This window comes from Glandiceps talaboti, chromosome 2 (assembly GCF_964340395.1).
Source record: "Glandiceps talaboti chromosome 2, keGlaTala1.1, whole genome shotgun sequence".
In the NCBI taxonomy this organism is placed as follows: Eukaryota; Metazoa; Hemichordata; class Enteropneusta; family Spengelidae; genus Glandiceps; species Glandiceps talaboti.
In genome coordinates this window covers 32,590,875-32,662,963 of record NC_135550.1, presented here as the reverse complement: position 1 = coordinate 32,662,963, position 72,089 = coordinate 32,590,875, and the positions used below count along the sequence as shown (strand labels likewise).

The 72,089-nt window shown below is 36.2% G+C and overlaps 4 protein-coding genes across 5 annotated transcripts; 3 read left to right on the top strand and 1 right to left on the bottom strand.

Annotated features, from left to right (window-relative positions):
- Positions 1–39,779: 39,779 nt before the first annotated feature.
- LOC144453609 (dnaJ homolog subfamily C member 17-like) lies at positions 39,780–47,646 on the top strand. The gene is made up of 10 exons (XM_078144932.1): positions 39,780–39,851; positions 40,995–41,064; positions 42,163–42,221; positions 42,506–42,593; positions 42,990–43,066; positions 44,263–44,365; positions 45,437–45,546; positions 45,982–46,062; positions 46,613–46,714; positions 47,111–47,646. The coding sequence occupies exons 1-10, from the start codon at positions 39,780–39,782 to the stop codon at positions 47,366–47,368; spliced, it is 1,020 nt and encodes a 339-aa protein (XP_078001058.1). The 3' UTR covers positions 47,369–47,646.
- Positions 47,647–48,045: 399 nt separating this feature from the next.
- LOC144452495 (GTP cyclohydrolase 1 feedback regulatory protein-like) lies at positions 48,046–52,134 on the bottom strand. 2 transcript variants are annotated; one of them, XM_078143598.1, is made up of 3 exons: positions 51,920–52,134; positions 50,728–50,822; positions 48,046–49,321 (listed from the first exon to the last, which is right to left on the bottom strand). In XM_078143598.1, the coding sequence occupies exons 1-3, from the start codon at positions 51,953–51,955 to the stop codon at positions 49,144–49,146; spliced, it is 309 nt and encodes a 102-aa protein (XP_077999724.1). In that variant the 5' UTR covers positions 51,956–52,134; the 3' UTR covers positions 48,046–49,143. The 2 variants fall into 2 exon arrangements, with proteins under 2 accessions (XP_077999724.1, XP_077999731.1); XM_078143605.1 differs by having other exon boundaries at positions 49,192–49,923.
- A 281-nt stretch (positions 52,135–52,415) lies between these two features.
- LOC144453467 (regulator of microtubule dynamics protein 1-like) lies at positions 52,416–59,906 on the top strand. The gene is made up of 8 exons (XM_078144773.1): positions 52,416–52,776; positions 53,597–53,765; positions 54,338–54,449; positions 55,478–55,614; positions 55,958–56,035; positions 56,455–56,607; positions 57,719–57,799; positions 58,095–59,906. The coding sequence occupies exons 1-8, from the start codon at positions 52,481–52,483 to the stop codon at positions 58,152–58,154; spliced, it is 1,086 nt and encodes a 361-aa protein (XP_078000899.1). The 5' UTR covers positions 52,416–52,480; the 3' UTR covers positions 58,155–59,906.
- Positions 59,907–63,488: 3,582 nt separating this feature from the next.
- On the top strand, positions 63,489–69,639 carry LOC144446786 (uncharacterized). The gene is made up of 2 exons (XM_078136624.1): positions 63,489–63,613; positions 68,498–69,639. Exon 2 carries the CDS (start codon positions 68,620–68,622, stop codon positions 69,637–69,639), a length of 1,020 nt encoding a protein of 339 aa, XP_077992750.1. The 5' UTR covers positions 63,489–63,613; positions 68,498–68,619.
- Positions 69,640–72,089: the final 2,450 nt, after the last annotated feature.

Genomic DNA, 72,089 nt, shown 5'->3' with positions numbered 1-72,089 from the left:
GTTGACATTGGTGATGAATTTCGACGGTAGTTCCGCACTATGCCGATAGCGATCAACAGGTGGCTAAGAACGGGTTCTCCAAATACGGGAAGATTACGTAAAATTTTGCCCTCTCATAACAGCACTAACAAATGGCTTGTCACAATAAGACAATGGGCTTATCTCCGTCCTAGAGCTAGTCAGATATCTGTGGTAAACACTTGTGTACTGGTACTTCTCTAAGTTATACTATTCCTTGGGGATATCCAAACTGAAGTATCGGTGAATATTGATTCTAGGTCTTACCAACCTTGAAGAACCACGTGGAGATCTGCTCGAATAACTAGTACAGTTCCCGCTGTAGAACAGATTCAAATATACCTGGCCCCTCCCATGCTACTTTATAGGACATTTTATTGATGCAACAGGTGTTACATAGTATCAGGTGAAGCAAAGTTATACTCAACATGGGGGAGCAGTACGCCGCCTGGCAAGCAAGGAACAAGAGACGGAAAAGGGAAATTGAACTTTTCATGTTAAGTAACAGTCGTGCTAGAGAAACCAAGCTTAAGAGGAGATTTGATGAATTGGCTAAATCGTTCACCGAGGCAATGAAAAAACATCAACGAGAAGTGTTGGAGATAACAGCCTTTCAGCGTAGCTTACGAGACATCGATCCTGTGTATCTCCCACAGCAAAGGCAGTTAACTCTGATTGGTTTGGAGAGGACCAATACCGATGTAAGAATATCAAAGCAAGGACACAGACGTCGAAGTAGAATACATACGTTGTCTACTGAAGACCTTATACGGAAGGTTGACGCTATATTCGAGGGATATTGGAGATTCGGTATTGATAGTGAATTCGAAAACCAGTCTTTGGTCATTGTAGGAGACAGGAAAGAACGACACGATCCAAACGCCAGCAACGTTAAAACAGGATTTCGATTGCCGCGTTTACCAACTCTATTCCACGCCGGCATTACAGTCAAACGAACTGACTCGCAGAGTAAGGAAAAGAGTAGAATGATCTCCGGTGAAGACTCACTGACTTTACCTGCAGTCAATAGAGGACAAGTGTCTTTGACGAAAGAAAACACTGTGAAAGAAAACGAAAATTTGTTGCCGGAAGAAAACGAAGAAAAACAGACCAAGATAAAGAGAGAAGCTGCATCAGATAACCAGAATTCAAACTCGACTTGCCAACAGTCTCGGCGTGAAAAAACACAAGACAAAATTAGCAGAACTACTTCCATTCCTAAACTGACAAAGGAACGATCGTTCTTAGTTGGGAAAGTGAATGATATGAATGCCACAAGGAGGATTAGACGTAATGAATCTCAGCATTCTGAAATGAACTCTATGAATGGTGACATTTCACGTGAATATAAAATGCCGGCTATAACCCAGGGCCACCGCCGTCGATCGGGATCAAAGTCATCCGACTCCTTGAAAGAAAGAAATAAAGAAAATATGAAAAGGGCATCTAAAATGAAGCACCCTACCGTCGATAACATTATTCATACTGCTGGCAACGAAGTAAACAGTCTAACTCCGTTACCAGCCTTGGAAACTGCTACGGTAGCGGAATGATGACTGACTGTCAACTTTACGAGAACCATATTGACTTGTGCACACAACTATGGAATTGTAACAGTTGCAAAAACTTTAATACGTATTATATCATAATATAAACACAACACACGTTTTTTTTAAGCAAAGGTAAATGCAGTGTACATTTTGAAATTCACATTTGCAATAACTGAAAAAGTAGCATCGTGTAAAATCTATGCGATTCACCGCCATTTTGTTCTATTGTTCTGTTAAGCGACCATCGCAACACGAATTAATGATCGTAGCAACCTCTTCGATAACAATTTTATATCCAGTAATTTCCTTTGTTGATTTTACAACGCCGTCGTTATCTTCAACTTAGTCATTGCTTTTAAAAAGTTTGATGGCGTAGTAGTAGTTGAATCGTTTCACGTCTCCGTCACTGTATTTTATGTTCCTACGTCACGGTAACCGTCTGCACTGGTAGGAAACTAATGGCTACTATAATGATGAGTTTCGATTTTAAGATCGATATTTCATATTCGATTAAATTTGTCGGAAATTTCCTGTTAATCGAATCACTTCATTCAGTCGATTTGGATTGTCTATCTCCTACTAGAGTTTATAAGTTTTATCCCCACAATATCTCATTGCGATACTACTAATAATTATCGTCTTTGGCAAACTTTTGATAGGACAGGGCCTGAAAATATGGATGATTTCAATGGATGACATGCATGGGTTACCGATAGTAAAAACCACTTATGAAGTAAAAGCATGGTGAATAACATCAATACTGTCATCCGTACATTTGGGTATTGTTTTACCGAATTCATGACTTGTAAGTTAGCAAAAGAGTTCTTGGAAGGTGTTCGATGAGAGACAACATAGAAACATAATGTGTCCGAACGACTCGAAATAAGATGGGTTCAGAATATTGTTTTCTTGTTTTGCCAAAATAATTCGTACTTTTCTCTTTCTTGTCATACGCAATATCCTGGTTAATACCAGACGTTTATAATAAAAGAAAACTTATAGAAATTTACTAGATTCCTTTATGTCTTTATTTGCCTTTATCCATGTTCGTAAATAACCTTTAAAATGATGTAACTGTTATAAACATACAATGTACTTCAAATCCAAACCCAATGTCATATATCCCAATACTAATATGATAACTGACCCACACTATTTAGTACAATATACCAGTAGTTTCAACAAGAATAGGGCCACCGCCCACCATTCTACAAAGGAAAAAGAAAAAAGATCATTTGAGAGCACATGACAAAATATAAACTTGTAAACGAATAAATTTACAAAGACTCTCTCTATGTGCGAAAGCCTTATATACATAAATAGCCAATTGTGATATTACATAATTATGGGTTTCTTGAGGAAAGTAAGATTATTGACTTTTCTTAACTATGATACTCCGTAAAAATATTTGGTAATAAAGATTTTCGAAGAGTTTGGGAGGCTGGACAAAATAACAAAAATGAGTTTCCTCCTCAAGAACTATTTTACATCTTCGCTCACATAAAATACAGATTCTGGTACATGATTGAGATAGGTTTCTTAGAATGTCTTCCATACTTGTACAATGTATGTACTATGTGACCTTTCAAAGACATAACATTTACAAACTACATGTAACACTTTATGTTATGGACTGTCATTTAATGACAAAGTCACTGCTTCAGGATAACGAAAAACCAAGTTTACTTTCTAGTAATACGCTCAATTTACATCTTGTGTTGACATATTGTCGAAAATTAAAATTTTGTATATTCAAAACTAACAAATTCAGAACGAGGTCACTCCAAGTTTAAATGTTAGTTTGTATTACAGTGATGATTGAGGTGTTAGCAACGCCCATTGAAAGGTGCACATCCCCGAGGCGAAGATTTGCTTGTTTTGCTATTCATACAAAACCCCTTCATTTGAAATATTTTCCTCAACCAAGTTACGGTGGTGTTAGTTTTCCATTTCAACATAACATTTCACTAATTGCAGAACAATGCAATATAATTGAAAAACAAACCAACAACATTGTCAAACATTTTAAGTAAAAACCCACTTTGCAATCTCCTTAGGAGTAACTAATTGTTATGTGATCACTTTTTAAAGTGTATTGCTAATACTTCATGCCCTTTAAATAGATATACCCTATTGTATAGTCTCTTTACACCCCACCGGCTTTTCTCAAAAGATTGTAGAATTTGTGACACCATTGTTGTGACATTCCTGTTACATCTTGGGATTTAAAAAAGAACATTACTCAAAGTTATAAGATAAGCACTGGGTATATTTGTAATGGTTCATTGGTAGCCAACGGGGAAAAGGAAAATCGATAATGAAGGGCGCCCTCTTGTGGGTACATTGGCCCAACTGTTTGTTGTACGTCTGTCCATTTTCTCTTTTAATAATAATATATCATCTCGTATTCAACACTAATTACTTAGTGATAGTTGAAAAGAAAAGATGAAAGTTCAGAGAATCATAACAGAGCAAAGAAGCCGTTACTAGCAAGATGTGATACATTTCCGAAGATCGCAGACAGTTGAACACTTGAGTTGTACAACGACTTGAACAATAACAATGATGAGAGAGAATGACAATTGTTTGAGATTTGTTTTCGATCATGTTGACGTTACTCAATTACCAGGTCTTTGAAAAACGAGACAGATGGATTCATTGAAATCTCAACTGAGTACGTCTAATGACGCCCTTTCAAATCCAGCCTTAAGCTCCTTTACACACACATTTACATATAACGAACAAAGCAAACAAGACATAGAAAGTTGAGGTTTTTGTTTGAAAATCTAAAATGTTTTTTAAGAGGAGCGATTATAACATCTGATTTCATTCCCAATGACGTGAAAGTTTTTACTATGTTTCAGTTCAATACGACAGACATCATGTTGAAGCATCGGGTGATAGGAAGGAGGACATAAAATTCGAGGCTACATTCAACAACATTGCACTTAGCTTCGGGGTATGAATCTCGTAATTGGGTAACAGAGTCCTTTATATTGACGGTGTCCAGTGTAGAAGGCATTACTGACGAACGGGCTCTTGCAGCCGGATGGTGAAGCATTTGGAATCAAGACAAGGACATTTTCACTCGTTCATCGAAACATATAGACCATTTTGAACTTGTCTAGGTATCGGTGAAGGGGGTCGAAATGGGGACGAAGCAGAAAAGGGGACAGTTCTATCAGCGCATCGTATTGGGCGAAGTAGAAGTAATGAATTCACGGCAGTATCGACACCAACAATTAGAATTAGAAAGAACGACAGCCAACCTGGAACGGAGACATTCTATAACTATGTTACTACACAAACGCAGTGTAGATGAAACTAAAGAATTCCTGAAGTCCGTGAAAACCGTCGACGACAAAAACAAGTGTGTTTCCATGTCCAAGGTCAAGACACTAATGGAGAAAATGTCAGAGAAACATGACCCCGATGAAGAAGTCAACAAGCCCGTTCCTACTGTTACCATTTCAGCTGTGGGTTTACCACGAAGCACAACTTTCTTGCAGAACACCAAGAAACCAGACCCTAAAAGATCCCCTCTTTACGTGGACCCATTTGACGACAGCGACTCAGATAGTTCAGAAGAAGACCGAGCAACATCTCAACCAAGTGATAACAGAATGCGAATCCCAAGTATCAGTTATTTCAACGAGGCTGAAAAACAGATTCGAAAATCTACCAGTCTGAATAAAAATTCCTTCTGGAGATTTAAGGACAAACAGAGAGCAATCATGCGGCGGGCTAGTGTATGTAATACACTATTTAGCATGTTACAGAAGAAACGAGAAGAGGAAAACCAGAGAGAGTCAGACATTTCTGGCGATGAATTCACAAGTGGTAGACGGGCATCACTTTCCACTAGAGCGCGGAGAAAATCATTTTCTAACATTAAATGTGTGGAGCCACCAGACGATATGTATAGTGCAACGAATAAAGAGATCGACGCTAAATATGCTCAACAAGCTGGAAAACTTCGACAACTTAAAAGAGAGTTCTCTAAAAACTCCTTAGCTTCGATTCCACCAAGTCCAAGAAGATCGACCTTTCTAAGCCTTGGTGACCCTAAAGAATCAAATATTAATGTTAACAGCAACATTGGACTAAAATCACCAAGACCAAGTTCACCCTCTCCAATCCCAGGGATAGACCAGAAAGGGAAATTATCCATGTCATTTGAACCAAGGCCTGGCACGGTTTCCTTCTAGAGACGTGTGTTTTGTTCGTTCAGAGGTATATGTATACATATGATTTCCGAATCTCTACACCCTTCGGAAGATCCCAAATCTATATAATACTTATACTATAATACCATTTTAATCCCAAATTGTTATTGTTGAACTCTTATTAGAAATAACTATTTGAATTCAGAAAACATTGTTATAAGTTCAAGGGCTCTTTACAGAGGAGATATATTCATCACGTAGTGAAGCTAATCAAATTGAAATTTGATGTAGAGTCCGTTCTGACAAGCTGTTGAGTCGTTTACATAATCGTCCTTATTTTGTTGCATGTTTACGATTTGGTTATAATCTCGCTCTCCCATGGAGCAGTTCAAGAAAAATGATAAACTTGATACTATCGAGTAATTATAATCAGAATTTCATCTGTTTGGTGGAAAAGCAACCACCGTTCCACTGCCAGCAATGGAGTAAAATGTTCACCACACATACCTGTGTGATGTGCAGAGGTTTATGTCAATTATGAGAGTGGTGATACCAGAAAATCTAAAGTGGTTCATTTGGACAACTTCAAGAAACAACAAGTTGACGTTTTGGTTGACCTTATCACAGTAGGTTCAAGAGTTGGCATTGAAATGGTCACTGCTTAATTATATCGATTCACATACGATTAAGTCTATGTTAATACTTTGTTACATTTGAACACGTTCAGTACCATCTGAGTTCAAGTACGTAAATTATGTGATACAGTGTTAGATAGGTAATTATCATACTAAATGTACACCTTGTCAACTCACAACAACACTTTATTGTAGATTTCCCTGGTATGGTCCAGGTTGGAGCCTGGAGATACAACGCCGTCATGACCACAGACAAATATTTGAGGCCTGGGCATAGCTACCAAATCAACAATCTAATGTGTAATACTTGCTTTTACTATCTATAACCCCGGGGCAGGTAGTTACCATACAGTGTACGTTTCCACCAATAACATGCACATATTAGTAATCGCTTGAATGTACGCACAACTGGCGCTATTTCTTTCCTCGATCTCAAATTAGTTCCTCATTTAACATTTCGATTTTACACCATCACCATAGTTACTAGACGCCCGAGTATGCTTGTTTCTCTGTCTGCCTGTCTGTATGTCTGTCTGTCTGTCTGTCTGTCTGTCTGTCTGTCTGTCTGTCTGTCTGTCTGTCTGTCTGTCTGTTTGTTTGTTTGTTTGTTTGTTTGTTTGTTTGTTAGTTTATCCCATCGTGTCAATTAACTTACATGTTCGGATATGGTTGACCTGTATAAACTTTTACATATCAAAAAAGGAGGAAGTCGTTGTAATTTAAGGTGCTTGTCATAAAAGTTGGCACTGTGCCGTTATTAGTTATGTGTGACGGTTTCTTTTGGAATGAAAATATGTACATTACGAAAATGAACGATGACCTTTCCTGATGAGCTAAGAATTGCCAGACTGTGAAGGTCATTTTGCTGCTGACATGTTCCACGGAAGAGCGATGCACAATTCGTGCATTGTAGTGTGTGTTCTAAGACGCCATCCTTGTCTTACAAAAAATGTAAACGAGTATGTTGACAACTTTTACTTATAATATTTTGACGTCACAACTGACTTTTTAAAGTATTTTTGTCTATTAATACCATTTATCAAGCAAATGGATTGACAAGAATGATCAGTATTTTATACAAAGACTAGTTATATGAGTTTAGAAGTTTGACGACATGTCTGCTAAATTATCTTGCAATTTTAGACAAGGGAACGTTAAGGAGCTGGAGGCATGAAATGTAATAATGACAGACTTGACGATTTGTTTACATTTATACAATATCATCGAAAGTAAACACATCTTAATGAGTCATCTAATTTTGACAATAAGTCGATGTATTTGATTTATTTCAGTTCTACATAATCCTAGTCTTCTGAACGATTTTGAGAGAGAAAAAAGAGTTGACAAAGTTCCTCAGATGAAACTATCCGTCCAACTTTTCACAATGTTACCTCGTAACTCTTATTTATATTTAATGTAATAAGTTGAAGAAATTAAAACAAAATATTTAACCGCACTTTTTAGATATTGTTTAACAAGACGCAATAAAATAACTGTTATAACTTTACGTTTGTTGACGATTTGAAGTGTAAAGAGTTCTCTTGGTGTGGTTCTTTGCTTGCAAAATTTTATAAATGATGAATATTTATAGATTCATGATATTGAATTATAGTAGATACTTTCTTACTTTCACTGAACTCATCAACTGACATAATTTTACTTGTCGTTCATATACATATAACACACACACACACACACACACACACACATACACAAACCCATACACACACACACACCCATAAACACAAATAAGCAGACACAAACACACTCCGTACGTGACCATTTGTAAAAATTGCGTAACGTATTTATGTACTTGAAGCAACATAGCCAATGTCTTCATTCCTCTGATGTATTTGACCAGTTGATTAACAAAAGAGGAAGTGTTTTACCCCAAAATACTCCAGTCGCGTTGCTTGTAATTTTCTATGTTTTGTTGTTGGGTTTTTGCACTTCTCCTCAATGTTTGTGTCACTGTGCCGCATTTACCATTGAATGCATAAATTAAAATATACAATAAAATAATCATATGCGCATAACTTGTGTTAGGTTCACACTTCTTCAGCTACTTCTATATTTTCATCTAGAAACTGTTCACAATATTTTAATTCAGAGAAATACCGAAAATTGAATTTAAAAAACATTAAACAAACGTATTGAGAAATACTCGATGAGCATTGAAAGTCGATGACCAAAGAAGAGGGCGCCATCACGAAATGTATTAGCACCCCTCGTATATCATTGTACTGTGTAATACATGCAGTGCACTTGAACTCCGTACCTTACTTGCTTGCTATGGCAGGATACTCCTTGTTTTTTTATTTGAAAAAATCTACCAAATGATGATTTGCCAAATCCCTTTTCTTGACATGTGCTTCTCCAAGATAAATCAAGTGGTTGCTCACCATCAAATGCAAATTAGTATCCTGGCGATGTGTTGAAATGTATAATATGTGCATGTATGCATTGCCCTCGTTTACATGGGGGGGGGGGGGTTAATTTCAGCGCAGATGGTGTCATCGTTTTAATATTAGTAATAATATTATCATAATAATGTTAGTTTTTATGTAGCGCTCTCCCACTTTGTGCTCAAAGCACTTTACAATTATTACCCCTGGCACGGATCTATAGCGGTACAACGGCCCTTTATACTTCCTCAACTCCCTGGGGAGTATACAATCCATTGCAGCCTTTATAAACGCATAGCATTCACATTGCAACCGGGTTTTCTCTACATACTTTCGGTTACGTCATACCTTGTCATATTCTGCAGTAATGCATTGCATATTGTTGCTTTACGACGTGTTATGTCACAGTGAGCATTTGGTTTTAATGTGTTGTGTTGTGTGTGTGTATGTGTGTGTGTGTGTGTGTGTGTGTGCGTGTGCGTGTGCGTGTGCGTGTGTGTGGTTTCATTTGAGTTACGATGTATAAGCAAGTGTTATGTTCCCTTGCGTTGTGTTGTACTATTTGTGTTATGTTATAACACCTCTATTTTGAGTTTTTATTTTCTTAGCAAATGTGATAAATTTTTTATCATAATCTTCAAGTGTTGGTTGTCTCTTTCAAAACTTACAGGCTTTACAAGTGAAAATACTACACAACAATAATTGTTATCCAAGGTTTTTGAAATGTGAAAAGTTATGTTGTGTCTTAAGTTAGTGTTGCACTTTTTTGTCTCACAGTCACTGTGACTGTGACAGCATTATGCCACGGTGTTGAGTTATGTCCCATCCTGTATTTACTGGTATGGTTACCATGGTTACTAGCACTAGAAAATATATGGCAATTAAAGAAAAAAAGACACTGGTCTACGGAATGAGGTGGGAGGGTCGATATCTGTCATCAAATTGACATCATTATGTGTACATCCTTCTTTCGATTTCTCTTCAATGAAATATGGTTGATATTGAAGTAAATAAAATCTGATGAAAAGTGACGATTGTAGCGACACCCATATAAAAAATATACTTCTATGACAAGATATGATAATTCGAGGATTCAATCCTTTTGTCAAATGATACAAATTAAGAAAGCCAATTTTGCCTTTAAGTGAAGATCGAAAGTTGGAGGAAAAATTACAAGCAGGCAATCAATCAAAAGGAAACCATTAAAATGTTATATCGGGGACTGGTGCACTGAACGTCTACCAAAATATCACTTTAAATAACATTGTGATGTTATATCGTAGACTGGTGCACCGAACGTCGACCAAAATATCACTTTTAATAACATTGTGATGTTTTATATCGCCGACGGGTGCACCGAACGTCGACCAAAATATCACTTTAATAACATTGTGATGTTGTATCGTAGACTGGTGCACCGAACGTCGACCAAAATATCACTTTAATAACATACAAAATAGAACGTGAAAGCACAAGTGAAAATGAACACTATTAGTATTACATCTTCATAAAAGTATTATTCTGAACACCATTCAGTGATGTCATACGTTTATTTCCTTCATCTCCATAGTTACAGCTGGTTGGGAAAGGTGATCACATGATGGCTATGGAACTTACAGGTGGTTGTCCTGATGACCTAGACTTAACGACGGCAGGTGTTGGAACAAATTGACCTGTTATCTAAGAGTATAGCGAATAAATAATACAACAGCACTAATGTAGAACATATGTAACACGTGATTGATGACACAGGTTAAACACTAAATAACTTATAAGTAAGTCAAGTACACGTACACTTTAAGTTCTTCACCTCTACTTGTAAAAATGTCCAGGAATTCCAATTCACTTTCGATAGGCTGGTTGAGGTGAATTATTCTCCTAACGACTGCATCACAAAATAAACAGATTGAGGTTTTTAAGACGTTTAGCGATTGTCAACATTTGATTTGTCCAAAGAGTACACAGAGATTAAAAAATCAACACTTTCGATCACAGCAACGGAGACCGACAAGTCACGAAGCAAAGACTCCAGAGTCGGTATAGCGGAGTCGGTAGTCGACGTTAGCAACACAGACAACAGAACGGTCGATGATAAACGTAACGACAGATTCGAGAAGCAACCACTGAAGATACACAGACTGCATAGATGTTTTATAACTTCTTTGGATATCACTTACTAAAAAGATGGCCGTTGAACAGATTTACGGCGCTGACAGCGACACCCAGCTTGTTTATTGGAAAATGGAAGGCAATCTACAGGTTGGACAACGGAATAAAGCGTACTCGTTACAACTGGAGCGGAAACAGGAGACGATTAGGAGGGATTATCTACGAACGATGGAATCGTATGAATCAGAAGAGAGACACCTTAAACGAGAATTACAACAATTTACGTACTGGCAAGCCAACAAAAATAGACGGCAATTTATCATACTTCCCATTATAGACAATGGTGTTGATATAAGCGAAAGCCTAGAAAACAAACTAGACAGGCCAATACAAGACTTTTATCGTCAAACATTAGCTGAAATTCGACGCATTGGAGCAATAGAAAGGTGGGACGTACAGAAAGCTGCAAACATGGACATCAGAGTACACGAGGTTGTCAACGTCAAGATTTCACCAGTTATCAAAGAAGCAAGACACAAAGTGCAAAGATATTCTCTTCAGAAAAGGGCACTCAGTGCTTTTGAAGAGAAAATCAGAAAGTCGACTCCGAATGTAAACATGATGGGAGAAAACATGATGGGAGACAGAAGTCACACCTTTCCCATCATCGAAAGAAGAAAAACAGAAAGCAGAGAAACACGGTCTTCATTGCCCGTTAATTTGATAAGTGATGTAACAATGCAACATCCCGTACAAAAGAGGAGGAATGGAGTTGTTTATCCATATGGATATGGAAAACAGAAGACGACAGATCCACTGTCAATCATCAGGAAACGATGTGAAAAGAATAGGAAGAACCGTAAAGTTGAGAATTCAAACAAGTTTGAAACTATTCTAGATCTCAAACGAGTTCATGAATCGTGTACATGGAAGGACGTACTCAACAAGGGCGTGAAAGAAGAAGCTAACACGAGCACCTTACCACCGATAGATAAATCTGAAACACCGAGACTAAAATACACGGATGGAGTTTACTACGCTACCTCGCCCACAGACAATCTACACACCCGTGGAGATTCGGAGGCGAGTGGAAGAGATACTGTTGAAACTACAACACTTAATAGTACAGATCAACGAGTTAAATCGCCAATCAAGAAAAAGTGGTCTTCCATCATTCCTTCTATAAAATCAAACCCACAGATACATGGAAAAGTGTCAATTCCACGATTAACGATTTCGAGGGAAGGCGCAATAGACAGTGCGATCAGTGGTAGGAAGACGAGCACTCCTTTGTCAGCTTCAAACGAAAGAACATCACAGTCTTCAAGGATGAAATTTGTCCGTTTTTCACCAGAGCCAAGTTCAGATCAACACTATGCCACAGGAACATCTGCAAAACTATCTGCACAGGAGGAAAAAGCGTCAATATGGGAAAGACTGCGAGAAATGAAATCAGTTTCTACTCAAGGAAAGGTGGAAGAAAGACTGAAGATGCGTAGACCAACCGTGCAACTAAAAGGGCTGGTTAAGGAACTTTTAAAGAACAGAACAACGGCCGAGAATATTGAATATGAAAAGATTACAGGAAAAACACAACAAATGACAAGTTACGACGATGTAAGATACTTAAGACGTTCAATTTATTCTCCCAAGGATGACCCTGATGATGATATACTTAATGTATTTGCATGAAGAAAATATTTTGAGAATAATATATCAGCCAAGTGACCTCGCTCGCGAAAGGAAATGAGTACTAGTAATATTAATCAAAGAAAGGCAAGTTCCAAATGTCTCTAAATACAAAAAAATGTAATAATGTGCCTCGATTTCCATTGACGTCAATATCCGTCAACTCAGCAAACAACGTCCAACTTTTAAAGTGATTTAAGCTTATTTGACAACTAGACATAATATGTATAGTCCAACGTTGGATCGATACACTCTCACAAGCACGACCATTTTAAGGGTAATGAAAAATCATGCTCCTGGCGGCACGTGTTATACCGTTACCACAAACTGGTCTGTGCTTTTCTGGCGATATGGATCGATGTAACGACCATCCATAAGAAACACGACAGCGCTTGTTTTAAAATCTGTGTCGTGTACACGTTTTAAAATCTGTGTCGTGTACACGTTTAAAAATCTGTGTCGTGTACACGTTTTAAAATCTGTGTCGTGTACACGTTTTAAAATCTGTGTCGTATACACGTTTACGAGGAAAACGATGACAGACAAGGCGGGTGATTTCCTTAATTCACAGACCCCTTTTTCTTGTACCAGTGGATTATTTTCACCACACGGATTGTAGTGAAGACAACAATCAAAGTGTAATCTTATTAACTTTAAATTCGAGTCCAAAAGCTTATAAACAAGTAAGGAATTTTACAGAATTATCAAGTTCAAACTTAACTAGTGTAATTTTATTATGTATTTATCTGTAAACTTCTACCCAGTCTTTTCAATCGATCTAAACCACAGATAACTAACACATACTTGTCTGTGTCTAAACATACAGAGTTATCGACCTTGCATGCTGTATGTAGCACTTGAATAAAACACACGTTACCAAAAGAAAAGAACATGTACTTTGCTACTCCGAATTCATACAGCTTCTTGAGACAATGTTAGTATTTATAGAGCTATTAATCAGTGAATTGTATAACTTAAAGTCTGTATAGAAAGGAATATGGTAAACGCATTGGTTGTGAATGTTATATTTGTCAACCGGTTGCTTTCATGTTATAATAGTAATCCTACTTGACACATAGTTAACATCGATAACTTTAAACATTCTCAATATTTGATTGGTACCCAAAGGTCAGTTTTCCTTTCGTAAATTAAAAATCTAGTATATATACTGACTTCCGCTGGCAAAGACAGAATTTGCTATCAGAATTTGCTTTTTTTTATTCTATACATTTTCAGATAGAACTAGAGTTAAATAAGTTACTCAACCGTCGGAAACAGAACCTTTTTCAGTTTATGTGATGCTGAAATGTTAACACTGGATTTCATACAGCCTCTCTTTGGCCATGCCTGCCATGTTATTCCACACATTATATATCTTCCTGGAACTTCCGTGAAGACGTGATGGACTAATATACTTTCTCATGAAACCTGCGATATACACATGTACGTTGTCCCAATATAGCAGCCATGGCTGTGAATTGAAGTAAGCATTGTCCTATTCTAAATAAAATGGTAGCTAATATACTTATTATTTTCACGATTCACTCTTACGCGATGTAAATATCAAATACATGTATTTATTTTTTTAAAAACTTAATATTTTCATACCTACTAACTAAATTGAGATCATCGTTGTCCTTGTGGTCAACGGTAAGTATACAGTGTCAAGAGAGATGTCTACTCTTTACATCTCTGACATTTGTATTTCCGAGTGTCCATGGAAACCATGACTCTAACAGACACAATGAGGTCTAAATTCCTAATCTATATATTGAGAGAAACCAAGGTCGATGGTTAATTCACTAAATAATGTAAGAACCACCTGTAGAAATCACGTTATGTTTGGGTTATAGTATGCTCTAAGGTCACCGTAAGTTCATCCGATCTGAAGCCACTTTGCATGCCATCTAGATTCGACTGAGTTGATTTGAATAGGATTGAGAGTTTCCCAAGAGTTCACACATACCACTGATGTTTGATGACGCAGTTAGTTGAATGATGGAGGTAATGTATCACTATTATCAGGGCACACAGGTGTTATTTATCCCAAACAAACCGACAAGTTCAAGTTCATATAAAGTTATCTGTCAAAAAAACTTCGGTTAAAGAAGAATGCCGTCTGTCAAGAATTTAGACGAAAGAAACGTGTGTAATTATATATCCGTTCTGTTTATTGAAATGTAACTTCTTATATATGGTGTCGTCCGTTACCTATGCTTCCTCCCCTCCCCTCCCTGTAGACAACATAGTACCCTATAGAGGACATAGTGCCCCCTGTAGAGGACATCGTACCCCTGTAGACGACTAGAAACAATACGTCTGCATCCCCATCTCTTATTTTAACATATTCATATATATTTCTAGTATCTTCATCTTGAGATAAAAAAAGAAAAGAATGTATGGATGTTATACCAAATGCAATGATGAGTTTGTTGTGAACAAATCTGCCCTTATCAATAAATTTCATGACGTATGCGTTCAACTCATTTCACTTTAAAGAGCAAAAAATCATTAGATTTTAAAATATTAATATAATCGTTTGTGTTACATACACTCGGCGAGTAAATTGTTTTCCAGCATACCATATGGTGTTTGTGGCATCGTGATATCACGTATTCCATGTACATCTAAGTGTTCGTGTATTGTTCACCAGACGAGAGAAAAAGCTGACGTCATGACACGAAAACAAAGAGAAACAATTCTACAACTGTAACGTTTCCCACAAAGTTGTCTAAAGGGCGTTACTCATTGACAAACTGGAACTTGAAGGTCAAGGCTAACTAGGCATCCTTGAATGGACGAAAAATTATAGTGTGACTGTGTTTTCGCGTTTAGGAAAAAAATATTGACAAGCACAAGATACATGAAGCATTACTGGAAATCAATTCAAAACACGTGAAGTGTAAGTAGTGGGGAACAATGGTGACTCCGTCATAATATGCGTAGGCCTATATCTTGACTCGATTCTTTCTGTTATCGTCAAAACAAGCCGCAAGCCATGATGGGAACTTTCGGAAACTTCACAACTTTAAGGATGTGTGAACAAACGAGATGGATTTAGGATTTAATAAAATGAACTGTGAGTTAAAATTGACGTAGTGGACACAATTTATACGTCACATGGATTCACAAATTGAGAGATGTAGAAGTGAGTTTCTATACCCCTTTGTATGAATATACCCATGCACTGTTTCGAAGATCATGCAAAGGAAAGAGAATATGCCTTGAGGTATTTTAATATTTAGGGAAGGTACATAATATTGATACAGTGACAATGGCATATATCAAAATCCTACATTATCATGCATACCAAAAGACAACTCTACGCTGACAGTGTACATATGTATCAGCTCAACTATTTGTTCAGCGCAAATGATGAAATCTTTCCAATTTAGCCTTCGTTATCAACATAACAACACTATGTGTACTGTGTATGGTATGATAGTTATTCCAATAATGTGTTCAGTAATTAGAACAATATGACCTTTACCCTACTCAGTGGTATACACTCACAACCTAGACTAACAAATACACGGTCTTCTATCACACTTGGAATAGTTCTCAATGAATTGTATACGTGGTAAGAAGTACATTGTTGCATGATAAGCAATTATTTAAACTAATTTTTAATATCTCTTATGGAGACTGAGTGGCATAGGCAAGAGACTTGTACGTATGGAAGGATATCGGAGAGAGGGAATATGTTTTCATTAACTATATTGTATCATGTCATGTCATATCCCAAAACCTATGAGATGCTCATGATGTACTATCCTCCCCTGACGGTAGCAAATACACTGTCATCCCATGAACAAACTGGACAAACGATTAGAGTAAAACACATTGCCATCCCTAGCAACAAACAGTAAGTAAAACACATCGCCATCCCTAGCAACAAACTAAGTAAAACACGTTGTTGTCCCTAGCAACAAACAATAATCCCAACTCCATTTCATTCTCACTCCTATTCTATGGCATGGTGATATGATATCGTCTAAAATTGTTAGAAATACAGCTACACAACTGTATACCGCCCTGTCGTGCTCGTAGGTTTCATTCAAGTTCACGTTACTATTGTTCACACAATTAATAATTGCAGTTCACTTGATGATGGTGTTAATGCATGTGAAGTAGCTAGTAGATAAACGGTGAATTGAGGCTCGTTCAAACTATATGAATAGTGATGCATCATAGATTTATCTTAGCAAGTGTTAACCAATCTTGAATTGTCACAGCACCAATATATAGATAAAGGTGTATTGAACCTAACGAATTAATGGGCATCGATCATTCCCAAACAAGGATTAACAACTAATCCACCCAATTCACGATAATGAAAAGACCAAATACCACTATATCTTCGTTCTACCCCTTCAGAGGACTGAGTAAAGGTACTTCTGGCATCGATCTGTCCTAAGCAAGGAATAAACTGTACTGTTCCACATGAAAAAAGAAATGAAGGAACACTACAACTATAATATATTATCTATATTTTCGCCCTTCTGATCAGTAAAGCTGAATGATTTTGTCAAAGTTCGAGATACTTTAATCTTTAGATATGAGGCTGTGTGTTAGTTTCACTAACTAATTTGTTTAATACTATTTGGTTATACCAAGACAAGAACGTTTAGAAATTCATCAAAAAAGCACACGGCCAATTACACATTCGATTTTACCAAAGTATTTTCCTTGAAGGTATTATGTTCGCTAGAGGGGCGTGTCTTTTCTAAACTTAAGGCTTGGAGGTACTAAATTATAACACAAAACTGCTGTCTGAACAGTAAATAGCGAACAGAGTTCGCGTATCCTTAAAATCCTAATGTATCAAATATTGCTAAATGTAGATGTCGGGAATAGGAACGCAGCTTACGAGTATATCCATTTGTTTTGTACTGTACCAAACCACAAGTCACGTGCCTCGTGTGACGGTATGTGAAATCCCGGGAAAACAGCAGGTAAGGAACATTACATTTGTAAACCAAGTGTTGATCATTTGACCCCTGAGATAATTTTAGTATTCTAACAAAACAACGCTTCAAGTCCAACTACGTGTAATGTTAAAGGGGAGTGAAACGATTTCCGCGGTTAGTATTTATAGTTTACTTTGGTATAGAGTCCCAAAAGACAAACGCTATTCACGTATAACGGCTAAACTGTTCAAAATTCTCACATGCAATAGTCTATACATAAAACATGACATATTACCGAATTATACCTGGAGTGTATTTGACTGTAACAGTTGTTCTATGAAAAGTAGGGCTTACTATCGAAACATCGAATGACGGAGTTTATCCGGCCCGACCCTCGATGAAATTAAGTTGGCAGAATTTGGACAAGAAAGTTCAAGCACCTCATTTTGTCTAATTCACGTCACTTTCGACATTTGCTGAGATGAAGACTTATTTTTCTTTAGGTTGTATAGCGTATTATGATTTTTTGTGTAAAGGAGTACTAAGGTGAATGACTTACACTGTTTAGTACGAGCGTCCGCGAGTTTGAACCTCTCCAAGTCATCAATTCTACTGGATCAAGGACGTCCTTGGCACGATCTAATGGGGTGAACGCCGAAAGGATATGGGAAATCTACTTATGATCGATCAAACCCTCGATTTAGGTCTATCGATAGACTAGTTTCATTGTTACAAGTATTTTTCATTTAACGCTGTTGTTTTGTTAAAATAAAAACAGGAAACTGCTAAATTTTTGTCAGTCAATACTATTATTGTCAATGGTTCCTTTGTGGATAGAATATCGAGTGTTCCTAGTTCCCGACTGAAATATGTACGAATGTAACTGACGCATTAAGTGATAAATCATTTTGTAATACGGCTTTAAGTACAACGTGCTTCCTTGGTCACGAAACTAGGAAACTGGTATCCTGTTAATTTTGAGTAGTGGTATTCTTGTCTGTGAAATTACTTTGAATTTAATCGTGCAGAAAAGTAAGCTTCCATATTTTTTCTTAATTTAAAATTGTCCCAATTTTTTATTTGAAATAATTTGCAAATAACCTTCCTCAACATTTCAAACTGAGGTATTTTGAAGTCACGTGTGTTAGGGTAACTCTTGCTTTGATTGGTAAAAGACATTCCTAAAATCAATATTGATATAGCAGGTACATGTACTTTAAGTAGTCTGGACACAGACAAGCTAACCGCCAGTTTATTCACACACACCGGTGCTGTAAACATACACAGTTTAAGTCCAACGCTACGTCACCATACAGCTACGTACCAGCCATTGAAGGTAAACTTAAAATCTTGACTGTGTATAATCGTCAATAATCCTTTTGCTCGTTTCGTAACTTTTTTAATTGGTTTTATATCGCGTTGGCTAATTTCCTTTTAATTAAGTTATTCTTTGGTTCAATTTCACCGCTGATTGAATATGGTGAAACTGTATACTGTCCGTAGCATACTTTGAATTACATAGGTTTAATAACATCATGTACACGTTGTCGTTTAACTGGAGTTTACTATCTTGAGTAAATGTTCTACATATGACTTTATTCTGTCGTGTAACCTATCAGGATCGCATATTTCCGACCCAAAATATATGAGTTGTATCACGTGACAGGTTAGATCTTACTATATATCAATACTATCTTCATTGACTTGCGATCGAAACTATATTAAGTGTAATGCCTGCTGCATCGTATAGAAGTAATCAAAGTGCATTCATATTGTCCTCAATAGCTTTAAAAGCACGTTTTTATCGGTGAGAACAACAATTCAGAAATCATACTATTTTTTTAATTGAAACATTTATTGATTCGTTTATATGACACACAAAAGGAAAAGTATTGCTGATTTCAATTGTTCATTTTACTATGCAAATATGTTTGTTCTTAAGATTTTGCACCTTATGGTTTCGTTTCACTAGGTCTTTCTAAAAGCGATAGCTTGACAAGGGTGAATTCTGCTGAGGTTAAAAACTCACTTATTTCCCGTAAAAAGGAAAGGAATTCCAAGTGAAGTGGTAACTATTGAAACTGTGGTTGGATCACTGGAGTTGTAATCCGAAGTAGAAACCAACGTCAACGAAAACCAGATCGTGACGACATAAGACGGGAAACAAGCAGAACTGTACTTATCGGAGAAGTGTTTTTGAAAGGTGAGGTATTTACAAATCTGATCGCAGTAGTTCAACACACACTGTACATGTATATGGATTCAGTGTGTGACGTGTTATTGTTTAGGTTATCAATTTAAGCATATGTATACCTCAATATGACGTCATTGTAAAATGTATGCATACTTTGGAGACGGTGTACGGGTCGATAGTCAGCCAGACTGTATGTAGCAATGAATATGACAAGTTTGTTGGCAAGGTGGTGCCTATCAATTCCAATCGTTTACACATGGACAAGGCTGTGATCTCACGCTCAACGGAATTTCTAAATCAAGATTGAGTACTCAGTGTATTTGCATGGTTGAATTTCAACTTGATGAAACGTCTGCATGCCATAGTCAGTCGAACTGCACGTACTCCATCAAGTCTATTGTATAAAACACCAAGCAGAGAGTGGATGGTGACACTTTCAGAGCGTTCATCAGGAAATTTCACGTAGTAATTTTATGCCACGTATTATTCTGTTACAGGCTAAGCTACAGAAATTACAGTGAATAAGTATGGAGTCTCTGTATTCTCGACGTGTTACCAATTTAAACAACATTGAGCAACATCGACTAGAGAGAAAAACTGCAGACATGACAAAACGATATACAACTAAAATACATGACTATGACGAAGAACGCAAGGGTTTGAAGAAGAAACTGTTCGAGATACAGGCTATGAAGATTTCGCCCGCTGCTAGCCCGAGAGCTACAAACGGTACAGTGTTTGTATTCGACCAAACGAACAAGATGGAGACTGGATGCGACACTAACAACGTGAAGAGGAAAGTCAATTCACCTCCACGTATTCGAACCCCGGGAACTGCTACCCCTCCGGACACTCCGCCAACGCCACGCTCAGTAAGGTTCAATATAGGTTTGAACGAAATTCTTCCAAGTCCTCCTGCATCTCCTCGATTCCCTTCTCAGGGTTTCCATGATAGGTTTGATTTTGTGCGAGCATCGTGGGAGGGTACAGGTCACAGAATAAGTGCTCAAGCTGCGCAAGTGCAGTCAGAACTCCAAGAAATGAAAGAAAAATCGACGACTGATGAAGACATGAAGTCAATGACCCCAATGTCAAATGGAACGACTAATGGTTTTGTTTCTGTCCAGAATGGGTGCAGTCCAGGTGAACGTTCCTCGTGCATACCATGTGTCGAAGAACGGAGAGATCAATACAGAAAGCAACATAAGACAAAAATAAACTCGCACAACTCAAGATGCAATCCCTGTATGAACAATACACACCAACAGACATCTCACGGAACAGAAAACGACTGTGAAACTTTTCCTGCTAAATCTAAAGTCATCACTTCTCCTTTACAACTTTCCAAACCGCCGCAGAAAATGAGGAAGAACATCCCATCAGCCATAAAACCGACTGGGAAAGTCATGAACACTAAAACCACACCTATTGACACCGAAGGTAAATTCGACTATCAGGAGGAGACAGTTATACCCATACTGAACGGCAGTTTTGATTCCTCTGGGAGCAGCTCTCCAATAAGTTCTCCGTCTGATAGCCCGCTTCTCAGACGGTTTAAGGCTTTTCACATTCCTGTGATGGACAGTCCACGTCTTGCTCAGCGCTCTTTTACACATGGTGGTAAGCTGTCGACGGAGTCCGACGATTCTGTTTTGCGAACGGAGACAGAAAGACCGAAGTTGCGAAGAAGGGCCATGACCGCTGACACGGTATCATTGCAGCAGCGACAAATGAATATTGGACACACCGTAACTCCACGTTTATCTGATCTCGATAGACAAGTAAAAGATATCACAGACAAGAAAGCTTCAAATATTGTACATGAAGCTCGAGCACATCTCAGGAGATACGACAATTCTCACTACCATGCAGCTAAAAAGCAAATTTCTCTGAACTATAAAGAACATGGTCGCATGGATATGGATACAAGACATGACGCAACAACAGTAAGTAAAGTCAACGAAACATCCTCATCTCCGAGAGATAAGCAGTTACCCACACTGGAAAAGATTTCATCGCCAAGGTTACGTAGGCTGCACTCGGGCAAGCCCCCATTAGTTCGATATCATAGCAGTGACAATTTGATGCATCACCAACACCAACAGCAACAACAACAACAACACAACGTCTACGATGACGAAAAGAACCTCATGCCACCGACCTCGGAAATGCGACCAACTAGGTTACGTCTTCGACGCACGTCCTCCCTCGAAGACATATCTACTCTTCTATTGAATATGAAAGCGAGAGAAAGACAAGCTGATGAAGATTCGGAGTCCATATATAGTGTTGCAACGACAAGTGTAACCTCACAACTGAAAAAGAGAAAAGTTTGGGGAACAGTTCGATCTCAATTCAAATACGGTGAACACACAGAGGAAAGGGCAGCGCAACGAAAACCATTGGCAAAACTTAAGAAAATGGTTGATAACTTTGTTCTAAGCGGACGGACGGCCGATGTCATGGCATTCGAGAAAATGAAAATGCTTTATGGAGAAAATGAAGACCGTATCTTGGATAAGGAGAAGGACCTCGAAGACTGTCGCTATTTGAGAAAATACGTTCCAAAGTTCGCCAGAGAGGAAAGTGATGAAACCTGATTTGTGTAAGTTACCTGTAATCCACAGGTGTTTAGAATGAAATGCTACAAAACAGATTACGTTATTGTTTTGTAAGACATTGACCCATTACTAGGTAGAGAGAGATAGTGACAATGTGAGAGGAGACCATCATGTCGATTCCCCATCAAAACTGCTGACATAAACTGAACTAGTGATTTTTTTTTTACAGTTACTCTAGTTGTCATCCTTGTATTGTTGTGTGCTTTATGCCGTGTAGATTTTGAAAAAAGCATGTCTACACACAAGTATCAGAGTCTGTTAAAATAATTGTCATCTGGTCGGCTGTTTCCACTCGAATGCATCAAATTGTAATTTTAGGTGTAAGATTGTTATATGATAAGGTGAACAGGAATTTAGTAATGTTTTAATTTCGTTCATTGCATTGGCTTCAATTCGTTTGGAACAGTGACCCCTCTAAAGTATATTGTGTTCGTAGTGGTGTCAAATTTCTAGCCTCACCTTATTCGTATATACGTGCCTAGTAAATGACATTGACGAACTACAGTGACCTTGCAGATGATTTGATACTGATCAAACCTGCGTAAAAGAATGCATAATGCTATTGAGGTGAATGCATAAACCACAAATGGGTCAATTATATTATGATTATACAAACCTTGATTTCCAGGAATAAAGTGTCTAACCACAAAATGTAATGAACATGGCCATATGGGTTCACCACAAATGACGCTAATTTGACGGCTTGCTCTACCAGTTTCCAACAACTCGATGGAAATCACTAAAAGTAGACATGTCGTTGACATAGATAAATTAAACGTATCTTACAATAAACATAATAACTTTAATGGCCTGGTATAAACCCCAGGGAATGATAAACAGACAATCCAAGTTGCCGTGTTTGTATGTTAAAAGTTGAATTGCATTTGGAAATGTGTGCTCACAATCATTATTTCAGCCGACATTATTCATTGGCTCAGGGGGAAATGATACAGTTTTTAGTTGTAACTCCCAGTGTATTTAATGTCTTTGATTTTCAATGAAAACAGTTAAATCAGTTTTGACAGCTAAACTTTTCGCAATTTATCAATATTTATTGACTTTTAAGATTTGAAATATTGAAAAGTTTGAATGGTCTTTGATTTTCTTTGAGTTTGAGTTTGAGTTTGAGAGATTTGAATCAATCTTTTACAGTCTAAACGTTTACAGTCCAAACTTTCACACAATCAATATTTATTGAGTTTGAGATTGAAAAGATTTAAGAATCGACACCTTTTGCAGAGTTTTAAACTTATTTATGTAAAATCTACCTCGGATATAAAACGTTACAAATATATACATGTATGTAACTTTCCAACAATATCGTTATTGCCAACGTAATGTTAGTTTGGTCATCGAGGTCACGTGTGATGTTAATGTCCTAGGCTAGGTGATCGCAATACGTTGTAGTAAGTGGGTCAATGCTTTCATGACTCGAACTAAAACGTCATTTGCTGAGCAACTCACACTATCGTTCTGACAAATGTTAGGCAAATAACCTTGCATCTTGATTTTTTGTTTTCATGAATATTGAAATATGTGAGTTATGCAAGATGTTTGTGAGCTCCTTTTTGATAATTAACCAAACTGATACAATTGTCAAGACACATTGGTTAACATGAAACCAGACTTCTATTCACCATATGTAGAAAAGATTACCTTGATAACATTAACAACAACACAACGATTTCAAGTTTCAGGTTCATTTCACAAATACATTGAGAAAGCTATGTGTTCTCTTTCACGCCTCAATCAGCATGGAGGTCAAAGGTTAAAGAACGAAGGCGACGGCTTCCTGTAAGCCAACGAAAGACTAGGGCATCGGCATGTAATATCTATATGGTGCGGTATAGATATGTAACATATCAACATGTAATATTTATATGGTGCTGTATAGATATTCAACATATCAACATGTAATATTTATATGGTGCTGTATAGATATTCAACATATCAACATGTAATATTTATATGGTGCTGTATAGATATTCAACATATCAACATGTAATATTTATTTGGTGCTGTATAGATATTCAACATATCAACATGTAATATTTATTTGGTGCTGTATAGATATTCAACATATCAACATGTAATATTTATTTGGTGCTGTATAGATATTCAACATATCAACATGTAATATTTATATGGTGCGGTATAGATATGTAACATATCAACATGTAATATTTATATGGTGCTGTACAGATATTCAACATATCAACATGTAATATTTATATGGTGCTGTATAGATATTTAGGATATCAACATGTAATATCTATATGGTGCGGTATAGATATGTAACATAATATCAACATGTAATATTTATATGGTGCTGTATAGATATTCAACATATCAACATGTAATATTTATATGGTGCTGTATAGATATTTAGGATATCAACATGTAATATCTATATGGTGCGGTATAGATATGTAACATAATATCAACATGTAATATTTATATGGTGCTGTATAGATATTCAACATATCAACATGTAATATCTATATGGTGCGGTATAGATATGTAACATATCAACATGTAATATTTATATGGTGCTGTATAGATATTTAGGATATCAACATGTAATATTTATATGGTGCTGTATAGATATTCAACATATCAACATGTAATATTTATATGGTGCGGTATAGATATGTAACATATCAACATGTAATATTTATATGGTGCTGTATAGATATTTAGGATATCAACATGTAATATTTATATGGTGCTGTATAGATATTTAGGATATCAACATGTAATATTTATATGGTGCTGTATAGATATTTAGGATATCAACATGTAATATCTATATGGTGCTGTATAGATATTCAACATATCAACATGTAATATTTATATGGTGCGGTATAGATATGTAACATATCAACATGTAATATTTATATGGTGCTGTATAGATATTCAACATAACAACATGTAATATTTATATGGTGCTGTATAGATATTCAACATAACAACATGTAAAATCTATATGGTGCTGTATAGATATTCAACATAACAACATGTAAAATCTATATGGTGCTGTATAGATATTCAACATAACAACATGTAAAATCTATATGGTGCTGTATAGATATTCAACATAACAACATGTAAAATCTATATGGTGCTGTATAGATATTCAACATAACAACATGTAAAATCTATATGGTGCTGTACAGATATTCAACATATCAACATGTAATATCTATATGGTGCTGTATAGATATGTAACATAATATCAACATGTAATATTTATATGGTGCGGTATAGATATGTAGGATATCAACATGTAATATTTATATGGTGCGGTATAGATATGTAACATAATATCAACATGTAATATTTATATGGTGCTGTATAGATATTCAACATATCAACATGTAATATTTATATGGTGCTGTATAGATATTCAACATATCAACATGTAATATTTATATGGTGCTGTATAGATATGTAGGATATCAACATGTAATATTTATATGGTGCGGTATAGATATGTAACATATCAACATGTAATATCTATATGGTGCTGTATAGATATTTAGGATATCAACATGTAATATTTATATGGTGCGGTATAGATATTTAGGATATCAACATGTAATATTTATATGGTGCGGTATAGATATTTAGGATATCAACATGCATGTAAAATCTATATGGTGCTGTATAGATATTCAACATAACAACATGTAATATCTATATGGTGCTGTATAGATATTTAGGATATCAACATGTAATATTTATATGGTGCTGTATAGATATTCAACATATCAACATGTAATATTTATATGGTGCTGTATAGATATTTAGGATATCAACATGCATGTAATATCTATATGGTGCTGTATAGATATTCAACATATCAACATGTAATATTTATATGGTGCTGTATAGATATTCAACATATCAACATGTAATATCTATATGGTGCGGTATAGATATGTAACATATCAACATGTAATATTTATATGGTGCTGTATAGATATTTAGGATATCAACATGCATGTAAAATCTATATGGTGCTGTATAGATATTCAACATATCAACATGTAATATCTATATGGTGCTGTATAGATATTCAACATATCAACATGTAATATCTATATGGTGCGGTATAGATATGTAACATAACAACATGTAACATCTATATGGTGCGGTATAGATATTTAGGATATCAACATGCATGTAAAATCTATTTGGTGCTGTATAGATATTCAACATATCAACATGTTCAAAAATTAATCAAACTTGAAATTTCATTGCCATCTTATCAGGAAAGATAACCAGGTCTCTGTGGGTTTCAAAAAATGTCTATGAAAGTTTTTGACCTTGAACGATCTCGATGAAAAGTTGAGTGAATTATAAGTGTTATTATTATTTTTGATGTCGAAATTAATATCAAAAGGAAAATATGCGAATTCGTATGAACTGGTTTAATTGTTCCTTTGGGTGTTTTTGAGAAATTAAGAAAGTTTGTTATGTATAATATTTTCATAGTTTTCCTTTTTATCATGATTTCACCATTACCTAGCAAAGATATATTTACCATTTTTGATGTGATGTTTTGTGTGATTTCAGTGTAATTTTACCATGTGTTGTTTGTTTCGTCAATCAAGTAAATGAAAACAATCAACAAATATATCATATGACTGTCAAATTGCTTAGCATGGAGAGTGGAGAGTAGCAGAAAGGGCAGGGAAGAAGAATGAATAGAGGGAAAAGGAAAAAGGGCAAAAACTATAAGACAGGAAAGGGAAGGGAACCGATGAGTGTGTGTGGAGGGGGGGGGGGGGGGGTAAATGGAAATACAAGAACGAAAGAGAAGAGAGGGAATCTGCAAGATGTGGGACAAGAATGAAAGGAATGTATAAGGGGGTGAGTTGCAGGGCAAGGGGAAAGTCCACAAGGGGTGAGAATTGCAGGGCAAGGGAAAGTCCATATGGGGTGAGAATTGCAGGGCAAGGGGAAAGTCCAGAAGAAGGTATATAAGGGGTGAGAATCGCATGGGCAAGGGGAAAGTCCATAAGGGATGGGAGTTACAGGGCAAGGGGAAAGTCCATAAGGGATGGGAGTTGCAGGGCAAGGGGAAAGTCCATAAGGGGTGAGAGTTACAGGGCAAGGGGAAAGTCCATAAGGGGTGAGAGTTGCAGGGCAAGGGGGAAAATCCACCAGTCAATACATTTATCTACGATCTGTGCTACATGTTAGAGGGCGCTGTTTGACACATCAAATGTTGTCCGGCATCAATGCATGTTGTCTGATTGTGAGTTATCAGCGTTGTTACAGTAAACAGTCGTGAAAAAGTTGCGGAAAATCCAAGCATGAAGCACGCTTCAATCAGAAATAATATAATAATAAACAAGATATAAAAATAATAGCGTTAATTCAGGGCCGTAGCCTAAACTAAACTCCATTAATTATAGTCAATTAAATGCTGATGACGATTCAAAGTGATATTGTGATCATTCACTTCACGGTCCTTTTCAGGGCCACCAAATAATCCAAAAGATATCTGCCATTTTTTATCGGTAAATGTTTTAGTATGAGGAACAAGATGTAAATTAGATCAAGCGCATCTTAGGAGTCACTGCATGCATGCAGGCGACCTCACGTTGAACGAATATTTCCTTTGATGTGATACAAAATGGTATGCATAGGGGCAAGATCAATACTTCAATGTTGGATAAAAAAACTTAAATTGTTTTAGTTTGGGGGGGGGGGAGGCCGAGGGGTAACACATTTTAGTTCTCATACGACAAAATCGATTTTACTTTTAATTGAATTTGTTTTGCACCCCAAAATAGAAATGTAAGAATTTTCGCTCCTAGGAAATACATGGCACTGAAGACATGTTGGGAGCAAGGTCAAAAACCATGACGTTCACTGTGTATGCATGTGAACATCTCACTCTTTTAAATTTCTTTTCTTTATGTCTGTGATCGGACGACGGATGGTTAGGGACATCGGGTAATTTTGGTATGTCATTTGACCAGTCCCGGTGCATGTTCTCCTCACACGGTGTACAAAAATTTATCAAACGATTTTTGAGAGACTAACAAACAAGCTCTGAGAGAGATTAATATTTAAAAAAAACCCAGGGTAATGCCGTCCATAAAAGTACTTTTTGAGGCCGTCCATGAGATCTTTAGTTTAGTGTTTGATTTCCTAGCAGTTCATCCATCGTCCACTGACACTTGAGGGCGCTTACACAATATGAAAAATGAGAACAGTGTCCCGTTCCTGCACTTGGTGTCCTAAAATGAAGTCATCGGTAGTTTTGTGAATGGGATGTATGCTTCACTTTTACTCCTTTCGTTATATTGTTATGATATGTATTTGATTGACACGCCCTTCTCTCGTAAGTTTTACTTTTAGATCTTCAATGAACAAAACTTCCAGGAGAGCATTCACATCGATTCAAAACCAGCGCATGACATGACTATGAGAAATACATTAAGACGATGGCGGTGCGTGAAGTAACAACTAAAGAAAACGAGTGGTTGAAATCGTGTGAATGTTGTGGTTGGGATTCAAATGGACGTCAATTCTGTATTTTGGTAATTCCAGTCATGAGGATAAATTATTCTACAAATGAGTCTGAATTTGAAATATTTGGCTGTCCGATATAATTATATTTTATCGCGTTCCTACAGCTCTCCCCGTCTGTCTGTCTGTCTGTCTGTCTGTCTGTCTGTCTGTCTGTCTGTCTGTCTGTCTGTCTGTCTGGCTCTCTGTCTGTCTGTCTGTCTGTCTGTCTGTCTGTCTCTCTCTCTCTCTCTCTCTCTCTCTCTCTCTCTCTCTCTCTCTCTCTCTCTCTCTCTCTCTCTCTCTCTCTCTCTCTCTCTCTCTCTCTCTCTCTCTAACCCACCCCACCTATCATCAAGGTGATTAATCACATGTTGTACCACACACTTCAAGTAAGACGTGCGTGGGCACGTGATATGTTTCAAAATTAATTAACATTACGAGGCTAATGAACTATTGGGAGGAGAATAACACTTGAACAATATACATGTAAATAGTAGTGGTAATAGAAATAGTCTACACGTTTGATAACTCAACAAAAAGTACAAACAATACAGCAACTTATAACATCCTACAAAACAGCAAATCGTAAATTCATTATTGCTTTTACTAATAACACATTAAAAATTTTATTTTAAAAGAAGAATTTGAAGACTTTCAGTTGTGTACATAAACCTTGAGTAGTAATCGTTAAAAATCCCAAACACACTACTGCATACTGTGAAAACATTTGATGATAAATCTAAAGAATTCCTATCGATCCGGTAATGGTTTACTACCACTACATTACTAAATACTCCCTATAGACCATGATCTCCAAGGACTATCGAACTGGTGTGTCAGACCAGCGTTCATATTATTATTGTTAGAAGGAACGAGAAACCAGAATTAGAGTGAGCATCTGTGATTTGACAACAAACGGCTGCATATAAAGCAATGCCATCTTCAAGTTGGGAACCACAGACAATAACGTATTGTAATCACTTCTAATGTGACAAAAGTAAGTGAACTGGGAAGTCTACTATATAGTCAAAGGTGTATCCATGCACGTTGTGACGAGTGTCCCAACTCGTACACTCGCTGCCACTTCATATGAAGCAATGGAATGAAAACACCTGTTGAATGATAACCCATCGCAGTATCGATACAGTCAGCAAATCCGTGCAAGAATACAGTAGTTTCATGCAAACACTTATTCAAACATTTCAGCCACAAATGTGAGGGAACAGTGATTGACTCGTAAGGTGAAGACCAAGTCACCCTGCAGTTCACAAGTATTATGTTGTTCGACTGGAAAGTACATTGTACATGATTGTTTGTACTCGTTGTATCGAGTAACTCCTTATAGTCATTAGGACGAATTGTATACACGAATTGGCCTTTGTGATTGAGTGGTTGTCGTACACGTAAAACCACACAGAAAGAAAACAAGTCAACGTATCGTTCGAACTCTTTGCTAAGCAGAACAATCTGGACTTCAAAGTAGATAACAGTGCTAGGTTTTCTGGGGGCTAGCGCCAATTCATCGTCGTCGCTTTGCGTCAGAGTTGAACTTGTTGAGATTGTAGACAAGGTGATATACTTCTATATTTTGAAATGAGTGTGATTGGTACTAGTGATGAGTCAAGGCGAGCGATATGTTTGAACAGAGTGGAAGACAAAAGACTCCAATGGGAAAATCGCAAACTTGAACAACAACGAAAAGCTAGTATTCAGAATAGCTACGCAGAAAGACATGAATTGCAAATGCAGCTGAAACATGTTGATAGCACAAAAGGGAGCCTCACGAGGACAACTCGTCAGAGAAAACAAGGTACGACTTTGAAGAAGTCACCAAGTGAACTATGGAATCTGGTGATTTCGAGTACTTTGCGCCAAACTAAGTCGGGAGGAAAATTCGATCAAAAATCTGGAAAGGATTCAGATGCCGATAATCCAACACCATCGAATAAAACGTCTGCATCAAGTCCAACAAAACCTTGGACAAATCATGGTGACCGCAAACTTTCACATACAGAATTAAACGGTTACTATAGTTCCATTATGAAAACCCGTCGTAATCGCAGACTCTCCTCTGCCCCCGATCCTGAGTTACTGTCACCCCTAGCTATGGAAATGTCGACATCGTCAGATGCGGAGCTAACTAGGGTCTGGCATGGGAAAGACTACGATGAAGATCAAACATTGATACGTTTTCTTAGTCGGCGTCGTTCTCAATCAACTAGCAGCGATATTAAAATAAAATCACCAACACAGCTCGAAAAGGAAGTACAGAACACACTTGATTCCAATTTGACACCAGCTGTTATTGAAGCAAGAGCACGACTTCGGAAACATGCAAAATCTGAGATCAGTCGCGTTTCAACTCCAAATTTCTTCCAGTACTCGGAGGACTCGGTAACTAAGCAACGTCGCAGTAGTATACGAGAGGAAACTGGGCAACATAGAAAGTATGGTAATGTGGCATCATTATCCACGTATGACAAAGGCAAAAGTGACACTGAATCATCAGACGAGGATGAAGACGACACTGTGTCAGATAAAAGTAACTTTCCACCGTTGACTGCCTTTCTTAGGCTGCCTCACCCTACACACGACAAGTATAGGAACTATTTGGAAAAGAAACCCCATCTTCGAAGAAGTTCTACGGTAACAATGTCTTCGCTACAGAATACAACACTGACGAAGCCAACAAAATTTGCTACTTTGCGACGTAGTTATACCACAGAAGATTTACCAACTAACAATGAGGAATTAAAACATAACGTAGACACGGCTGTTTTCAACTTGAAACAAAGTCTATCAGTGGCAGATGTCAGCTTAAAATCTCCACGTCCCCAAAAAAAGGTTGATGTCATAACGCCAAAGATAGAAGGAAAACAAAATCAGAAGAAACCGTCCAAGAAAACCGCCAAGGAGAACTGGTGCCTGGTTAAGACAGGGTTTGGACTTAACATATCTACCAACGAAGAAAACGAAAATAACAAACAAGATATGAAAAACGGTACTTTGAAATTTAAAGATGGGAAAAAGACCCCAGCCTGGAAGAGAAAATTGAAAGAGTGCAGATATTTGAGGTTTTATGACCCTGTATTAAGTGAGAACAACAATGAATGTGATGAACTATAATAATATATCGTAGTTAAAGAGACCAGTATAAAATAGTTCAAACTGTTTTGTGCGTGTCGTAACGCAAAGGCTACCAACTCTTTAACAGACCGATTGTACAAATCCTATATCCTTTGTTCTGTTGCCTTGTTTGTACACTGATATGTTGTACTGTTGTTGACTTTTTGCTTTCAGTGCACGCAGTGTCTTTACCTGTAGTTGTGTTCGATAGAAGACTTCAGTGGATTTTGGACAAAAACAGAAGAATTTGTCTAGATCTTATGGAACGTCTTTATTAATTTGATGTCTTACGTTATAACAATATACTATATAGTCTCATAGTGTAATTATATTTGATAAACAAAAGTTTTGCATATTTGCAATATCTTGATATTGTACATTCCGATGATACAATGAGACTACTGTATCTTGATTACATGATAAGGAAAAACGTTAGTTTATAAGTAAATGGGTTTGGTTCGCTCTTTAGTAGGGTATCCAAATGTGGATTAAACAAAAATACACTTCTTGGATGTTAGGGAATAAAGCATGGAATGAGCATACTTAGTCACATGGGAACTATTTGGTGACTGGAAAGAGTGTAAAGTTTTCACCACAATGCCTAGAATAGATCAACTTCATATTTGATTTCTTTACACGCAATGTATTGTGTGACATACGGAAATCAATAGGACTACCTTGTTCATAATCTATCACTTTACCATCACGGTTCTTTAACAAGAATTTGTCGTATGGAAGTCTTGATTTCATTTTCTTTTAGTGCATTTCTCCGACGGAAAGGTCAGATCCTGAGACGTGATTAAGGGAGGGGGGGGGGTGTTGTTGCTGTTGTCTAGAAGCATATTGTTCTACAATTTAAAAGACGTTGTCTAGAAAGAGTGATATCTCGCTAGGTAATAGAGTACATATAGACTGACCAATCGTGCACACAGTGATCAAATAAATTGTGTTTTCAAAGGTAATGTAATAACGATATCAATTCAGTAATTATAATGAAACCCAGGATATATCTTCTTTCAGTACTTATTTGTAAATCAACAAAACCTTTCCGTTATTGTTGCAAAATAGTCGTCATAGTTTTGTTTTGATTTAGTTTTTTTTTGTGGTGGGAAATACTTTAAAAGCAGCAAGTGCAAGGAGTACAGTCCTGTTTGTACATTGTTCCACCACACTTCTATTTTGGGCTGTATGATAACCTAATCATGTACGTTTTTGCTCATTGTCAATGCATAAAGAATGTGATATATGTATTGCTTGGATTGATTGACTGACTGACTGATTGATTGATTGATTGATTCCTTCCTTCCTTCCTTCCTTCCTTCATTAACATATCTGATTTTCATAATCTCTAACTAATATTAAGAGACCACAGCTTGATGTATGTTAATTGCATAAGAAATCAATCTTTTGATGAGATCGAAGGACATTTTTATAACTTTCAATGTTAGGAATTAAGCCTGTCAAATGGGATACAAGTTTACTTTGTCATAAATTTAAGACACTGCAGATGCATTTGACTACTCTGCACGACTCTTTTTGATAAGTTTATATTAATTTGAAATTTAAAAACAAACAACATTATAATCGATAACATTAACGTGTTCTGTCGACTGAAGGACATGTTAACTTTTTACTGCCAGTGATTCAAAAACAAGTTGTCGATATGTTACTCTGTATAAATGTTGCAAATTTCATGGTAACTCCGCCGTTTTACTTTCCCCAAATGACGATATTAACCACCTTTAAGTGAGTTCACCTCGATGAGGATAATTGGTCAGAGAATTAATTCATTGGGTTTCAGCCAAATCTTTATTATGTACAAGCTGGATCAATACAGAAAGGATTAGGTTTTAATGTGATATGCAATCAGTTAATAGTAGTCTGAGTCACAAACAATGTCAGTCATCATTATAGTGGACACCTTGTTTGTTTTTTAACATTTTACAGTATATCGGTAGGTCACAAGAATGCTGCCATCTGTCGGCCAGTTTCATAAGAAGGTATATACAGCTTTAGAGATAAGGAAGATCACTCACTCACTCACTCACTCACTCACTCACTCACTTAATCAAAGACAACGAACTCAGAGAATGTATATAGGAGGCATTAAGGTAGGCACCACTCGTGATCAAATCGAGAGACACTTGTCTAAAAACAATATACATGCCACAATGATACGAATTATTGCTAGTAAACGAAAGGGAGCTGTAGCGGCTAAAATCAATGTACCGTCGCGCTTTGTAAGCCAACTTCTCGCCGAATGTTTTTGGCCACCAAACGTTTCCTGTAGAGTGTGGTTAGGGGAACATAGATTTTCGGAGCAAATGAAATTAAGAAATGCTCAACACGAACGCCAAGAGCACATGACTGTCAATGAAGATGACTAAAAAGCAATTTCGTGCTTTTTTGTTGCTTTTAATTACAACTTTAATGACTTCTTCTACACCCGACAATGAGAAAAATCTACGACTTGGCTGTTGGAATGTATGTGGAGTGATGTCCACAGTACCGTACTTAACCAAGCTCCTTCCGGAAATTGATATTCTTGCAATTACAGAACACTGGCTTTTTCCACACTCAATGCATTTTCTGAACTCTATCGACTTGAACTTTACATCGTTTGGCGTCTATGATAGAGCTTTGGAGATAAATCCTGCCGATTTCTCCTTACGTGGCCAAGGGGGTGTGGCATTCTTAATCAGGAAGTCTCTCACATCGACTATTGATTATCTCGATTTCGATGATGACCGTGTTATCGGACTCAAAATCAATTACATGCATAGAAATTATGAAACTAAATGCATCTTTGTTTTTGCAGTATATTTGCCACCTGTTAATTATACTGTTGACTCTTACACTGAATATATTAACTTCTTAGAAGATCTTCATTCAACTTATTCACCTATGGGTGATGTCATCATTCTCGGTGATTTTAACGCTAACCTATTCGGGCCTCGTCACCATGGAACCCCAGTCTCGACTAGAGAAAGGGCAATCGGACAATTTATACATTCTTGTGATCTAATTCCGGCAAATTTGCTGAACTTATGCACAGGCCCAATCGAAACTTTCAGTGCCTACAGCGGACAAAGTAAGTCAACTTTAGATTCGATTCTGATCCCACGTCACCTCGTTTTTACGCTAAAATCGTGTAAAGTCTTATATGACTCTGCCTTGAACCTCTCAGATCACTATCCAGTTATTTGTGACTTGAATCTAGAAATCTCACACACTCGGACCTCTTTACCACAGAAATCTCGCTTAAAGTGGTCGAAGCTTGACATTAACTCAATAAAAGAGTCGTACACTAGATCGTTGTCAGATAAATTAAAGACAATTTCACTAGAAAATGAAATACTCTCATGCCCGGCTGATATAGATCAATATACAAGCACACTCATAAAGATTCTCCGTGATACGGCATCTGAAACCATCCCTTCATCCAAATTCAAACCGTTTCTAAAACCCTACTGGAAAGATGTTCGGTCTCTTCATAAGAAATCTTTAGCACTTCGGAATAAGTGGATCTCGGCCGGTAGGCCAAGAGGATTACAACACGAGTCTTTTCGCAACTATAAAGAAGCAAAACGCAATTTCAGAAAAGAACTGAGACAACGACAACGTAAAGCAGAATGTGAAAAATTTGATTTCATTGAAAACGCTATCGAACTTGACCAATCTCTATTCTGGCGGAATGTAAATATTCGTAGAAAAAATACGTGTAACAGCTTTCCTGTCCTAAAAACAGACGGCGAAACAATTTCCAATCATACTTGTGTTGTCAACACTTTTGCGGACTACTTCAAACAACTCTATGAACCACTAGAAGACAATTCATTTGTAAGTTCGTTCAGAGTCCAAATCGACGAAGAACTTGACAACCTCTCAGCTTCTAGCCACGATAACGCTGAAACAATTCTGTCTCGACCACTCTCTATAGAAGATATCTCACGTGCTATAGGAAAACTGAAACGTGGAAAAGCAGGAGGGCCAGACTCCATCACATACGAACACATTATTTTCGGAGGCCCCTTTCTTATGGACGCATTAGTTAATTTATTTAATGCATTGATTAATGTTGAATACATTCCTTCATCATTCAAATCTGCATACCTTGTTCCAATTTTCAAGGGTGGTAACAAAAATCGTTTTGATCCCGCAAACTACAGGGGCATCACACTGCTACCGACTCTGCAAAAACTCTTTGAAATGTGCATTTCGCATCGCCTACAACCATGGCTCTGTGACAAAAATTTACCACATCCCCTACAAGCCGGCTATCAACCTGGTCAGAGTAATATCACCACAGCATTCTGCATTCAAGAGACAATTCTTCATCACGTTGAAAGAGGTAGCAAGGTATTTATGTGCAGTCTTGACCTTCAAAAAGCTTTTGACTCGATTTGGTGGAATGGTTTATTTCACAAACTGTACACTTTGGGCATCAACGCAAAACTTTGGAGATTATTGAAAAACATGTTTCACGGACAAAAATGTCAAATCGCCATAGACACGTATACGTCTGAGGAATATCGACTATTTCAAGGTGTACGACAAGGAAGTATCCTTTCTACAACTCTATTCCTAATTTATGCAAATGACCTCCTCGTTGAACTCGAGAACAGTAGATTCGGATGTTACATCGATTCGCTATTTCTTGGTGCGCCTGCGTTAGCAGATGACATCTCAATATTAGCACCAACTCGCTCTACATGTCAAAAAATGTTGAACATTGTATGCAATTACTGCTCGACATGGAGACTGAAGCTCTCAGCCACAAAATGTAGATTACTCGTTTTCGGTGAAACAACACGAGAACGTGAACGCTCGCGCCAACATCGAAACTTGTCTCTGAACAACTGTCCTCTCACTGAAGTAGATTCAATTACAATCGTCGGCATGCAATTTACAAATAATTTATCGTCGATGGAACGTACACTCTCTGTTTGTAAGAAAGCCAGGTGTCTGATAAATTCGTTACGCAGTGTTGGTATTGGACCTTACGGTCTCAATCCAATCGTCAGTACAGAAGTCTGGAAACGCATGTGTCTTCCTGCAGCCTTTCATACTTGTGAACTTTGGACTCCCAATGAAACTGAACTTCTAATGCTTGAACGTTGTCAGAGATATGCTGCCAAAACCATTCAAGGTTTTCCCTCCAAAACTCCGACTGATTTAGCTCTAAGCGCAGTAGGTTTGATACCAATTGAGGCATACATTGACAATTGTAAATTGCGTTTTTTTGGAACTCTATGTAACTGTGATAATTTCTCAGTAAGAAAACATGTATTCTTACAACGACTTTTTGAATTTAAGTTTTCATCTGTAAAGAAACGCTTAGGCTTTATACCTGATATTATGAACATTCTTTTGAAATACGGATTACTTTGCTTCTTAGACGAGTTCTGTGCAACTGGTTATTTTCCGCCTAAATTCCTTTGGAAAATTATTGTAAAAGATGCTATATATGAGAAAGAGTGCAATCTTTGGAGAGATAGAATTGCAAATAGAGATGAACTACAGCTCTTCTCTCAGTTACATAAACATATATTGCCGTTTCATTTATATTCCTACTCACGCAAATTCCCTAAATACAAGTCAACTGTTTACAAAATCATGAAAGTTCTTGCCACTCCATGCAATATAAAATGCTCCAAATGTGAAAACGTTGCTGATAACCTTCTCATTCATCTAACAACGTCATGTCGCCAAACTTCCACTGCTAGAGACTATTTCTGGACAAGTCTCTTCAATGAACTCAATGTAGACTTTTCTGTGGCTTTATTCAACCTAGATGAGTTTGATTTCATTGTCAGAATTTTAGGAGATGTCTTTTGCAACGACAATCTCCTCATTAACACAGAACTACTTCAAGATATCATCTTAAAGTTTATGCATATGTGCCTGGACATTTAGAAACGAACCCTACGCCATGTTTATTTGAAACATGAATATTGCAATTAGTTTTCTGTAATTATTTATACTTTTCCTCTTTGATCTGATTTGATAGTTTTTTGCTTTATTGTTGTGTAACTCTTCTCTTTTTTGAGGAGGAATAAAGGAACAACAACAACAACAACAACTCACTCACTCACTCACTCACTCACTCAAATAAAGAATGAAAAAAAGTTCGTCAACTTAATTAAATCTAGGTTATATCACTTGTTTATTTCATAGCAATTCATGCAAATGAGAGATGATTTCACAAAAGGATGGAAAGGGTGAACACGTAACTTAGTTGAAAAATTTGTAAATGAAAAAAGTACCCAATATCTACTGGACAATGTCGGTGAAACTGGGTACATGCAAACATTGAGACTTTGAATCTGTCAAAGGAATATTTCCTTTTTTTGTTAATCTGAAAACATTAATACTATCCATGCATGGTTCCCTAGTCTAGATGCGTGTGTACTTATTAGGCATTAGAAATTATGTGTTTCTGGTAACCCGACCGACCCTAGTTTAAGACCCCGACCCTAAACATTTTAAAAAGAAAACATTGTCTTCTTGACACTCATGCACGTCTATTTTCTTTCGCCAGTGATGTCTGTACATATTTCATCAAAGTATCACAGAAGGGGTATTCTGACCGACCAGTGATGTCTGTACATATTTCATCAAAGTATCACAGAAGGGGTATTCTGACCAACCAGTGATGTCTGTACATATTTCATTAAAGTATCACAGAAGGGGTATTCTGACCGACCAGTGATTTCTGTACATATATCATCAAAGTATCACAGAAGGGGTATTCTGACTGACATTTTGATTGCCTTCGGGTCGAAGTAATAGTTTTCGAAAATAAAAACAATTAAAACCCCGACCTACCTACCCTATTTTCTGAGGCCATGTTATCGGAAACAGGCAATTTTGTTTTTGCCTAATTAGTATGAATATTTTAAGACGAAGTTCATAACTATAGTGGATGTATACATTATTGTACCTACAACCATTACGCCTTTGGTCAACCAACACTAAAAATAGAAAGGTATATGTGTTTCTTCGTCACTAACAAAATACGTACCTCACAACTATGTAACAAATTTAGATGAAACTCGTTTCAGTGTAGAGGTCTCGACGATAACAAAATGTCGTGACCCAGCACGTACTAAAACGAGTACACACTTGTATTCCCGTAAGTAGTTAGACAGACACAATACAGTCATTGTTACCTATATATGAAAGTGTGATGAAAATGATACATGGTTCTCTTACCACTTTGTGGCATCAAATCAGTCCTAGTCACCAGGGATTTCTTTCTTTGGGAAATCTTTTAAAACTCTCTATGCATTTCATTACTTGATTTTTTTACTATATTCATTTTACATGATAGATACATAAGCAGTTTATCCTCACATGTTCTATATATGAAATCAGCAGAAGTAAGATTTGGCGTTCACCATGTACACGTGTTCATTTAAAATATTGCTGAAATGAACGTTACTGGAATATAGTAATACACTTCATGTTTCGGTACCAAAATAATGAAGGCTCTGAACTTGAGCAAGACTATGTCGAATTTTTTTCTTCAAGGTCAATAAGTTATCAAAATCGCTGTTGAAAATATTTTTTTTTGTGAATGATGAGCTCTACACTACGATTTTACTTTAATGGTATTATTGGGTCGGTTTTTTCTTACTCTAATAACAGGCAAATTCCACATCTGTGCTTTAAGCATGTGTACTGTGAATTGTGTAGGGCAAGTCACGGCTGGTAGTGATTTTAACCCGGGAATTTTTTCCGCCCTCAGCGATCATTCACCGAGATTTGACGTTGCAATAAAAACATAAGTTTACAGCATATTTGACGATGGTGGCGCAACTCAAAGATGGCGGGTACGCTACGAGATTTGGACTTGTACGCTCTACTAGAAATTCAACATGATGCCGCAGCTAATGAGGTAAATTGTTTGATTCAATTACTTTTTCTTGTAGAGACAAGTGCTCGTCGTATTGACTTCAATGTACACTTGTAATGTTGCAAATATAATTATAGAGTAACGTCCGTAGTCACTATGTGGTCGCCGTACAGTCCTGCTTGCAGACGATGGACGGGTCTAGATTACTATACTGTACTGTATCTGTATCTGTATCTGTATTTGTATTTGTATTTGTATTTGTATTTGTATTTGTATTTGTATTTGTATTTGTATCTGTATCTGTATTTGTATCTGTATCTGTATCTGTATCTGTATCTGTATCTGTACCTGCTCTGTATCTGTATCTGTATCTGTATCTGTATCTGTATCTGTATCTGTATCTGTATTGTAGACGTACAAGCACCTATATACTGGTTGTCGCATACGTAGTCAAGCGTCGCTTGACATGACCCTCAACACTGCACCGGAAGGGATGACTTACTCCGTATGCAAGCAGGACTATGTAGAAACTAATGTTGTAATTGACGATCGAGTAGTAACGTATAAATACTACAAGTAACAACAACAATTTCTTACTCATTGAATTTGTATTAAACTTACCTACATATGAATGTAACACCAAAGTAAAAGATAAGCGTTAGGTTGTTCATGGATCTATTATATCCATGGGTTATTTGTTAGGTTATTTGCCAAAGTAGGACTAAAGAGGAAAGTGGCTCAATGTGTTGTAATTTGTTGTGAAGAAAATGGACTTGAAACAATAATGACTAATATTTCCTCTCACTGTAAAGGTTTAGTCTACAACTCGTAGTTTAGTTTGTTTCAGTAAAACAACAAGATTGACAGCACTTAGTACAAATAAAAACTGGCTCAAATTGTTGAATTACTTGGAGAACCCACAAAGTCAAAGACTTGTTTTCTGTGGGGTCCATACAGTGATTCAAGAAAGTGGTGGGATTAGCAAAGGTATTTAACTACATAGATTTATTTGTTGTTGAACTATTTGATAGTAATGCCAAATGAACTATAGGCCACCACCACTCTCACTCATGCAATAATACAACAAACATTGATTCCTCACATAGAGAATAAGTGTAGAATAAACCAAAGTGTTTAACACATTTGACATGTTGCATGATATGATGTTTTTATTTACACATACAGATAAAAAAGGCATATAGGAAGAAGGCATTAAAATGGCATCCAGACAAGAACCCTAATAATCCAAGGGCAGGTTGGTTGGAATTTTATATTCGAACACAAAAAGTTTTCTGAAATTGAATTTGATGATTTCAAACAATGCGATTCACTTCGCCCCAATTTCAACTCGCCCCGATTTCAACTCAACCCAATATTAACTCATCCCATTTTCAACTCATCTCAATCCCTTTCAAAATCATGAAGTAAAGTAATTTGCAGACCGTTGCAATGTGATTTACATGTATATGTATGAAAATTGGAAATGCACTGATAGAAGCATACATGCATCATATCAATAGGAGGTAAAGGTCTATTCCCCGGCTATTTGTGCCCATCATTCATCTTGATTTCCATCTTAAAATTAAGTACAAAGTTTGGCCGGATCAATTCCTGGAAGCCAGTGAAGTTGTATTAGGATTAATGTGATATGGTCATGATTGGGTTTCCTGATTTCAATAGTTATACATGTAAAAGACATTAGGGTATAGAATATCAATATCATGCATCCACTATGACTTGACTTTCAATTTGGTTTATCTCTCCATCATTTTTGAAAGAAAACCAGATTTTTTTTATGTGAAATACATAATGAAAAATAAAAAAAAGCTATCAGCTCACAAATCTGATGCACTGAAATTGGAGCAAGTTGAAACTGGGGTGAGTTGAATGGGATGAGTTGCAATGGAACGAGATGAAATTGAGACGAAGTGATCCATCACTGTTTTCTAAAGTCACACCAAATTTGATGACCTGAGTGTTTTCTAAAGACACTGAATTTGATGACCACAGTATTTTCTAAAGATACACCAAAGTTGATAACAACAGTATTTTCTAACGACACACTGAATTTGATGACCACAATGTTTTTCTAAAGACACATCAAAATTGATTGACCACGGTGTTTTTCCAAAAACACACTGTAAATCATTAATCAAACTAATAATGTCATAGCCAAGGTATTTCAATCATTGCCAAATTAGCAAAAAATTTACATGGCAAATCTTATGTTTTTGTTGTCCTTATCAAAACAAACCTGGGGCTAGAACCCATGGTAGTCATTTATTATGTACCATGTATCCATTCATATGGCCACAATTCATGTAAATGATAAAACTTTCTTTATACTAACTAGCTGAAGAATGGGAAAAGCTTTCTAAGGCCTTGGAAATCCTAACAGACAAAGAAGCTAAAGTAAGTATAATATATAATCAATTATATTATATTAGGTTGTACTTGAAGAAATGTCAATAAAAAGTTGTACTTGAAGAAATGTCACTAAAAAGTTGTACTTGAAGAAATGTCACTAAAAAGTTGATCTCAAAACTACAACTGTTAATGAAAGATGTTTCCACCAGTCATATCATCTGTAGAATTTCTTTCACTAAATTACTAAATTTTACAAAAACAGTAAAATGATGTTTTTTACGAAATAATAGATTTATTCTTGTTTTATAACTTGACTTGTTTGCTGACAGGCAGCTTATGACAAAGTACTAAAAGCAAAGAAGGCAGCAGATCTTAGGAACAGAGCTTTAGATGCAAAGAGGAGAAAAGTTAAACAAGGTAAGAAAATCTCTTCATTGTATTTCAGTGGTGTGATATTTGATAGTTACTACAATCTTTGTCACAATTTGTTGTTCAGTAAACTAAATCTAAAAGTACTGTATTGAAGTCTTTTGAGGTAAAATGAGAAACTTGTACATAAGTTGAAATTATTATATGACCATAAATAAACTACACCACATTGCAACCAAAGCATGAATACACAGTCAACTCATATCCTCCAAGAACATCCTGAAACTTTTCTTGTGGAAAGTCTTTCAATGTTTCTACTTACTCATGGACTTTGATTGCCAGAGATACAAATGGTGATAAGTGAAATGACATAGGAAGTAGAGTCACATGTAACCATCATGTTTGTGTATTCATAGCAAAGATTTACATATGATTTGCATACAGACTTAGAAGCAAGAGAAGCAGCAGCCAGAGATGTAAAAGAAGATGCAGAAGCAGCAACTAAGAAGTTAGAGGAAGAGGTAAGCTAAAGACAGAGTTTGGACAGTACACCATGTTAGAATGGAGTAAAGCCATACACTTCATTGTTAGATATTTGGGGTATTTATGGTCTCAATGTTATTTGTAGTTCTGCAATAGTAAATCTTTGTATCATCAATTCTTGGTACCTGCTAGAGAGTCAAAATAGAACAAGAAGGTTGACTTATTCTCAGTACCTGCAATAGCATTTTACCTCATGCTAGAGGGTCAAAATAGAACGAGAAGGTTGACTTATTCTCAGTACCTGCAATAGCATTTGACCCTCATGCTAGAGGGTCAAAATAGAACAAGAAGGTTGACTTATTCTCAGTGCCTGCAATAGCATTTGACCTCATTTTTAGAGGGCCAGAATAGAACAAGAAGGACGACTTATTCTCACTTGTTCATATAGTAATGCATGTGAAGGCATGTGGTGTCGACCAAGAAATTGAACCTTCGTTATTTTTATGATGTGCCCAGGCAAAAGTATTTTATTGCAGGTACCAAGAATTTTAGAAAAATGCTACATTGTAGGTAGTTGTTCAACACTGGAATGTAAATGAGGATCAGCTATAATAGTAGAGGATATTGTAGATGAAAAAGGCATGTTTTGTTATATATGATCATTTAAACAGGTAAAATTGAATATACAGTGGGCTATTGTCAATCAAAAGAATTTCAACTGAAACTGACAGTGAACTCTTAGTTTCATAAAGTTTCTGCACATTGTTCATTTGAAAGCCTCACTGTTGTCAATGCTTCAGTGGTATGGATGTCTTATTTCATTCATTGAATGAGTTGCTAAGTGTATGTGAGAAATATTGAACAATTTTCCATCTGAAATATTGTTTTATTGACATACAGGCAGTAGACTGGGCAAAGGCCTTGTTTTCATTACCACACTTAACAACATCTAGTATCACAGTATACAGTTGAATATACCATTGACCTGTACCAGATTGAAGAGATCGTCTTAGTCCTCAACAATTCTTCCAAAGATAATATACTTACTATTTTGCATGGCCAATCAAATTTAATTTTCTTTCTGTTGATTAGAAATGGCTGAGGGTAAATGTGTAGTTAAATATATGTGTATTTCTCCAATTGAAAATACACTTCGATATTCACACTCATCACTATCAAACATAATACAGCATTGTGTTGTGTAGCAAATCATAGATGTATTCTTTCTACTCAGATTAAAAGACTCAGAGAGGAGGGATCTAAGCAACTTGAAGAAGAGCAAGAAATTTTACAACAGCAGATAAAAGAAGAGAAAGCTGCTCAGATGAGATTAAGAGGTACTTACAGTATTCTTATAATTCTGTAAGGTTCAACTTATCATCCAATGAGTTTTACCAGTTCAACTTATCATCCTATGAGTTTTAACAGTTCAACTTATCATCCTATGAGTTTTAACAGTTCAACTTATCATCCTATGAGTTTTAACAGTTCAACTTATCATCCTATGAGTTTTAACAGTTCAACTTATCATCCTATGAGTTTTAACAGTTCAACTTATCATCCTATGAGTTTTAACAGTTCAACTTATCATCCTATGAGTTCTAACAGTTCAACTTATCATCCTATGAGTTTTAACAGTTCAACTTATCATCCTATGAGTTCTAACAGTTCAACTTATCATCCTATGAGTTCTAACAGTTCAACTTATCATTCTATGAGTTTTAACAGTTCAACTTATCATCCTATGAGTTTTAACAGTTCAACTTATCATCCTATGAGTTTTAACAGTTCAACTTATCATCCTATGAGTTCTAACAGTTCAACTTATCATCCTATGAGTTCTAACAGTTCAACTTATCATCCTATGAGTTCTAACAGTTCAACTTATCATCCTATGAGTTCTAACAGTTCAACTTATCATCCTATGAGTTCTAACAGTTCAACTTATCATCCTATGAGTTCTAACAGTTCAACTTATCATCCTATGAGTTCCTACAGTTCAACTTATAATCCTGTTAGTTAACAAATCATTGCTAATATTTCAAGACCAACTGTGATCAACAGTAAAACATTGAGGAAGATCATATTCCTATCTCTTGTTATTTTTCAAAGAAATAGAACAATGATATTTAACTAAGCAAATTGTAATGATTAAGTATTATAAACAATAATTTGTTGGTCCTTGCAAACATTTACTGTTTACTATAGCCTGACAATACTAAATACAGCAAAATGTACTAGACATTGTTAGCAGACTGGATTGAAGCAATTTCACATTTTACCTGTGTGTCCAGTTGCCATTAGTTTGCATGACTTGTGTCCAGTTGCCATTAGTTTGCATGACTTGTGTCCAGTTGCCAACCAATTGAAATCTAGTGTGTGACAGTCTGTTCACTTCTCTTTTCCAGAAGAAAGAAACACAGATACACCAAAATTGAAAGTCAAGTGGAAAAGTAAGAAAGGAGATCAAACCAATGGAGGTTACAATTCTGAAATTTTACTAAAAATGTTTTCAAAGGTAAGATATGAGGAATGTAGTTTCTAAAGCTAAACAATATTAAATTCATGAAGTCTATACAATAACTCTTAACAGTGTATTTACTAAATACTGTCCTAGGGCCAAAACATAGAAATTCAACCTTATTGTGAGTAAGTTCTTGTCATTTTACATCAACATTATCCAATCTCTACATTGGTTTCAATGAAAATATTCCCCTGATTCCTGATTACTGCACACACGGCTCAGTGAGTGAAAGTTGAAAACATCTCAGATACCAATATTCACATCACAGTTTAAATGAATAGGATAGCCAGTTAATCCTCTGAACCGAGCTCCTTTCTAAATCAGTAATCATGCCATTAACCCACAGACAAGGAAGACTTGTCTCTGATTAAACATAAACAAGACTGTAGAATTCAACTTAGTAACATGTTACTTTTGTTTCCCTTCCAGTATGGACAAATCAGTAATCTGTTAGTATCAAGTAAACGTAATGGTAGTGCTATAGTGGAATATGTGTCAGCTCATACAGCAGTGAGTATATCAGTAATCTGTTAGTATCAAGTAAATGTAATGGTAGTGCTATAGTGGAATATGTGTCAGCTCATACAGCAGTGAGTATATCAGTAATCTGTTAGTATCAAGTAAACGTAATGGTAGTGCTATAGTGGAATATGTGTCAGCCCATACAGCAGTGAATATATCAGTAATCTGTTAGTATCAAGTAAACGTAATGGTAGTGCTATAGTGGAATATGTGTCAGCTCATACAGCAGTGAGTATATCAGTAATCTGTTAGTATCAAGTAAACATAATTAATGGTAGTGCTATAGTGGAATATGTATCAGCCCATACAGCAGTGAGTATATCATTCAGTAATCTGTTAGTATCAAGAAAACGTAATGGTAGTGCTATAGTGGAATATGTGTCAGCTCATACAGCAGTGAGTATATCAGTAATCTGTTAGTATCAAGTAAACGTAATGGTAGTGCTATAGTGGAATATGTGTCGGCTCATACAGCAGTGAGTATATCAGTAATCTGTATGATAAATCGAGTTCTTATTTCAGATTTTATCTCTTCCAGGAGTTGGCTGTGAAAAATGAGATTGGTATAGCAACGAATCCATTACAAATATCATGGTTGTCAGGGCAACCAAGTAGTAAACTACAACCATGTAGTTCTCAGGTATTTATACATGTATGTAATTTATTATCAATAAGTAATGAGTAAATCACCTGTATGACTTGATCTCTATTAGAAACATAATTTCCTGTGAATAAAACTTTATCACTTGTTCGATTATACCCCCCAAAAATATTTATTTTCAAGACTTTGTGATTGATTGAAGAAAGGAACTTCGGAGATAATACTGAAAGAGATTACTCATCTGTCAATGTGTGTGTGCGTGTGTGTGTGATATCAAACTGTCTTACAGGAATCAAACATTTCATGAACTGTGTAGTGTTTGATGAAATGACTTTACATGCAACTGAAAGTAGATGTCTTCATCTTCAATCTGTATGCAACTACCTTGTAATAATAATGCTAACTCTAGTACTTTCATTATAGCAACCAGTTGAGGAGTGCTCGGCCGATGCAGCTGGTACAGACTTTGAGAGTATGGTGCTTGAAAAGATGAAACGTGCCGCATCACATAAAAAGGCAGAACAAGAAAAATTACCAGAACAATCAACAGAACAGACTCTCAGAGATTCAGGCAGTAAAAAAAAGAATGATTTATTTTCAGAAAGAGACTATGAAAGTGTGACTTTGATGAAAATGAGACAAGCTGAGGAAAGGAAACGACTTATTCAACAGATGCAGGAGGAAGATGACTGACAGGGCTTGAAGACATTTATACACTGATAAATATTGTAATTTAATAACCAAACAATATCCGGACCTGAACACCTTTTGATTCGTTATAATTTGATAAATATGTAAAACTAATTAAATTTTGTTTTAATGTCAATATATACCTTGAAGAGGTTACAAGATCATTGCGTTGTTTTTACACAGCACAAATTGTAACCCTTGGATACAATAAATGCCCTGATGGCCATCATGACCGCTACATTATAAATGCTCATCTGGGGTTGTTTGAATACACCTGTTCAAATATAGTGGTTTTGCTCAAAGGAGATATGATGTAGAATAATTTATACTTGAGTATAAAAGCATGGAACCCTCTCAATTTCCAGTGATTTGATTATTAGAAGGGCAAAACTGTTTGGTCCAGGAATGAATGTAAAGGTGTTTGGTCCAGGAATGAATGTACAAGTGTTTGGTCCAGGAATGAATGTACACTAGTTTGGTCCAGGAATGAAAGTACAATTGTTTGGTCCTGGAATGAAAGTATGGGTGTTTGGTCCAGGAATGAATGTACAGGTGTTTGTTCCAGGAATGAGTACATATTTTTTAATGAACTTCGGAACTACAATAATACAAGTAAAACATGAAGATGATAAAATTATCTTTATTGTGATAATTAAAGAGTGATAAGTTTTTAGCTTCAATTTCTGACCTGATCATGATTTGCTTTAAAGAGCAAAGTCACTGACTAGTAAAAAACAACAAAGATTCCATATAAAAATAACAGGAATACTTCATGACACTTTCTTGTCTGTTCCTGTTATAAATCACATGCTTGTATTGAAATTTTCACTTAATTTGACAGAGTTCACTTCATGCATTACCATGCAACTCCTTAAACTTTATGATGTTCTTTCATTGTTTCATTTCACCTCAGACCACTAAGAGATTTCACTTATGATGTCGTCGCCTTAAATGTTCAATATCTGTTTATAGGATGGTGCACACTCATATTAAAGTCTTTTTGTGTAGAAATATAAATAAAACACCAAAGCCTCTGTGAAGTTTATTGAGATCTTGGAAAGGAGAAATACGCAAGAAAATGCTTGTCAATCACAAACCAAAGTGGCACTACAGTATCAGTATTTTCTTTTTGCAATCGATAACTTTGTGTAACAGGTTTCTGTGTGTGCAAATTTACTGTAGACCACATCACATATATTCCCATTACAATATAAATGACTTCTAAATGGTTCATGTCATACAAAAGTGCACTGTTCATTCATGGAATATATCACTAAGTTTACAAATATTAAGTGTACCTCATTTTTGTCGGCATGTTTGAAGCAATGAATGAATGTTCCTAGTTCAGAATCCTATTTATACCTTCATAAATCAAATCGTTCCAATACACTAGATTTCCTCTACATTTGACAGTTTCTTGTTCATTGTATAGTTGCTATAACAACAGTACCACAGAGGAATTTCCACATGACCCACATCTGTCCAGAACTTAGGACTTGATCATCTATTAAAAAAAATCCTGAAAATCTGTCTTCTTGCATATCCACTTGTGAATTATGAATATAAGGAGACTGGAGGCAGTTTGAAATTTGGTCTCTCTTAAAATTATGGACTCACTACATATATTTGAATGCATTGTTAACATTTCATCAATAAATTGAGAAAAGCCAGTCATTGTTAAATTGTATTCAGAGTGCCCAACTTCCAAGAGATTATCCTAGGTGTTAGAATGATTACAAGTAATACTGTTTGAGTTCAATTCTGACGCCTTTCCAATATCACGTTTGTGAGTCTTTCTTCTGAGTCTCTGTTTCAAGTCTTTCCATCGAGATATCTGGTTTATACGTTGTCCAAATACAGGTCTGACCTATCCCAGTCATTCCAATTGCTTTATAGCCTTTCTTTTCCAGTTTATTCAGAACAACTCTTGGGGGATCAGGGCATCGATATTCCGGACTGTGAAATCAGACGTTGGTAGAAAATGCATAGAAAGGTGCAATGAGTTAGTATGTGGCTTTTAAATTTAATGAAGTGTGATTAGTAACAAGAGAAGCGTGTACCCATCACCTCAATCTACTGCAATGAAAGAAAGTTAGATGTAAAGATAGTGTACAATGTAACTTTGGAAGTTCTCTAGCATAATCCAATGAATACATCACTTTTTTACTTGTCTGTGCTTTGGCTTATAATCAAAGCTCACATGGGATGATTAAGAGGCAGGATGTGGTTGCATTTGTGCTGTAAATGCTGGAATGTTGAGTTAACTTTTAACTTTGAATGGTCTCTACACAGACTGCTATATTCATTTCATTAGATTCTACTAGGACTAGAAGTATCTTCCGCAATAGTATGTGCTACAGGAGGACAGAGAGTTGAAAAAAAAGAATGCAAATGATTATGATTGGCCATTCTGAAGCTGTGATGTTTCATCCAGGACAGGTTTGTTCATGGTCCAAATACAGGTTTGTCCAATCCCTGATACTGACACCACTTTGTAACCTTTCTGTTCAAGCTTGTTGAGTACAATTCGAACATTATCTGGTGTCTGGTATTCTGAACTATAAAAGAAAGGCATGACAAAACAAGAACAAAATGTTGGCAAAATCAAATCATATCATAAGTACCAAAAATACATACAGATTTATAACTGGTCTAAAATGATAAATAAACTGTACAGACATAACTTGGACTCTTCCAAATTTAAAAAAAATGAATTCCTGTACTTCCACAATGGCATATCAATATTGTACCAGACAGGATACACAGATGTATTCATAATGGATATATTTCGTCATGCCACAGGGAAAAGGACAAATAATCAATTTTGTTCTTGCGATATTTTCAGTATTTCTGATATTATTTTCTGTATATTTCAATTAAAGTTTTAAATACTGTTTCCTCTCACTTTTTCTTTCTATTTCCTACCGGATATCACTGTCTTATCTGAGTTTATCAGCTTTGCATTAATTAGTAGCTTGCTAGAACAAACTCACTATTTGCCAAATTAACGCATTATGCCGTGAGTGTCCCACTAATGGAGGTAACTGGTGTTACCATGTTCTAAACAAACATTTTCTATAACTGCCACACACCTGTTTTTCACACCTAAATTTGAATCCTAATCTGAAGTGAGCAATATTACTATACGCAGTTGGTACAAAACATGGTATAATTTGTTCAAATAAATAATCTTACTATAAGCAGTTCACTTCAGGAATGAATTGGTACAAAACATGGTATGATTTGTTCAAATTACAGATTCTAAATAGTGCTTGTACCATATGACAATTGTTGTCTGATTGTTATTCCATTCATAGCACTGTGATTGTGAAAAAAATTCATTTTAAATATTGTATACTCACAAGTTATTTCCAAGTTGAGTTACAAGTTTTGCCCCAAGATAATTCATCAACTCTGGATCTGAGTGTTCATCCCCACACACTGTTGGCCCACATTCCTGTACATTTAAAGAAGCAAGGCAAAAAACTTGGTTTTACACATTAGTGCTTTTATCAGTCCTGTGCTCTATCATATTGTGGGATGATGTTTGATTTCTTTCATTCATTTATATTGTCTGTCTGTCTGTCTGTCTGTCTGTCTGTCTGTATGTCTGTCTGTCTGTCTGTCTGGCTGACTAGATTTGAGATCTATCATTCTTCTGAAAAATGTTGAATATTAAATACACCAGACACAGATAAATTTTGCAAAACTGTGAAAAGTTCATTTAATATATTTATTTGTCACTTTGAAAACAATTTTGTTGAAATTGATGGTAAAATAAAATTTGAATGCAAGAAGCAGTCATTAACATTTTCTTCCTATTTGAAGTGAATTGTATTATTCCTGTACAAATCTGGCTTTCTATAGTGTTTGGCTTACGTTACTTTAGAACAGGAATCCAGGGACTCTACCCATAAAAGGGGAAAATTGTCAAGTCCACATAATCATTAATATAAGCTTGTATCACTTCATAGTGAACATGGCTTCACTGACAATTCTTGGAAGCAACAAGATTGAGATTTGCAACTGAAGGATTGGATTTCATACATTGAAGTTATGCAACTACAACTACATTATAGTGGCCATATGGACAAGAAATGGGTATGTCATTGGGTTCTTATTTTTTTTAATCAAGCTTTATATGTTTTACTACTTGATAAACAATATGAAAAGATATAGACCATGTCCATGCCTATGACTCGGTAGATTTAAAAACTAAAGAAATATGTTAAAATGTTGTTATTGTACAAAGAAGAAGCGATTTGTAACATAAACTTGGTAGTAATCAAATTGTGCCATGTCCAGTCTGTATCTGGAGAATACTGTATGAATATCTAAAAATGCTGTACATGTCTTTTTTCCAAACATTGAAATGTCACCATACAAACTTTAATTTGCTATTTTTGATTTACACTTTCCCATTTTACAAGTAGTAAAATACAATGCGATAAATCTGTTTTATTCATCAAAAATCCGAAATGAATACACATTTCTCACTTTTAAATTCTAAATTCGAAATGAGTGGTGTATAATTTAATTATAATGTATACTTACCAACCGTATTTGTGTGCTTACTAAAACGTATGGCATGTTTCAGATGCTCAAATTGAAACTCACATGGAAAGAAACAGTCCTGTGAAAGTATAAAGGATTTCACTAGGCCAGGTAGCTGTAGACTGATTGAAAAAAACTTCACTTTCAAAAGTTAGAGTAAGGTACTAGAGTAACCACGCCTCCGGAGTGAGAACTACGTTGACGTTCGTGTTTTGTTTTGTCGTCTTCACAAGGTCAAAGGTTATGTCCTCCCTGTTGAAACGGTACATAGTGAATCTAGACCTAATTTTAACAATTAATGTATGCCAGATTAATGATTTAAATTTCATATGGGGTAATCTACATTTAATATATTGAAACTAATTCACAGAAATGTAAATGGCATTTTAAAGTGAAATCCTGTCCAACAGGGACGGTTGTTTGTCTGTTCGTAATTTCATTGTACGTGTGTTTCTTCACCGCTGAATGGTTCGGATCGATTCCTTGCTGATGACAGCCTCATGTATAACAACTTTTCCTCAATGTACACATTGATACACCAAATTTGATACTTTCGTCACGATGCCTTTTGGGTTTTCCATCGGCCGACACCTCCCCGTCATTGGGGTTGGTGTTTTAGTTGGTGCGAGCACGGCTCTGATTGTTGATAGGTTGCTTGTAGCTCGAGAGATGAGGCGACTGATAGCTATCATTGACCAACTTCGACTAGAATGGATGGAAATGAAAGAAAAATTGGATAGAAGGAGACACTTTAGCGGTGCATTTTCAAGCAGAAGTAGTACAGCTGGTTCTGAATACCATTCCATCAATCCAAGTAGCGGGGACGAAGAAGAGGAATTCGAGGAAGCCCTAGATTGGTAATATTTGGCCCATCATTTGTACGTCTACAGACTACACAGCACTATGAGTCTATGTAATGCAGTGTAATCCAATATTTGATGTACTGAAGGGGATATTTTCATATTTTGGCAACAGAAATCCTAGGTTATCCATATTTTTGTAGTTGTATGAGTGATTAACTTTTTTATTCAAGTGTATCATATTTTCATTGAAATGCAAAAGCTGATATTGAAAAATATCTGTTGATAATGAAAATTCAAATTCATATTTGCTGTAATATATATCATCTGATCACAAATACGATATACATAATACACTATGCTATCAATTTGAATTTTGTACTATAGACTAGGATACAAGGTGTGATTGTGTCTGAACTCTGTGAACCTTTAATGGGCAATGGTTAAACCATTGTTACCTGGCTACAGGGCAATGTATTAAATGTTAACCAATGTCACTAATATGAGATTCTAGGCAATATTTAGACTTTGAATTTTACATTCAGTGTAGGGTTTTAATGATAGGTTAATATATATAGCACAGATGTCAGCAGCAAAACTATTAACTTTTGATGAGACAAGCAAATTTTGTGGACAATTCATACCCTGCAACAGGAGAAAGTCCAAAAGACAAAAAAGTAATTGGGAAGCTGTGTGCAAATATACAGGTGTGCTTAAAAGTATGAGAAGTGTAAAATTATAATATATTATGTATTTTAATATCAGCGATGGACACAGTTTTAAACTGCAAATATGAGATGAGTTGCATCAGAAAGAGAGAGAGAGAGCTCTTGCTTAAATTATGTCTTATGAAGTGATATGTTTTATTCTGTTATAGGTATACAACTCCACCAGAGGCATTGCTCTACAAAGATGCACAGGAAAATTTTGAAAATGAGGAAGATGAAACTCTCAAGAATTTACTACAAGAAGTAGATACTTTATATAGAAGAACTGATGACAATAAAATAGAATGTCTCAATCTTTTGAAAGAACACTTCTCACAGGTAAAAACAAACAAACAAACAAACAAGCATACATACATACATACATACATACATACATACATACATACATACATACATACATACATACATACATACATACATACATACATACATACATACATACATACATACATACATACATACATACATACATACATACATACATACATACATACATACATACATACATACATACATACATACATACATACATACATACATACATACATACATACAAAAATAACTGCAAAAGTCGATGTTAGTATGAAAGTATTTATTATAAGTACATGTATGAACTGAAGAGGACACTTCAATTGTCATAAGAATGTCTTGGTAAATTTGTTCAGTGTGTATATCATTTTGATTTTTGTCCCATGTAAATAGGGTCTGATTGTTAATACAAGCAATTTCATTGTCTTCTTCACTGTCAAACATTTCAAGTGAAAAAAAGTACAGACTTCCAAACATTGATCTCAGTCTAATTACACCATTGTTCATCCTCATTGTTAGTAAATAAACAGATAACAATCCTACTCATTGTATTTATCCTCTGTTTCTTCACTCTTTGTCAGTACTCCAATAACACAGCAATATTATGGCGACTTGGAAGGTCATGTATGCTTGTTTCTGATATAGAAGGTGCAAAGGGTAATGTGGAGAAAAGGAAAGAACTTCTAAATACAGGTACAGTCAGATGAATTCTTTGTGTACAGAAAATCTTTACTTATATTAATCATCAATTTCTTAAAAAGTAAATACTGTAATAAACATAGACCCTTGAGTAAACATTCACTCTCTGGACTATGAAAATTTCATTATCTTCTTTTAGAAATATACTTAGAAATTACATGTAAACAAATAAATTGTGAAAGACAAAGGCTGCCATATGTTTTGGACAGGGTGAAGCCAATCTTCATAGGATAATTAAGACAATCTATTTGTTCTACAATATGGAATCAAATTGTAGGAATATTGCTTTGTTTCATTACACTATATTCTTCATTGTATATCAAAAAGATGGCACCCAGCAGCTATGCAAATTATGTAATCTCGTGACCAATTGCGAGGTCAAGCTTACATACAGGTTATTTTGCTGTAGTTTCTCAACCAAAATTATTGGTTGTAACCTTGTGATTTACATATGTAATATCAAATTTAGTTTTAATACGTAAGTAATCCTTGTCTGAACATGACATTTGTTCTGTCGTTTTAGTTCATAATATTTGTTTGTAATTTTGTAAGTGTGGCAGAGCTCTTGGCTCAACAAAAATAAGCTACAGGCTAAATGGTAAATTGATGTCTGCATTTACTAGTTTTGAAGTACATAATTATTATGATAATGTGATTGTAATGTAGAATGGCAGGAACAGGTCATTCTGAAGAGAAAAAAGTTCAATAGAACAGGAGTGATTGGGTTTTTGATCTGCCCTCTTTGACGTCACACAGGTGAAGATTTGCATATGTTTATGAATATGTTTAATAATGTTTAACAGCAAATTAAAAAGAAATGCCTTCTTAAGCCACTTCAAATATTCATGCTATTAAAAATTGTAGGCATAACAAATCTAAAAATTATGGTTAAGGAGGTAAACATTTCCATATGGTTGCAATCAGATATGCTATGCTAGTTTTAAAACTTAGATTGCCATATACCTACAACAAGTATACTAAATTGAAAATCACTGTTTTTTCTGTGGTGTTTCATTTTCTAGGAAAAGACCATGCATTTGCTGCACTATCAATAGATGATGACTGTGCAGAAGCTCACAAATGGTATGCATTATGCTTAGGCAGTGCAGGTGAATATGAACCAATGAACCAAAAAATTAAAAATGGTTTTATATTCAAGGTAAGTTATCACTCCAAGTTATAATAGTCCAGTTATTACTTATGCATACCACAGTCTTATCATTTGAAACATTCAAATTAACTGGAAATATATGTATCCTGTTTTTGTGAAACTAGTGAATTTTTTTTTACATGTTCTTACATATGCCAATGACAGTGAGGAATAATTAATGGAATAATTATAATAGGTTGTTGCTTTATTATTGAGACTGGTTTGTTTCTATGTGATAACACATGGAATTACTCTCAAAGAAATCACTGTACACCGAAATGGTTGAAGTCATTTCATCTTTATATTATTTGATACATGGACTAAGTTGATACTTCTCTGTTTTGATCCACAGGATCACATAGAGAAAGCAATCAAGTTGAGACCCAAAGAAGCATCATTGAAACATTTTATGGGAAGATGGTGTTATGAAGTGAGTTCATTTCTTAAAAGTAATTCACACCATGGAAGGAAGATAACTATTTTTTTGATGAGTTATTATGTCTTGCTCTTAGTAGAAACATTTTAATACTGTACATTTCCACATACATTTGCATGAACAAGTTTATATGCAAATGTTTCTATGATGACACAAAACAGGGTAGACTTGATAAAGTTTGGTTCATGATTAAGAAACTGGAAAATGAAACAAATCAGAGAAAATATCAGTTCTAAGACTCTGGTGGAATATAATAATGTGAGTAGGAAATCATTGAATTTGAAAGACATCCTCTAGATCATGCAATTGTCATGAGAAGCTTTTGTTAAATTATAACTCAACGTTCAACACAAGTTGATATTTTATTATCTGTAGACCCTTGAATACTGAAATCATTTGTTGTGTATTTGTAGGTTGCACAACTGAGTTGGTTAGAGAGGAAGGCAGCAGCAGCGTTATATTCTACCCCACCTACTTCCACTGTAGATGAAGCACTAGAATACTTCTTGCAAGGTGAAAACTTAGAACCTGGATTCTGGAAAACCAACCCATTATATCTTGCTAAGGTGAGATGTTCAAAACATTGCACTAAAAATGAACCCATTCTGTTCTTGCTAGGGGTAGCTGTTTAGTGTTTTACTGAGGAGCCAACTCATTATATCTTGCTAAAGTCATTTAGTATTGCATTGAAAATTAACACATATAGCATGCCAGAGGTAGATATCTAGTATTATTCTGGAACAATAATATGCCATTGTAGGATGACGTAGTTGATCTCCGTATTGGTAATAATTGACACAAGTAAACCCCATAGTATGACTTGTAATCTGTGCATATATACACATACCTGTAATTGTACAGTAAACCCCATAGTATGACTTGTATTCTGTGCATATATACACATACCTGTAATTGTACAGTAAACCCCATAGTATGACTTGTAATCTGTGCATATATACACATACCTGTAAATGTACAGTAAACCCCATAGTATGACTTGTAATCTGTGCATATATACACATACCTGTAATTGTACAGTAAACCCCATAGTATGACTTGTATTCTGTGCATATATACACATACCTGTAAATGTACAGTAAACCCCATAGTATGACTTGTAATCTGTGCATATATACACATACCTGTAAATGTACAGTAAACCCCATAGTATGACTTGTAATCTGTGCATATATACACATACCTGTAAATGTACAGTAAACCCCATAGTATGACTTGTATTCTGTGCATATATACACATACCTGTAAATGTACAGTAAACCCCATAGTATGACTTGTATTCTGTGCATATATACACCTATCTGTAAATGTACAGTAAACCCCATAGTATGACTTGTATTCTGTGCATATATACACGCACCTGTAAATGTACAGTACACCCCATAGTATAACTTGTATTCTCTGCATATATACACATACCTGTAAATGTACAGTAAACCCCATAGTATGACTTGTATTATGTGCATATATACACCTATCTGTAAATGTACAGTAAACCCCATAGTATGACTTATATTCTGTGCATATGTACATGTATCTGTAAATGTACAGTAAAAACCCCATAGTATGACTTGTATTCTGTGCATATATACATGTACCTGTAAATGTACAGTCTGTGATTGTTGTCTTGTTTCAAGTATCATCATTTTTCTCTCGCAGTGTTATATCCAAAAGTCTTCATATGTCGAAGCAAAGACGTGGTTACAGAAATGTCTTGAAATGCCAAGTGAAAATCTAGAGGTAAATTAATGTAATAATTACAACTTGATTTGTATGTTTTTCATGAATGGCTACAAATGGAGTATGATTCCTGTATATTTCAAGAGGTGTATTGTCATATTTTAGAATGTAAAGCAAAAATGTTAAAACCTATGGAAAATTGTAGTATTGTGCTCATAATATGTAGATGATTTATCAAAATGACAAGTTGAATACTGCAGCCTCAAGTTTAATATTGTAGACACTCTGTAACACTGAAATCATATACAGACAAGGAATATGGTTGATTAAACAATTTGACATCTTTCACTTTTAGGAAGAGCAAGCACATGCAGAAGCAGAACAACTGTTGGAAAAATACCGTTACTACTTCTAGAAGATGATGATGGCAGAATTCTCATTGTTACAAATTTATGAGTCAAAGGTACACATTACTGAAATAAGTACCATTAGGGAAATAAATGTTTCTGATAGGAAACGTTTGTTTTTTCTAGAATTGGGAGTTTGAGTCTCCCTCATCTTTCAAGATTTCGCACCTGTATTACAAAACAACAGAGTTTATTGAAGGTTGCACTTCAACTGTATAGAGGTCATAGTGAAACTTGGTAAGATAGGATGTGTGCCAACTGCATTGTAGTAGGTGATCTCACATCACTTTCAGTCTCTCATGATGTAGATAATGTAGGTGTGTGCCAACTGCATTGTAGTAGGTGATCTCACATCATTTTCAGTCTCTCATGATGTAGATAATTTAGGTGTGTGCCAACTGCATTGTAGTAGGTGATCTGATGTAACTTTCAGTCTCTCATGATGTAGATAATGTAGGTGTGTGCCAACTGCATTGTAGTAGGTGATCTCACATCACTTTCAGTCTCATGATGTAGATAATGTAGGTGTGTGCCAACTGCATTGTAGTAGATGTTCTCGTGCCACTTTCAGTCTGTACCACACACTTCAAGACCAATAAGTTAAAAGTTATAAAACACTCAAATCAAGACAAATAGAATTTGTAAACTTGGTGATAATTTTGTGGAAAGCAATGAAATCTGACTTCTGGCAATTTCTATAGAAACATCTCTCAAGAAAAGGAGAACCATGGAATAGTCTGAGAGATACATTGTTATGTTGCAGTTTACTATGACCAAACATAGTAACAGTTTACTATGTGTATACAAGATAGGACACTCCATTTTTCTACATCATTTCATAGAACAGCTAAAAAGTTTGTGAAGTCTTTTTCTGTGTATATATTGGTTAGTACGGTAGTCATGAAATGCAAAAAATATATTAACTACAAACTGTCCATTGCATGCACGATAGTCATATTTTTAAAGTGGGCAATCATTTTTCAAGTTGTTTTTTTAAGTGCTTGATATTGTTTGATGGAGTGTGATTAGTACTATGGAGGATTTTCAAGAAAGTTTTAATACACAGTACAAAACACGGGTAATAAACTTGCATTAATTTGGAATTTTGAAATGAATTTGAGGTTCGAGTACTAAGGCATAGAACCATCAAGATATTGATGTAAATAAAGTTTTATCTCTAAAGAAGAAGTAAAATAACAAATCTGTCCAGTACTGACAGCCGGCAGTTTTATGTTTTATACTCATTATTCAATGTTTTTATGTGTATTTCAATAGTTTTGTCATTGATACAAAATATATTTTGTTATCATTTCAATGATATTCTTACGCATGGCTTGTGTTTTGAGGTGTATGACTTAGGTTACATCTTTTGCAAAGTGGATACTTGAACTTGTAACTAAGGAAAACGTAGAACAAGTGACTGCAGTATCTGTCAGTCAGTCATTGTAAGATAATGTAGTTTAGAATGGTATGCTATAGAGGAAAATGTTATAGTTTGTTTTCAAATTATTTAAATACCTACTCAAATATGACAATTCATTTGGTGACAGAGCTGAGCTCTATATGCAATTCACAATCACATGCCATTGATTCATGAACCTATCATCAACTATTATATTAAATCAATATTTACATATATTTTGAATGTAAATCAGGAGTTGTTGAGAATACCTCATCATATCAGTAGTCATAGCAACATTTGTCATCATTTTGATTTGAAAATAATGTAATTGGTTTACCCCATGCTACAAATCACTGTCTTCTGTGTGCATCAGAAGAAGAACATATGAAAAACATTTATGTTGAAATGTTACTAGGATAACTTTGATTTTATTGGATTGATACATGAATAAATTAAGTTTTTGTTCAGTAAATGTATACTATTCATATGATGTATTGTATTTTGATGACCAAAGAGTCTAAATGGTTTGAATAATGCTGCAGAAAGCATGTTGTATATATGTGTACATTATAACAGCCTAATTAGACAAAGATAAAACTGAATAAGATCTCACAAAAGTTGACCTACTTGGCACACAAAAGCTTTGTATTCTGTAAGCAGAAATCATTTCACTGCATTATTTTCTGTGGAGACCATGATGGAGCCCAGGAGTGAATGGGTGTATGCATAGACCCTCCAGAGGATGAATAGTAGAGTTTACAGTATATCTTCACTGAATGATACTGCCATGTATGAAAACCATCTACATTGTATATCTATTTTACGATATATGCAATACCTGATTAGTGTCTATTCACAGTGACAGTGCCAAAACTTTAAAGATTTGCCATATCTTACTGTATTACACACATGATTATATTCACATCAACTGTTTTTATCCTTTGTACATTGTGTACATTTTATAGTATGTTTTGTGATCCTGTGCTTCCTTTTCACAAGAGATCAACAGACATGTACAACTGAACAATTGAAATACAGTAAACAAAGTAATTCCAATCAATTGTTACCTCCAGATTTTAATTTGACTGACTGTTTTACTCCTGTCGTTGACCAGTGCAAGTCATTCAAACTGTACTACCGGGGTATAGTATATTACCTAATGCTGTCATTAGATCCAGCTCTTATGATATATAGGGTTGAAACATAGCTTACACGGAATGGCTTTCCAGAAGTAGGATTGCTTCATAGAGTACAGAGGTGTCAAGAATCGAACCTGATGTGCATTGAAATAAACATATACATGAAGTCATGACTAGAATAATGTATTTTATCAATCATGTTTTCTTGACCACTGTCAATATCAGGCCACACATTGTATCTGCATAGGTAACAGGACAACTGCCCCCCCCGGACAATTGCCCCCGGACAATTGCCCCCGAAGGACAACTGCCCCCCGGACAATTGCCCCCGAAGGACAACTGCCCCCCGACAATTGCCCCCCGGACAACTGCCCCCGAAGGACAACTGCCCCCCGGACTACTGCCCCCGAACGAAAAAAAAAACTAGTATTACAGATGTACGGGTTTGTCATTCATTAAAAAGTCACCGTCGGCAACTTACCGCCGCAATGTGCGTACATTATACTCACTAAACACAAACACGAAGTCATTTTTTTTACTGGAAAAGATTTATTTATTATCAGTTCAATACAACATATACAGGTAACAAGATAGAAAACGAGTCAAAAGTAGAAAAAATATTGAGACTCAGAATGTACATTCTCGTAAGACTTTGGTGACAGTAAATGGTGACTCGGCTCGGTTTATCATGATCAGCCAGTGTTTAAAACTGTAAATTGTGGGCTATTCCCCGAAGAAAATCTAGCACGTGACGATTTTCAAAATCTTGCACTATTGCATGGATTCTGGCTGCGGAATCTTGATACTGTCGACGTTGTGGTTCATTTGGTTGATGACGACGTTGTTAAGTGCCTGCTCACGTTTCAGAATATTGCGAAATCGCCATATATTTGGGTGATGAGAAGCAACGTTGGCTTGCATTCTGCGGTGCCATCCCATAGAGTAAAACATGTGAATGTAGTGAGTATAATGTACGCAAATTACGGCGGTAAGTTAAATCATCATGCCGACATTTATGAATGACGTAACAATTATCACAGATAACTATAGAGTAAAACATGTGAATGTAGTGAGTTTAATGTACGCAAATTGCGGCGGTAAGTTGCCGACGGTGACTTTTTAATGAATGACAAACCCGTACATCTGTAATACTAGTTTTTTTTTCGTTCGGGGGCAGTAGTCCGGGGGGCAGTTATCCTTCGGGGGCAGTTGTCCGGGGGGCAATTGTCCTTCGGGGGCAATTGTCCGGGGGGCAGTTGTCCTTCGGGGGCAATTGTCCGGGGGGCAATTGTCCGGGGGGCAATTGTCCTTCGGGGGCAATTGTCCGGGGGCAATTGTCCGGGGGGCAGTTGTCCGGGGGGCAGTTGTCCTAGAATCATCTGCATATTAGGTCACTATGGCTAGAAGTACAACCAGGTTGTAAAGGGATTATTAATATCATCGCGTTATAAGTAACCTATATACTTAGTAAAAGCACCATGACAGACATCATTGTAAAGACCACTATCCACTGTATACGACAAGTATACAGATGTTTTGAGGTCACCTTTTAGTCAGTTTTGTGTACAACATATCAAACTCTATACAATTTTAGATTTGGTACCATTACAAACTCACAAGTTTGATGAACCATTTGAGTGTAAGCTAAGTGATGTGTTATATACGAGAAGACAATATATGATGACTTAATACTGAGAACGTCTTCATAATGAGGATTCTGCGTCATGTACTTTTTGACCACGTGGTTCAACCAAGCTGCAAGTTGACACAAGAGACACTGTGTTTAGCAATCTGACAACTTAAAAGTGTTCTGCTGTGGTAAGATCATTTGGTGGTTAACCCCCCCCCTCTCATATCTGACAAAAACGATAGTGTACAATTGTCATTGATTACAAAGACATTCAGAAGTGAAAAGTGTTACAATGGGTTCCGTATGTCCATATTGCACATCACTTCGTTTCATGAAATTATGCAAATTTGACTATTTACAACACAACTTAAACAGTGTAATATATAGACTCCCATTCAAATGTCTATCCCCATATTACTACTATAGTATAATGTGTTACCTTTCTGCTGGTGTCATTATACTTGACTGTGACGCCATGAGCAATGACTGAATGGTGAGCGGCAACATTTATTGGAAAACATTAATTTTTACTACACAACGAAAAAACTGCATAGCCTGTATTTAAGTGAACCTTTCTGTTAGTATCTGTATTTTTGACCCTGACCTCTCCTGAATCAAAATTTAACAAAAAATCACTTTCATCCATTAATCATACAGAGGTAAAGTATTTGAGAAGCTCAACAAAGTCTGGTTACCACTAACTACCAGACACCGTAATGCATATGGCAGATTGAGATCCACTCATCCACGTGACCACTCATGCTGTGCTTTTGACAATTATTTGAAATTGGAAGTGTAGAGTTTGGTCTGTATATATTGTAACACAAATCAACGTGGATTTCGTATTTGTGGGTATTGTGTGGTTTATTGCCATATTCTTGGCTTCCCCATTCAAATATTAGGAGATGTAAAAAATGAAAGTAATAGCTTATTGTGAAAGAACAACAATTGGATTTCAAAAAAGAGACAGGTGATACGTATAAGCCACAATGAAATGTCGCTAAAGTAATCGCAACGGAAGTTAATCTAGTTTATCTTTGGCTCAGTCACTGCTTTATCATAATACGGGAAATATAAAATATTTATGCACCTAGCAATCACACTCGCCAAGTAGTACCGGTATACATTACGACAAATTGTACTTTCAAACATTTGTTGATGGTGTGGTCGACATTTCTTCACTATCGACCAACTCGCATTCTCCTTATGCTTACGTACAATTTGGAGAGTTGTTACCAATATATACAAATTATTTTATATCTATCAAGGATTGGAATATCACATTGCTCGTATCTGGTAAGTGTTTGGTGGATTTGTAAATATGTTTCAATTCGTAATATAAAGCGTCTGTTGCCATGAAGCCGTGTCAGTCATCTTATGGCGAACATAACGACACTGATGACAAACCAGTTTTACTCGGATCTCATCTCCCTTGATTACCTATTGTAATAGAATTACTGCAGTTTTTCCTTGATTGTATAAGGCCTGTGTTAATTAAATTTGTCGAATCGGTGCTAAACAACTCATTGCAACTGGCCTGCAAATTAGACATGGTATCATGTGGCTAGTTCACACCTGGTCTCGATGATAGTCATATCTATGTATACACATGTATTGTACTTGGTCATAATAATAAAAAAATGTAAAAGTATGTCGACTGTACTGAAATTAAGAGCGAATTATCAGGACATGCTTATTAGATATCAGAATAATGGTGATGTGGTGGACATTTATCATGACCGCAAAAGGCATTTCGAAATATTCGTTGTTTACTCTTTTAATTTTGTAGTTCAAATTATATAAAATTCAAATTTATATTTTCCACTTATTTGTCATCATACAGACAAACAATATGTACATTATGTTATTTACCCGTGGTGTAAGAGAATGACCCCAATCCAGATTACTGACACGTACACGTATATAGGAAAGACTTTATTTTCCAGCCACGTATCACCTCATGGACCGCGGTCAGTAATGTTTCTCATGTTGTAATCCATAGTATTCCAATTCTTTTTTTATGTGATTGTGACGAACACTTCCAATATACCTGCTTAATGGAGTTTCCTTGATACACAAGTCCATACATATGAACACGCTGGGTATTTTACGGGTACAAATTAATCTTATTAATGACTCAATTTGAACGAAATCAAATTAGGAAAAACCACCCATAGCCTCCGTTGTAGTACATTGAGTAGCTATATTACTTCACCATGACAACACACTGACGCTACATACCGTTGTATGTTTCATCAGCTACGTCAAAGAACAGTATTACTCAATATAATTTTCTTTTGAGAAACAACTAGACCGTATGTAAAGCACCATTTTGTTCACAGGGCGACGAATTTGTCGCCTGCAGTTTAGTAGTTTGGAAATTCACACAAAACAAATCCTCACATTTCTCCTCGGACCAATTCTTTGAAGTGTTATATAAAGTTAGTGACAACTATAGTCCAGGTATAAATAAAGTTAGTGACAACTATAGTCCAGGTATAAATAAAGTTACAATATTCATTCTTTATTCACTAAGAGATTAATTGACGACCGGATTATATTAACAACAATGTGTGTATACATCCATCACAAATGTATCCTAAAACCACTGTTTCGTCTGAAAACGGTGCGAGTCAAAACAGAATACAACACCGTTGGCTAGCTCACAGAGTATTAAATATCAAAACACTTGTATACACACCTGTAAAGATCTTTAGTCTGGAGTGTATATATTTAGCATCGAGGTTTATATTAACGCTGTAGGCTTATACAGTCTTTTCATTTTACATGAATACTACCAAATCTCCCTCAGAAAATATGAAAGGATGTATATCACGACATTCCTTGCCGCTGTGTGACCTTCTAATTTGAACCGAGCTGGGCATGGTTATAGCTGGATTTAAATACTATACCCTGTGGTATAGTGGCAACGTTTCATGAAGAGGGTAAATGGACGGGTTATTACTAGTATCTAAGTTGAAGATTGATGTCAATTGGCAGTTAAAACAGAATTAATTTCAAAGTAGAAATCACGTAAACGAAAGGAAACGACGACTGGATCCGGATCGCCACGGAATTCGTTCTTGTTACAAGGGTTCGTAGTGGATTAACAACAACGATGATGATAAGGAATGCTAATGGTCGTCGGGGTGTTAGCGTCTCTCTTTGGTTCAAAAAAGGAGGTAACTACAATGAATTCCTTTCACTAATAATGCCACACATATATACTTATTGTTTCATCAATTTTATGTACATTCATTCGACAAAATCTTGCCTTCAATTATTTTCATTGTCATTTGAAATTTGAGAGATTTCTCGTGTATTCATGACTCGAAAAGTGTGAATGATTCGGTTCTCTATCTGCCAGGCATGAGTTGAGTTCAGCCATGGGTCAGTTGACATATACACATACCTAGGTAACGATATCAATCTCATTTATGGCATTTTGCTAAGTTCGTGACATTTTAGGCGACGGTATACGTGTACGTAATTTTAGTGGTGTAAATGTGTATACTACATAACAGCAAAAGTGTGATCCATAGCAACCCACCTTGGTAGTTATGGCATCAGTGACGTTATGGCATCAGTGACGTTGACCGTGCACTATACGACCATAACGTAGTACTGTAAAACAGTCCTTGTCTGTCTGTGTGTAATGAAATCTAAAATCGACAGCTTAACCCAAATAATGCCACTTATTAGAACGTAACCAATAATAATTTTGTTTGGTTTTGTTTGTTTTGTTTGGCTGGGCTGGGCTGGACTTGGTTTATTTTTTTCTGTTCTGTTCTGTTCTGTTCTGTTCTGTTCTGTTCTGTTCTGTTCTGGTCTGGTCTGTTGTTGTTGTTTTTTTGCATTGGACGTCAGTTCTACAACTTACCATGCCCTTTCCTTTCCTTCTAAATTTACAACTTGAGATTCAACAAAGTTTGAAAATTAGATCGAGAAACAATTTGCAGCAGACGTTTTACTATTCACTCACGTGACGGGCCGATTGTTTTCCATATTGCTAGTTTAATGGTTACTGCGGCTGTCCACTGCTCTGGGGTAAATATTGGGATCGATCGATCAGTCAGTGATGTTTCATTGTTTCACTCCCCGGTTGTGTCGATTGTTTAATATTGATTTACACCATCATGGTCATATAGCATATATGAAGAACACTTCTGTATAGGTAAACCGTTACCGAAGAATGTTAGATGCAATAAAAACGGACAAACTATTTAAATGTTACACTAAGATTTTGTACCATAAAACACAAAATATTCCAATATGGAAATTAAAGACAGAATTTGTGATACTTTGTTCATGCAATGGACATCAGTAAGCTTATGAATTTGAGTATCGCAAAGTCACGGTGACGATAAACATATTATGACGAATAGAAATCAACTCCAGAAAAAACTGTTAATTGCTTGATACTTCCTTGTCTATATATGTACACATTAAATAAACCAACCCAGGACCTGAACATATGTGCGTGCGCGTGCGTGCATGCGTGTGTTGTAATTGGCTGTATAGGGAGTGTCAGATCAATGCTACACCACTATATACAATAATATTTCCTTTGATAAGTAATACACAAAGGAAAGCTGTATACTTTGGATTTTTCATTACGATGGTATTACCGTCGAATAGTGTATTTGTGGTCTACAGATGCTAATGTTAACATTTGGGCTACCACCAGGAATTTTGTATATAGTATATATAGTATATATATACCGCTTACTGTTTATGTGTTGATAAATTAATAATACAGTTAATCCAGCCGAAAGACTGAACTCTGAGCTATTTTCTCATGCCTCTGTAGTTCGTTTATTCCTCAATGTTTCACACCCCTGGGCCCGTTGTACATAGTAATTATTTCACAATTGCCAGTATCAGAAAGTCAAACATCAAACTCCACCTTGTTGATGCAATGGTCATTTCCATGCTTGCTGATTGGTTGTGAAAGTGCCAATCAACCTAGCTATATTATAAATACGTGTAATACATATTAACATGTTTAAAATGTTTATCCAACCATCCAGGGACTTATTTCGATATTTTTACTTATTTACACCTATGCCCACATAGTTGCTATACCCTTCATCGCGTTGTGCATCATTTATTACTGGTCGAATAGAATCTCGCCATAACAAACAAAGGTTTGGACGGGTGGGATCGATCGTGGTCAAAAGAGTAACATCGATAAACTATTGTTAATACGATAATGTGTAGTAGCAGACACTAAATCCAATACCAACAGTTTGTTGTATCGACTCAAGTCCATTTACATTTCCATTTTGTAATGTTTGGGTAATGTGAACACAGTTATTACTATTAAGCTTCGTCAAGGAGGGCCTCTATTGTATAAGATGCCGGAAATTAGTTTCGAACCCCCGGAACAATATCATAACTGGGACCAAAACAACGCTCAGCTGAAGGGAACGGTTGTAAAACCGTCAGCATGGTTTTCAACTTACGTTATTCCGGTCTACTTCGGTAGCAACAACGTCGACACTAAACGAAAGGAAGCGAATGATGACGGTATGTTTTACGTTGATCAAGAGAAGACGCAATATTTTTAAACAGAATGGTGTGGTTGCTGAGCTAAACTCATAAACGATATTGCTACATGTTGGACGTGACGTTTTTTTGGTCTTCTATTCAGACAAAGTAGGAATTTTAACTGTTTGGAAAACTACAGCTAAAGATTCATATATGATTCATAACTACCCAGTTAATTTTACACAGGTGGTGCAGCTGTACCTGTAGACGATAATTGAGTCTGAAGACATTCTCCTACAACAATCTAGTCAAAGCGTTGACATCATCATAACCCTTGAAAGACGTTAGAGCTGTAGATCATTGTGAATCAGTAAACATTTACGACCAATTCACAAGGATCACTCGATAATGTTATGGTATACCTATATTAATGTTTATAGCTTGATGGTCATTGACCGTCACATATAACGATGTATCAAATGCTCTCAGCTGTCTGCCGCCGGAGATGTGAATATTTTCGGGATTTTGGATTTCAACTTAGAGCGCAAAGCAGTTGATTTACGAAAGATCTGCGAAAGACTAGATATGAATGTTGTCCTTGAAAAAAATTAAGTTTATATATGCATGTCCCTTGTAACATAAATGAATAATTGATTTTAAAGAATATCTCATTTTCATTTCCTTACGTAGGTGAACACTTGGATCCCTTTGAGACATGCGCACTATCAGAAGCATCAAGCGATAACGACATCAGATTGGCTCGAGATCGACTCCAAGAAAGGTATACATGGCTGGCAAAAAGACGAAAAAAGATGCACTACGACGCAACTCTGATGAATGAACTGGAAAGAACTCGCCTAGACGTCATTCTGAAACAACTAGAGATTGAGAAATCCCTTCAGGTGTGTAGATTTAGACGACAAGAGAAGAGATTACGCAGGTCATTAGAATTACTGGAAGGTTACAAAGAAAAACTGAAAAACAAACTGACTGAAAGGGCACAAGAAATACATCGGAGAAACAAATATTACTTGCGCGGAGAACATGAAGATCTTCTGGATCATCATCATCACCGTGACCGTGGCGGTGAAGATGAAAGAACTGAGTCAGAAATTAGAAAAGCAAGGCAAATGGTTACCGACAGAAATGTAGACGGTCAGGTAAAGTATGTGAATATTGAGTTTCGGCTGCCCCCTCTAGTGAGTGAACAAACTAAACTGTGGACCAACCCCGTAGAGGATGGTCAGAAGTATGCTCGGGCGAAGCAGTACTACGGAAAACCCGTCAGCAGTGTCAACGAAAGTGGAGATTCGACGAGAGCCAAGTATCACGTCAGTTTTCTTCCCGAACTGGAGGAACGTGACCATGATAGAAAGTATATAAAATTTACAAAGGGTTTTGATGGCAGTGATCAAACGAGGTCAAATAAAAGCAGTCCTTTAAAGAGTTGTTTGAAAAAGGCAGACAGCGAAGTAAGTCTGAATAAAATAACTCTGACGACACCATCTAGATATTCAGAAACTAGACACCAAGATTATACCAAAGACGTACTGGAAGAACAGAGAGAACGAAATAACCAAAGCAAATCAAAACTGTCCTTTCCCGCTGTTTACAATGCAACCGATACGAAGGACATCAGTCGTGAAAACTGGTTACGACGCGTTAAAGACGTTAAGAAACGTCATGCGGGTAGTTTTATCGGGGGTACTTTGCGCGGGAGAAAGCTTCAAGCTATGGGGGTAGCTACCATTCCAAGATCAAACAACTTAACTGCCAGTTCACAGGGCAGTAGTACTCAAAAACTACCACCACTACTTGCGAAGACAGAGTGAATTGAACATTGTATTCCTATGGAAAGCAATGTCTGTATCAGTGATTTGTTATTTAGGTCTACACTCTAGTGGAAGAAGAGTTTGCCTCACCAACATTCTTTTGAATCAAGTACATCTGTTTCAAAGATTATTGTTAAGCTAAAGAACGGCCATTTCCTCGTAGGATATATCCCATTTCTGTCGTGAAGCCACAACCAATATTTTGTTACACCTGGATAGACATGACCATTTCATTAATCGCCATCGTGTACAGTATACAGCACTCAGTTTTGGCATTTACATGTATGCAGTGATTTCCCCGTGTTGCCAAGACGATGGCAACTGAACTTTGACTCACATCTCACCGTCCATGGAAGAATCAATAGACAAATTGTCTCATAGACAAAACCAGTCGCAACACTTTTACTAAATATCACATATGTCTGTTACCAGTGTATGTTACTGATTGTTTTGGAATTATCACGTGTTTTTTTAATGAAAAGGAAGATTTTACATTAAATCCACCAATATAAATTGCATTTTGTACATGTTCAAGTGTCAGTATCGACGCATTAATGTTTTCATGAGCACCAACAATAAAAAATTAGAAGATTTTGGGACTTTGAAAATATTCATGTAGATTTGTGTTAGATCCAATTGGACATGGGATATGATAACGATACCATTTCATTTTTTTGTAGAAGGGGGGGGGGGTAACAAAAATGATCATATGTGCCTAATACACGATCTAGTTGAGTTGTCAAATAAACATGCGATTATCATCATCATCTTCTTCGTTTGGGACACACCAAGCAGTGAGTTGTAAGTCACACTATTATACACTAGCCTTGCTGCAATAAACCCTGAAAATCAATACAAATTAATTACTGTGTTTCTTTGTGCGATAGATGAGTAATAAACACCCAGGTCCGCAGATGTTTAGCACATAACACAATTTCAGTAGTCTGTACTGTAAGGTATGACGTGACATGGCAACCTCACACGTCCACATCGGTCAACCCCTTAGAGTAGGACGGCGAGGAGGTTGGAGTGACAAGACATGGCGTACCTTACATGTCCACATCGGTCAACCCCTTAGAGTAGGACGGTGAGGAGGTTGGAGTGACAAGACATGGCGTACCACACACGTCCACATCGGTCAACCCCTTAGAGTAGGACGGTGAGGAGGTTGGAGTGACAAGACATGGCAACCTCACACGTCCACATCGGTCAACCCCTTAGAGTAGGACGGTGAGGAGGTTGGAGTGACAAGACATGGCGTACCTTACATGTCCACATCGGTCAACCCCTTAGAGTAGGACGGCGAGGAGGTTGGAGTGACAAGACATGGCGTACCTTACATGTCCACATCGGTCAACCCCTTAGAGTAGGACGGCGAGGAGGTTGGAGTGACAAGACATGGCGTACCTCACAGTCTGAAATTTAAGGAACGATATTATTACATACTCCTAAAATTTACCCTTTGTTGCGGAACAACCATGCGAAACAGTACACGCGTAGAAAACTAACGGATGTAACGACGAAGGTGTTTTTTTTGTGTCCGTCCTTTAGTTCAATGTATGTGTACGGTACATTAGTGAGTGCAAAAGTAATGAGTAGAACAGTCCTATACTAGTATATTAGCGAGCTTCGAGCAGTGCAATGTTCTATTCTTCTATGCTACGCGTGTCCTTCAGTGCCACATGTCTAGCGATAGATTTGTATTAATACCTGCTTTATGTTTGTCATACTTATTTAAATTTATTTCAGTTTCAATTAATTTACAAAAACAATTTCACAGAATAAATACAAACTCCCGTGATTTAGGCCTATGATTTTTAAACTACACTTTGGAGTCTAGGGAAACTTTGAAGAATGTTGTGGGGGGGGGGGGGTTAAATCAAAGTGTGACTAGACCCCTTGTCTGTAACACACACCCTCGTTATATTTTCTATAAATTTATGCCGGAAAGGTCTACTCAGTCATGACGATTCTGTCTACATCCAAGAAAGCAACACTATATGTCCAGAAAAGTGACAGTTAGCAAAAGATGGTAAAAAGAGGAAAATATCAATTTCGTAGTGTGTATAATCTTTTAAAATAAAAACCTTGGGCTGGGCCAATTGCACAAGAATTTTATCACTGTAATCTATACTTTTATGTGTTTAATCACCCGTCACGTGATATGTACGTATTCATGTCCCTGTCACACTTTCATCCCACTAATATCCATGTCCGAGATGATACGTCTTGACATTCACTTATGCTGTTTTCAGAAGCGTTCAAGATCTTTATGAATTCAAAGGCGAGGCTGATTTACCTATAGCTGTATTTCTTTCTGTAAAGACAGGAACTTCACGTTGCAATGGTTCAACACCTTCAAGGTGTGTGAAGCTCCTAACTTTCTTATTTCCCATAATACCTTCCCCCATACAACAAGCCAGAGCATCAGGATCCTTCTAAGCTATATT

Excerpts from the sequence above, each read along its gene's own strand:
- LOC144453609 (XM_078144932.1), top strand. The coding sequence starts at position 39,780 with ATGGCGGGTACGCTACGAGATTTGGACTTGTACGCTCTACTAGAAATT. Across the intron at positions 39,852-40,994 it reads ATGATGCCGCAGCTAATGAG|ATAAAAAAGGCATATAGGAA; the intron begins GTAAATTGTTTG and ends TTACACATACAG. Across the intron at positions 43,067-44,262 it reads CTAAGAAGTTAGAGGAAGAG|ATTAAAAGACTCAGAGAGGA; the intron begins GTAAGCTAAAGA and ends CTTTCTACTCAG.
- LOC144452495 (XM_078143598.1), bottom strand. The coding sequence starts at position 51,955 with ATGCCATACGTTTTAGTAAGCACACAAATACGGTTG. Across the intron at positions 50,823-51,919 it reads TAAGCACACAAATACGGTTG|GAATGTGGGCCAACAGTGTG; the intron begins GTAAGTATACAT and ends TTAAATGTACAG. Across the intron at positions 49,322-50,727 it reads ACTCAACTTGGAAATAACTT|TCCGGAATATCGATGCCCTG; the intron begins GTGAGTATACAA and ends CTGATTTCACAG.
- LOC144453467 (XM_078144773.1), top strand. The coding sequence starts at position 52,481 with ATGCCTTTTGGGTTTTCCATCGGCCGACACCTCCCCGTCATTGGGGTT. Across the intron at positions 52,777-53,596 it reads TTCGAGGAAGCCCTAGATTG|GTATACAACTCCACCAGAGG; the intron begins GTAATATTTGGC and ends ATTCTGTTATAG. Across the intron at positions 53,766-54,337 it reads TGAAAGAACACTTCTCACAG|TACTCCAATAACACAGCAAT; the intron begins GTAAAAACAAAC and ends ACTCTTTGTCAG.
- LOC144446786 (XM_078136624.1), top strand. The coding sequence starts at position 68,620 with ATGCACTACGACGCAACTCTGATGAATGAACTGGAAAGAACTCGCCTA.